The sequence below is a fragment of the Bufo bufo genome, chromosome 8 (assembly GCF_905171765.1).
Source record: "Bufo bufo chromosome 8, aBufBuf1.1, whole genome shotgun sequence".
Taxonomy (NCBI): domain Eukaryota; kingdom Metazoa; phylum Chordata; class Amphibia; order Anura; family Bufonidae; genus Bufo; species Bufo bufo.
The window spans coordinates 187,575,355-187,634,771 of record NC_053396.1 but is presented as its reverse complement, the minus strand read 5'-3'; the positions used below and the strand labels follow the sequence as shown (position 1 = coordinate 187,634,771).

Genomic DNA, 59,417 nt, shown 5'->3' with positions numbered 1-59,417 from the left:
CCGGCGCACTCTAGTCCCTGCAGACGATGGGTCTAGTCTGCAGGACCCTCTAGACCGGAGGGCAGAGTGCACCCTTAGAAGGAGTTACGCGGCGGCTGCTGCCTCCGCATCAACTTCAATTGCGGCCACGGAGGTAGCCGCCTATTTACGCTCCAAGCTCAACCAAATCCAGACGGACGTGGATCAGAGCGTATCAAGAGATGACATCCTGGCAGCCTTCAAGTCAGCCAATCTGGCTATGGACTTTCTGGTCGATTCCACCCAGATGCAGCTGAAGCTGGCCGCCAAAATTATGGCCCTAGTTTCAGCTGCCCGCAGACCACTTTGGCTGAAACCTTGGATCGCGGACAACGTGTCCAAGTTCAACCTTTGTGGGCTCCCCTTCGAACCGGATAGGCTATTCGGGTCCGAATTGGACAAGATAATGGAAGGGCTCTCCGATAAAAAGGGGAAGAGCCTCCCCCAGCAGCCCTTTCGGGGACGCCCCAGACAGGAGAAGAAAAGCGGAGGTCGTCCAGGGCAGCAGTCTAGGCGCAGAGATTGGGGGGGGGGGGCCGTCTCGTAAATATTCGAGACGCTCCCGCAAACCCACCAGGGAGGCAAAACCCTCCTGACTATGGGCCTCCTCGAGGCTCTTGGATAAGCCCTGCTGCCCCTGCAGTATCTCCTCTAGATTTTCCCGTACCCCTCCCCCAGATTCCCGTGGGGGGCCGTCTTACCCAATTCAAAGACTCTTGGAGCCGGTTGATTGCAGACCCCTGGGTCCAGGACATAGTTTCCGTCGGGTACCGGGTAGATCTTATCTCTCTCCCCCCAGAGAGATTCATCGCCACACGAAACTTCGGGTCTGCCAAACAAGTGGTCCTAGAATCTTTCATTCAGGACTATATCTCCAAGGGAGCCCTAGAGGAGGTGCCGGCAGGGGAGAGGGGCCTAGGGATTTATTCACCAGTGTTCCTGGTTCCCAAAAAGACGGGAGATCTCCGGATGATCATCGATTTGAGATTTCTCTATCGATTTATAAGAAAAACAAGGTTTCGCATGGAAACCATAAGGTCAGTCAGCCATATCCTCAACCTCGGGGATGTCATGGCTACTCTGGACCTCAAAGATGCGCATCTTCACATTCCGATCGATTCCGCGTCCCGGAAACTCCTCAGGATCGCGGTCCAGATTTCAGGGGTTCGCAGGCACTTTCAGTTCACCGCGCTTCCCTTCGGAATCTCTTCTGCCCCCCTTATCTTCACCAAGGTGGTGGTGTCGGTGGTGGCAGCTTTGAGACTTCAAGGACTGACTATTATTCCTTATCTGGATGATTGGCTTTTCATAGCCTCTTCAGTTCGGATCCTTACCCACCATCTTCAGATCGCAATTTCCTTTCTCCTCCGCCTGGGCTGGATTATCAACTGGCAGAAGTCGAATGTGAGCCCATCGACTTCAATCCATTATTTAGGATTCGTGGTTGACTCTGTGGAGATGTCCCTCCGGTTGACTCTAGAAAGGAAAGCGCGGATTCAGGCCCTGGCAAAGGTCCTTTATGTCCCTCGTCGAGTCTCTATCCGGACTCTCATGAAGATGCTGGGGCTCATGTCAGCGGCTGCGGACGCAGTCCCTTGGGCACTATGGCACCTCCGTCCTCTTCAGTCGGAGGTCTTACACTTATGGAACGGCAGCCCTGCGGGGCTAGATTCCCTATGCTCCCTGTCCGGTCAAACCCGGAATTCCCTCAGATGGTGGTTTCAGCTACCAGCAGGGAAGTCTATGACCCAACCAGCTTGGGTCATATTGACTACAGACGCATCCCTTGTAGGCTGGGGCGCTCACCTGGACGGATCCCCAGTACAGGGATCTTGGTCTCCTCTGGAGCGGCGTCTTTCTTCCAATCTTCGCGAGATGCGAGCTATCCAGCTAGCCCTCCTTCACTTCGCCCCTCAGATTCGGGGCAAAGCAGTGAAAGTCCAGTCAGACAATATGACTGCGGTTCTCTATATAAACAAGCAGGGAGGCACAAGATCATTGCCCCTTCTGTCAGAGATCGGGGTGATTCTTCGGTGGGCAGAGACAAACCTTTCCCATCTATCTGCCGTTCATATTCGAGGCTCCCTCAATATGATAGCGGACCGCTTAAGTCGAGGATTACCGACCATGGAGTTGTCTCTGCATCCGGAGATCTTCAGGCAGCTAGTTCACAGATGGGGTATGCCAGAGGTGGATCTCATGGCGACCAGGTTCAACGCCAAGGTGCTGAGGTTCTGTTCCCTCTACAGGGAAGACAACCCCCTGGCGATAGATGCTCTGTCGATACCGTGGAGGTTCAGGCTGGCTTACATCTTCCCTCCGTTTTCCATGATACCGAGGGTATTGATGAAAATCCGTCAGGATCAGGCCTCGGTAATAGCCATCATGCCGTTTTGGCCCAGAAGATCCTGGTTTGCCCAGCTCATTCAGATGAGTCGGGGACAATACTGGAGACTCCCCCCGGAGCAGACCCTGGTGTCGTGGGACACTCACCTCTGCCCAGATCTGCACAGGTTCAACCTGACAGCCTGGAGGTTGATCAGTCCCTTCCCAACATAGAAGGGCTTTCCGAGTCGGTCCTGAGAACTTTGTCGCATTCCCGAGCAGAGTCTACAAAGAAGGCCTACTCCAGGATCATGAGAATCTTCATGGCATGGTGTGATTCCAGACAGGTGGCGTCCGCAGATCCGCCCCTTCTTGCGATACTTCAATTTCTTCAAGATGGATTAGATAGAGGCCTATCTCCAGCTACCTTGAAGGTACAGGTTTGTGCCATCTCGGCCTGTCTCAACAGACCACATTCTCGGGACCCACTCATTAAACGCTTCCTGAAGGGAGCTGAAAGACTAAAGCCTACTATACTGAAACCTATCCCGCAGTGGGATCTTTCAGTAGTGCTCAGGGGGCTAGCATCTCCCCCCTTCGAGCCCTTGGAGGAGGTAAATTTCAAATTTTTGACTTTAAAGATGGTCTTTCTTCTGGCTATAGCTTCAGCCAAAAGAATTTCTGAATTGCAGGCTTTCTCTGCAGTTCACCCGTGCATTATTTTCCTACAGGATAGAGTACTCCTGAAGTTTTTACCATACTTCAGGCCTAAGGTGCCTACTTTCCAGAATATCAATCAGGTAATCTCTTTACCAGTTTTGTTTACAGCCTCCTCCTCTGATACTCCAGCTAGAGACCCGCTGGATATTTCAAGATGCCTCCAGATATATGTGGATAGATCTAGAGAGTTCAGGATAGATGAGAATCTCCTTATCCTGTTTGCCGGTAAGTCTAAAGGCCGTAAAACGTCTAAAGCTACCATTAGTCACTGGATCAAGGAGGCCATTATGGAAGCTTTCGTCTCCCAATCCTTAGATCCTCCTGAGTTTGTGAGAGCCCATTCTACCAGGGCGGTCTCCACCTCGGTTGCGGAGAGAAGACTTCTTCCCTTAGAGTTGATCTGTAAGGCGGCCTCCTGGAGCTCTGAGTCAACCTTCATCTCCCATTATAGGATAGATGCTAGGATGGCAGAGTTTTCGGCTTTTGGGCAGACTGTTCTTAGTTCTGCCAGGCATGAGGACCCTCCCTAGGGGATTCTTCTTGCTATCTCCCCATCTGTGCTGCTGGTAGGACGTAAGGGAATCGTTAATTTCTAACGATAATTTGTTTTCCCTTAGTCCTAACAGCAGCACACAAATATCCCACCCTAAATACATTATGCTTGTTAAAAACACGGTGGGCTGGGGGGTGATCTCCTCCCTTTCAGGGAGCTGAAGATCGTTTATTGGTTCTTGGGCTCATTAAAATTCCGCCGGTCCTACCAGTCCACAGGGGCAGTTAACCCCATCTGTGCTGCTGTTAGGACTTAGGGAAAACAAATTATCTTTAGAAATTAACGATTGCTGCCACATACAATAGTCCTTTGAAGGACTTTTGGGTTTGTAAATTTTTAGCTATTTAGCGGCGTTTGCGCTAAAACAAGATATTGCTGCTGCCACACACAATAGTCCTTAAAAAGACTTTTGGGTCTCTGAAAAGTTTAAAATTATTCCTATTTCCCTCCCTACACTGTCTGTCCCTACCTCAGCACAGCTCTCCCTGACTAAGAATGAGCCGAACATGCGTCATCTATACCCGATGACGCGTTCCGGCCAGCCAATCACTGTAATGCCAGCAGCCAACATGGCTACGGCATTACAGTACGTGCAGGGTGGAGACTCAAGCATTGCGCTCAAGCACATGCGGTATTTGGCCGAATACTGCCATGTGCCGAGCATCGAGATGCTCGAGCCGAACAGATGTTCGGCCGAGCATGCTCGATCATCACTAGTGCTCGACCAACACTAATAATCACTTGATCAATAATGTCATCAGGAAACATTGGACAATATTGACCAGCAACCTCCACCACATTAAGTTACGATCACCTAATTTGCAAGATAAATAGCTGATGTTCCTGGTAAAATAGTTAAACAATACTGCATAGGTCAGAAAAGATGTGTGTGTTTCCCTTGTCTAAGTTGTGTGAATTGCACCTACATGTTAAAAGGGGGCAAATTCCTCCTCTATGTTGGAGAGACTACTTGGGACTTAAAACAAGGTTGAATCACACAGATATACGATTCGTCAAAAAAGGAAAGATCTCATATCTATCTATCTATCTATCTATCTATCTATCTATCTATCTATCTATCTATCTATCTATCTATCTATCTATCTATCTATCTATCTATCATGCACTCTCAATATTTCCCTCCTGTTAATTATCTGCAAAGCAAATTAAATAGCAACATAGTTTATAAGGGTGGGTTCACATCTGCGTTCTGGATTCCATTATGGCTTTCCATTATAACATGGTTATAGCGGAAAATAACGGAATCCATAAGACGGAAGTCAAAACGGAAGCCTTTAGAGGCATTCAATTTTGATCCGTCATAATAGAAGTCTATGGGGAAGCATAAGGGATCTGTCTGGGTCCCATTATGCAAGACGGAAAACAAAGTCCTGTCGACAGGACTTTTTTCTCCGTTATGCGTAACGGAAACCAGACGGATCCGTTATGCTTCCCCATAGACTTCTATTAAGATGAAAAGCAAAACAAAATGCCTTTTAAAGGCTTCCGTTTTGCATTCCGTCATAATACATGTGTATGGGCAGCATAACAGATCCGTCCTTCCGTCTTATTGATTCCGTTATTTTCCGTTATAACCATTTTATAACGGAATCCAGAACGCAGATGTGAACCCACCCCAAGGCTGAAAAAAGACATCTGTCCATCCAGTTCAGCCTGTTATCCTGCAAGTTGATATCGAGGAAAATAGCATACTAAGGCCTCATGCACACGACCGTTCCGTTCTTTGCGGTCCGCAAACCGCGGATCCGCAAAAAACGGAAGCCGCCCATGTGCCTTCTGAAATTTGCGGAACGGAACGGATGGCTCATTGTAGAAATGCCTATTCTTGTCCGCAAAACGGACAAGAATAGGACAGGTTATATTTTTTTTGCGGGGCTACGGAACGGAGCAACGGATGCGGACAGCACGCGGAGTGCAGTCCGCATCTTTTGTGGCCCCATTGAAGTGAATGGGTCCGCATCTGAGACGCAAAAACTGCGGCTCTGATGCGGACCAAAACAGCGGTCGTGTGCATAAGGCCTAATGTCTACATGGACAGTCTGCATTTTTGTTTCCTTTCCTAGGCTTTCTATATGTATTATACAGATACATGTTATTGTACATTATTGTATTTTTATATTGCATTATCCTTTCAAGCTTATATTATGGTAATGTACATGAATGGAACCTTTGTTTGCTGGCGTTGTGAAGCTTCCCCCTCTTTCGGATAAAAGGCCCCTGGATGTTACATAAGACTATTGTCCTTGGAGCTAAGAATTCCTGGAGCAGAAACTCTACACCGAGCCAGGGAAACGCTGTCACTTTTTTCCCAGGCTGCTAACTCCAGCAAGGATTAGAGACGAGACCAGATCTAAGTGTCCACGGAAGCTGCAGCCCTCAGGATGGCAATGAGCATTGGGGTGACCCTTCTCCTAATATCTGCTGTCACTTTTCTGATTTACTTTATTAAATTTTGGAAAAAGAACAATCCGAGAAATCTTCCTCCAGGACCCCGACCACTGCCACTGCTCGGGAATCTTCTACAGATCAACCTCACAGAAATGCACCAAGATTTTGTTAAGGTAAAGTGGAGTAAAATCGCTAGTGGTACTAAGATTTAGCACTGTGGTGATATTAGGATGTTTACACATGAATTGTCATCTGTCACCAGATTTAGGATCATTAATCCAGCTGACCTGTGCATGTAATGCTTTTAGTTCCGTTTGTTTATATAGGATCAAAGTGTAGAAAAACTATATTTTATCATATGTGAATGAGCTCCTGGGTGCAATGTGGGAGGTGCTGTTGCACCCAGAGGATCCACTCTCTGCTAGTCTTCCACCGCTAAGACTGATAGGCCAGGCAATGAAAACATAATTGGACCTGGCCCTGAAGTCTTGAATGGGGCACCTTCAGCTGTACAGTGAGGAGACCACCAGGCGCTCAATCCCTGTACAGAGCATATGCCAAAAATGATCTCGCAAGACTTCAGGGCCAGGCATGACAGATGTTCTTTATTAAATTCATATAATAACCATATTGCTATTGCTCCAATGTCTGTAAAATTAGAGAAAAAAAAATAAAAAATGATGCAATCACCTTTGCAAAAAGTTTTAATTTCAAATCTTCTGTCTACAGCTCACATGCAGAACAATGGGGGGAAATGGTCAACTCTAGAATTCAAAAAGTCACCAGATATGGCTTTTGCAACTATTTAGGGCAACATTTGCAAACATTTTGCAACTTTTTGCATTTTTAAACCACTGACTCCTGCTTTAGGCCTCATGCACACGACAGTGTTTTTTCACTGTCAGTGATTTGGCTTCAGTGGTCCGTGTCCGATTTTGCTTCAGTTGTGTTTCCTTGTGTCTTCCTTTTTTTTTTTTGTCTGACAGGGGAAAAAAAAAGGAAGGTTAATGAAAAGTGTAATTTTATTGCACCAAGGTCTTGTAGAAAAAAACGGACACGGATGACATACCAGTTGTGCATCCGTTTTTTTTGACGGACCCATTGACTTGAACCGTCCTCTGTTTTCCACTGACAAGAATAGGACAGGTTATATTTTTTTGACGGACTGGAATCACGGATCACGGACGCAGAGAAAAAACGGAGGACTATCAGTTTTTTTTCACAGCTCCATAGAAATGAATGGGACCTCCGCTAAACTGTGAAAAATGACGGAACGGACGCGGAGGCACACAACGGTCGTGTGCATGAGGCCTAAAAAATAGATGTTCAAGTGAGCGTGGTTGCCTATGTTAATCAGTTTCATGCGAATTTTTTTTATTTCAAAGTCATAAAAAAGAACTTTCACACTCACTCGAGTGTGGTAGAACAACTGGATTAGCAGTTCTACTTAAAAGTGGAAAATTTAAAGACTGAAGCAAAACGGAATTCCAATGTCACCCTCAATGTGTCTCAATGGTGACAGACTACATTAAAATGTTACATAGTCTGATCCTGCAATCATATTCCCCTCCATCTGTCCCAAGAGACAGGAGGACACCTTGGTGACAGATAAACAAGAACATTTTTAATATAGATGACGTCAATTGCCAACATCTTCCCCAGTCAGCTTCTCTTATGCATTTCGGATGGTTAATAACGCACACGCTTGGATAATGTGATGAAGACACATAAAATGACTGGGTTGCACTGATATAAAGATAAACACACATAATTAACTCTTTGGACAAAAAAACCTTCTTAAAGGGGTTTTCCCATCTCAGACAATGGGGGCATATTGCTAGGATATGTCCCCATTGTCTGATAGGTGTGGGTCCCATACCTACATAGAAAACGGACTCCTGAAGATTGTGGAGGGCGGGCGCACTGCGCATGTGCAGCCGCCCTCCATTCATTTCTATGGGGCCCCCGAAAATACCTGAGCACTGGCTCAGCTATTTCATCGGCCCCATAAATATGAATGGGAGTGCACTACCATTCAAACCTCAGGCCACCACCTTCCCCTCTCCGTTCTCCGTGCTGGTGCGGCTCCCAGAGGTGGGACCCGCACCTATCAGACAATGGGGACATATCCTAGCGATATGCCCCCATTGTCTGAGATGGGAAAACCCCTTTAAGCAGTGTCAATGTTGTCACTGTTTCTGAATAAATTCATTTACTAACATTATTTTGCTGCAGTATATGAACTATATGCCACCTGTATAAACAGCTCTGTATGGGATAACCCCTTTAATAGCCATTCTATGCTGATTTAAAGGGGCTATTCACCTTTTAATAAGGAATGGCCTATCCTTAGGATATCAGAAAAGATTTGTAGAAACCGCAGCACTCCCAATCTTGAATCCAATCTTGTGTAAGGCCTCTTTCACACTTGCGTTGTCCGGATCCGTTGTGTACTCCATTTGCCGGAAGTGCCCGCCGGATCCGTAACATCGCAAGTGAACTGAAAGCATTTGAAGACTTCAAAATGCGTTCAGTGTTACTATGGCAGCCAGGACTCTATTAAAGTCCTGGTTGCCATAGTAGTAGTGGGGAGCGGGGGAGCAGTATACTTACAGTCCGTGCGGCTCCCGGGGCACTCCAGAATGACGTCAGAGCGCCCCATGCGCATGGATGACGTGATCCATGCGATCACATCATCCATGCGCATGGGGCGCCCTGACGTCACTCTGAAGCGCCCTGGGAGCCGCACGGACGGTAAGTATACTGCTCCCCCGCTCCCCACTACACTTTACCATGGCAAACAGGACTTTAGCGTCCTGGCAGCCATGATAACCATCCGGCCTTCCGGCAAGTGTTCAGGATTTTTGACCGGAGCAAAAAGCGCAGCATGCTGCGGTATTTTCTCCGGCCAAAAAACGTTCCGGTCCGGAACTGAAGACATCCTGATGCATCCTGAACGGATTTCTCTCCATTCAGAATGCATGGGGATAATCCTGATCAGGATTCTTCCGGCATAGAGCCCCGACGACGGAACTCTATGCCGGAACAGAACGACGCAAGTGTGAAAGAGCCCTTAATTGACACTGAAAAAAAATTGCAACGTTTCGACACCAAGATAATCTGTAGCTTGAAAAAGACCTTGGTGTCGAAACATTGCTATTTTTTTCGGCGTCAATAAACACAAGATGGGATTCAAGATTGGGAGTGCTGCGGTTTCTACAAATCTTTTCTGGTTACCAAGGGGGCCCTCAGGTCGGGGTCTAACACTGCGAGTACCGCCTCCATATCTGGACTAAAACAGGTTAATAAGTGGTGCTGTCCTGTCTTCATGTTGACTATGCTATCCTTAGGATATGTCATCACTAGCTGATCATCAGGGGTTTGACAACCCGCACCCCTGAAGATCAGCTAGTGATGGCCAATCCTGAGGATAGGCCCTCACATAAGGTAGACAACCATTTTAGCCACTATGTGCCAAACTTTCTGTCAAGAGTTTTACATATATGTTCCCAACTGGGGTTAAAGAGCACTAAAGCTGTAAGGATTTTTCAGGAAGTCTGATCATGTATGGCTTTTTGCTGTTTACAGTTTTATTATAGTATACCTTTTAGCTTTGTTAAGACTCCTCTCCTCTTTGCCTACACCTTTTGTAATTGCAGCTAAGTAAGAAATACGGCCCCGTGTACATGATGCAGTTTGTTCGTACCCCTTCAGTCATATTAGTCGGATATAAGACTGTTAAGGAAGCTCTTGTTGACTGTGGGGATATATTTAATGACAGAGGAAAAGTTGATAACCTCTCTGTATTGTTTGGAGACTACGGTAAGTAAGACATGTTGTTAATGTCTATATGGTACACATTTCAGAAGCATGGCATACTGTATACTGTAATGTAATTATTGTCGGCTACATCGACATTACCATTTTTAATACACTATTTGTCAAGCCCTGCACTCTAAAAATAAAAGAAAGTAAAATAGGCTTTGCAAAACATTTTGCATTTTTACACCACTCACTCCAGCTCTTAAATATATGGGCGGTGAGTGTGTTCAGTTGAGTTATATATATTTTTTTTTTTTATGTCACACAAAAATACAGCTAGTAGTGTTTCTAGACACAGTAGATTCGAGTGAAATGGAATTCGAATATTACCCTCATGATAAATTCCACTGTAGATGTTTCTGAGCATCAAGTATTCGGTTTTGACATATGTCTACAGGATAGATACCAAATGACTGAAGCCTGAAGAGTGTTGGGCTCCTTAAATCCGGGATGTAGCTAAGGAGGAATGGTGGGTCCTGAACCCCAGGTGATGACTTCCAGGTAATATAACAACAAGCCACTGTGCCTTGGCCAGTATGCAGTATTTGGATTCAAGACAGGCCAGTGAACTCTTTGACCAAGGTAAAGGGAAATCTAGCTATAACTCTTCCTTGAACCATGGCTAAATTAATAAGAAGCCCCAAGTATCAGACATTGGCCCAATAATCACCCATGTATTATAAACAAAGTAAGTGGATTTGGTTATTGGAACAATGGCAGTCACTTAATGGGGTCAGCATTCCTTGCTGTTCGGCAATTGAGACTTGCTGAGGTCAAGGCGGCAAGCAACTCATGGTGCAATACAGTGGTTGCCACTTTTAAGGGGCACTGTGTCCGTGAGGTTTCTCCATTTGTTGCTGTTTTCTGGTGCACCCCAATGAAAAATACTGTAAATATTAGGGCTGTGGTCATAGGGCTGGTGACTCATGGTCTGTGGCTCAACATCCCCATATCAACATCTTATTCTGGTCACTCATGCAGTCTGACATGAGTCTCTCTTTCTAAGCACTGATCTATAACTGCAGAACACTAGGGGCTTTGAATTAGCACCTTTTAGTGGAAGGGGTGGAGTGGAGAAACACAACCCAAACAAATACAATGTTACAATTATCGTCTCTCATAGACTTGCATTAGAAACTCAATAATACCTAAGTGGAATGACAAAGCAGTTTTTACAGATATCGCTAAACCAGACATCCAAAAGTTCAGACTGGTTTTGGTGGTAAACAAGTTTAGCTTTTTCCCTCCAAAACATACACTTATTTTTCTGGTAGCTGTGAAAAATTACCAGCTTCTCATTATTAGCTAGAACGTCCCAAAAGTCTCAGTATACGTTAACCCTTTCCACAGTGCCTTGAAAATACAGTGCAAATGAACAGGATATATATCACAACAAACATAAAAACCCTTTAAAGTGAAATTAGGGGGGTTGATGACTTTTTATAGGTGAGAAATGGGCAAATGTACACAAACGTCTAGACTTCAAAGTACCCCTGCTCAAGGGCACTACATCCTTATTATAGGGCCCCTTTGAGGGCTCTTCAAGAGGTCCATGTACATTGTTAAACAATTATATGATGGGGGTGGGAACGTTGTATATATTTGGGTTTTTAGGATGCTGACAGATGTAAAAAATTTCTTCAATTCATCTAGTGCAGGGATTCCCAACTTGCGGCACTCCAGCTATTGTAAAACTACAACTCCCACCATGTCCTGCTGTAGGCTGATAGCTATAGGCTGTTCAGGCATGCTGGGAGTTGTAGTTTTGCAACAGTTGGAGGGCCACAGGTTGAGCATGCCTGATCTAGTGTATCTAGTTAACCTCAGTAAACTTTTGAGATTTGCCTTAGCTTATTTATGATAAGAGCCAGCCAGAGAGTAGGAAAGCTGGGTGTGTCTCTATTCCATTCAGCCACTCCAGATATCTGGGATGACTCTGGCTAATCACCAGCAGAGTGTGGACTTTGCTGTATGAGCTCACAGAGTACAGAGTATGATGGCTCGCTGCTCATAGGACAAACTGCTGTCAGTAAAACAACTGCTGTATGTTTTGTTTGAGATGCCATGCAGTAGACTCAGCTCTTGCTAGTATATCCTGTTTTATAGTTAGTAGCCAGATGGCCTAGGATTTCATTTTGTATCATTTATGTTTTGTTGGAACTGTCTATAAAGGAAATAAAACTGCTTGTGGCTACTACATTTGACTGGAGTGAACTGTGTTCCTCATGTGCTAAAAAGTGTCCATAGCTAATCCTGTTACACACTGTATAGAATAGATTTTCTCTAATATGTTTTAGGAATTGTTATGAGCAATGGGGAAAGGTGGAAAGAAATGCGACGATTCTCTTTGATGACCTTGAGAAATCTTGGAATGGGCAAGAGGAGTGTTGAAATGAGGATTCAAGAAGAGGCCCAGTGTCTTCGAGAGAGAATTATGCAAAACTACGGTGTGTAAGAGATATGATTGTCGCAGGTCTGTACTTGTGGCAGGGTTGGCAATGACACATCATAGACTTCAGCATTTAAAAGTCCAAATATTATTTATGTCCTCCAAAATAAAATAGTAGCAACCAAGTTGTAAATTCACTGGTGTGAATTCCACAGCAAAAGGACATTTTAATTAAAGAAAATACCTTGCCCATCTGGGCTCTAACTGAACATAGATTTCTTCACCTAAAACACTGAGCACCACATAAGAAAGTTATACAACTTCCAGGCCTCTAACCCCGAATGAGGCTTTCAGCCCTCTATTTATTCCCCCAGTAATGATCCTAGTAGCTACACCTGGTTTGCCTTGGGCTAGGGGAAATAGTACTGGAGTGCGGGAGGGAATGGCTTGTCCCTCTACCATCTGCAATGAGCAGGATACAGGGTATACACACTGACGCTAAATTATGCAATGTCTGGGTTAGGTGCAGATGATAGTCTATGTTTGTTTGTGACGCCAATTGCAGCATGCGCAGGGTACAATCACAGGGCCCTTCAAAGGTGTTATAACTCACGTCCCAGTTTAGGAATGCCAGAGTGGTGTAATGTCTCTGTATGGTAGTGGTAATTGTGTCAACGGTGTCTCCTACCTGGGTACGGCTGGACTCCTGGCTCCTGGCTCACTTGCAATAAAATAGAGTGTAGTGATAGGAGGAGTAATAGAGGGATTTTGCAGCAGAAATTGAGATCCAGACCTTTGGTAAAGTTCAAACTCGTCTTTACTAAGGGTAACTTTCATCCAAGCAAGGTACAGCTTTTTGTCTTAGGTCCCAGCAGGGTTTCAGCAATGGTTGGCAGGAATTTATCTTCTGCTATATCAACCTGGCATTTGCAGGAAAGGACGTCTGCTTTGTAGCTCTAAACATGTGGCAGGAATTTGGCTTCTGCACTTTCTATCTTCTGCTTTATGGGGACTGACTAGCTGAAGAGGAATATTGCTTTTCTTGGGTCTCTGGACTTTACTCACAGTTATCTTCTCAGGGAATGCTTTCTTCCTGGAACTGGAGGTTGTCTGCTTGCTTTATCCAGCCGAGGCTGCAGGGCTCAGGCTGGGGATCAATAGCTCAGCATGAGACTTGGTCCTGGCTTTGTTCCCTATGTCTGGGAGCTCCTAACATGCACACCCTACCCCTAGCAGGGGGTGGGCTGCACTCCTAACTAACTTCCTTCTTCACGCAGGGTGTAGGCTGTGGGAATAGTCCACACCTCCACAGAGGGGGTGCTAAGCTGGAATGAACTATTCCAGCTTAGATGTACTAAACTGAAAATAACTCCTTAGCAATGCATTGCTGCCACCTGCTGGTGAACATGTAAATTACAACAATAATGGTATTTAACTTTGTTTATGCACATTTGTGAATGACATAATAAATCATATCAGATGACAAGGTAAAGGCTCTTAACAGATTGTAGCGGGGTAGAAGAGTTTCGCAACACAACTCTGGGGTGTTATTAATCCTACCCACCATTGCATAAAAATCCAGGCCAGTAAAACACTTTATTTGTTTAGTTTTCTAATCACAATCAAATTTCCATATCCTCTTTTCTTAAATTATTGTTTTTAATTACAGATAAGTCATTTAACCCGACATACATTCTCGGACTGGCTGTTTCCAATGTTATATGCTCCATTGTGTTTGGGGAGAGATTTGACTATGAAGATAAGACATTCCTGAACCTTTTATATTACAACAGAGAAATCTTCATGCGACTGAATTCCCTGTCTGGTCAGGTACATATTTTTAAGATTCATTTAATATTGACTAGTGATAGACGATCAAATGTTCGCGAACCGCGCATACGCGGCGGGCCCCATTCACTTACTACAAGTGCATAAATAGTCCCACAACATGGACAGTGAAATACCAATGGCAAAAATTCCCACAAAAAATATGTATTTTAATCAGGGGCCATTTTTATGCGTCTTAAAGGGTGGAGCCTAGAAATTTTTTATTTTAGGCCACGGGGGTACGGGTCCGAAAAATTAGGCATTCATCTGACAGAAAAGAACAAGTGATTATGTGGCTGGAGGTATATTAGGCGGAAAGTGGATAACAATTTTACTGTAGGCCAGTGGCGTACACGCCCCAAACATTAGGCATTCACCGGACAGAAAAGAACAAGTGATTATGTGGCTAGAGGTACATTAGGCGGTCACTGAATAACAATTTTACTGTAGGCCAGTGTAGTACAGGCCCCAAAAATTAGGCATTCACCTGACAGAAAAGCCCTTTTATTCCGCTGTATATACATAAGACAAAGACCATTCTTTTTTCTGGGTGGTGGCGGATATGTCTGGGCTGGCATGAAGAAATTCAATTACACATGGTCGTCACAGGTGTTGAATTCCTCCAAGATCCATGCCTCATTCATTTTTAGAAATGTGAGGTAGTCCACACTGTCGTGAGCTAGGCGAATGCGCTTATCGGTCACGATTTCCCCTACTGCGCTAAAGATCCTTTCGGACAGGACACTCGACGAAGGGGCAAGCCAAGAGTTCCATAGCAAATTGTGCCAGCTCTGGCCACAGGTCAAGCCTGCACACCCAGTAGTCCAGGATGTAGTTGGACACCTGTCGGTCTAGGCGTTCCCTGAGACTGGATCTGGAGGGCGGCTTTCGATGGGTTGCTTGCAAGAATGATTTTATATCCAAAGTGATCGACTCATCTTCAAACCGCCCTCTTCTTGCAGGCGCGGTAGGATTGGTACCTGCACCTGTTTCGCTGTGGGTGGAAATTCCTCTGCCAGCACCCGCAACAGCAGAATGCAGCAAGTCCTGGAAATGCTGCATTCTGCCAACCCTCTGTGATGCTGTCAACATGTCCTCCATTTTGTGTTTGTATCGGGGGTCTAAGTACGTTGCCACCCAGTACTGGTCCTTGCCGTTTATGCTTTTTATACGGGGTCCCTCTTCAAACACTGGAGAATGAAGGCCCCCATTTGCACTAAATTGGAAGCGGTGGAGCGCCCTGGCACCTGCTCATCGCCCAGGAGAATGTCGTCCTTGGTCTCCTCCCCCCCAGCCACGGACAACACCAGGGATCCCCGAAAAGTTGAAAGTCTCCCTCAAAGCCTGCTCTTCTTGCTCCATCTCCTCCCCCAGCCACCATCCTCCTCTGACTCCTCTTCAGACTCCTGCTGACTCGTCTCAGATGGAGTAGCCCCCCCCCCCCCGGGAATTCAGTCAGCATTGCGACTTCCTCATCTTCCAGCTCCTGCTCCTTGATGGCTTGATAAATGACACAACGCAATGCACGCTCCAGAAAGAAGGCGTAAGATACAATGTCACTGATGGCGCCCTGGCTGCAACTGACCAGTTTGGTGATCTCATCAAATGGGCACAGAAGTCTGCTTGCATTCCGCATGAGCTGAAAAGAAACCAAGCTCCCCAGAACCTGTCCTGCTGCAGAGTTCGTACAGGTAGTCGTTAACTGCACTTTGCTGCTGGAGCAGTCTATCAAGCATATACAAGGTGGAGTCCCAGCGCGTCGGGCTGTCACAAATCAGACGTCTGATGGGCAGGTGGTGTCACCTCTGAATTTCAGCAAGGCGAGCCATGGCCGTGTAAGATCTTCTAAAATGGCCAGAGATTTTACTGGCCTGCCGCAAGACGTCCTGGACCCCGGGGTATTTGGGAATTAATCGCTGCACGACTAAGTTCAGGACATGTGCCAAGCACGGCACAGGTGTCATTTTGCCCTTTTTCAGCGCCCTCAGCAGATTGGCACCGTTGTCGTACACCACTTTGCCAACTGTCAAATTGAGCGGGGTTAGCCACTGATCGGCCTGTGACCGCAAAGCTGAAAGGAATGCAGGAACGATGTGGATCTTGGCTTCCAGGCACAACAGCCGCAGCACAGCATGGCAACGTCTCACCTGGCACGTTGAATAGGTACTGGGGAGCTTGGGGGGTGCAGCGGAAGAGGCGGTAGCAGTGGAAAAGGAGGAGTCAGCTGAGGAGGAGACGGAGGATGGAGTAGGAGGAGGAGAAGAAGAGGCAGGCCTGCATGAAATCCGTGACGATAACACCAAAACCACACAGGTGCCACGGGTTACATGTTGGACGGCCGTCAGAAGGTTCACCCAGTGGGCAGTAAAAGTTATGTACAGATGTATCATCGCTTGCGCTCCCAAAAATCGCATATCGTTACTAACGAAACGCGATTTCTAGTCCGTCACTATAGCAATACTCAACAAGGCCAGTAGATGGCAGTGTCGAGCTAAAGTACGAAATGAATCAGTAGTATTTGAATCTCGAATCCAAAGAGAGCACCAGTGTAAATCTAAGTGGGGCGGATGTGCAGTAGTGTTGAGTTAGAATATTAGTGTTCTAAGTTAGAATATTCACGAATATTCGAAAAAAAGAATTTATAGTACTATAGCGAATATATTCGTATTGTATAATATTCGTCTTTTCGCACCATCGTATCTGAGTAAAATACTGAAAACTCATATCCGATGGTATATTCTAACCACCCGGCATTCCCATGGTGACGGCCAGGACGCATGTCGAAGCGTAGTGTGTGTCGACGGCAAATAACTAAGACGAATATTCTAAAATACGAATATATTCGATATCATACTATGTATTAGTTTTTTAGAATATTCGTCATCGTCTTTCATACTAGTCCAAATCCAATGTTAAGATTGAATAGGCGTTTTTTTCATTTGAAAATCGGGAGTACCCGATCACATGATTATGTAAGTTCGCGAGAGTACAACGGTTTTTGTTTGAAGTCGTGTGTGCGATTATTAGCTATATCTATACGAATTTTTATTTTTTCCCAATATGAACAGCACTGTTTGTGTGACAGTTAAAAGTAGATATACTATTTGAATATTTGCACTCAACAATACATTACATTATCCCTTATATCATCTACCGGCACAGGGTGCACTGATCCTGCTTAGGTCACACTACAATAAGGGCTCGTTCACACGACCGTATGTCTTTTTCAGTGTTTTGGGGGCCATTTTTCGCGGATCCGTTTTTTTGTTTCAGTAGTGTTTCCGTTTCGTTTCCGTTTTTCAGTTCCGTTTTTCCGTATGGCATATACAGTATACAGTAATTACATAGAAAAAATTGGGCTGGGCATAAGATTTTCAATAGATGGTTCTGCAAAAACGGAACAGATACGGAAGACATACGGATGCGTTTCCGTATTTGTTCAGTTTTTTTTGCGGACCCATTGACTTGAATGGAGCCACGGAACGTGATTTGCGGGCAATAATAGGACATGTTCTGTCTTTCAACGGAACGGAAAAACAGAAATACGGAAATGGAATGCATACGGAACACATTCCGTTTTTTTTCCGGAAACATTGAAATGAACGGTTCCGTATACAGACCATATACGGAACACAAAAACCGGCCCGTATACGGAACGCAAAAAAAGTTCGTGTGAACGAGCCCTACACGCTATAAAAGCCGCTGTCTGTGTTGTGTTGTACTTTTACACTTGCGGCAGGACGGATCCGACAGGCTGTTCATCCTGTCGGATCCGTCCTTGCGCTATGTCACCGTGCCGCTGGACTGCCGCTCTGTCCCCAATGACTATAATGGGGGCGGGGGCCGAAGCTACGGCGCAGCATGGCAGTGCACAGCGAGAGATCGCCGGACTAAAAGTACTGCATGTCTGACTTTTTAGTCCGGCGATCTCTCCCCGTGCACCGCCGTGCTGCGCCGTAGCGCCGGCCCTCATTATAGTCAATGAGGACTGAGAGCAGTCAATACAGAAACTGACTAACTGCTATTTGGATTAAATACAGGCCTCACACACAGCCTAGATATCAGTGCTGATTTGCTTCTCACTGGTCACAGCAAGCAGAGTTTGAACAATACAGAAACTGACTAAGGCCTCATGCACACGACCGTTTTTTTTTGCGGTCCGCAAAACGGATTTCCGTTGTTCCGTGATCTGTGACCGTTTTTTCTTCTGTGGGTCTTCCTTGATTTTTGGAGGATCCACGGACATGAAAAAAAAGTCGTTTTGGTGTCCGCCTGGCCGCGCGGAGCCAAACGGATCCGTCCTGACTTACAATGCAAGTCAATGGGGACGGATCCGTTTGACGTTGACACAATATGGTGCAATTGCAAACGGATCCGTCCCCCATTGACTTTCAATGTACACTGCGTGCAGAATTATTAGGCAAATGAGTATTTTGACCACATCATCCTCTTTATGCATGTTGTCTTACTCCAAGCTGTATAGGCTCGAAAGCCTACTACCAATTAAGCATATTAGGTGATGTGCATCTCTGTAATGAGAAGGGGTGTGGTCTAATGACATCAACACCCTATATTAGGTGTGCATAATTATTATGCAACTTCCTTTCCTTTGGCAAAATGGGTCAAAAGAAGGACTTGACAGGCTCAGAAAAGTCAAAAACAGTGAGATATCTTGCAGAGGGATGCAGCACTCTTAAAATTGCAAAGCTTCTGAAGCGTGATCATCGAACAATCAAGCGTTTCATTCAAAATAGTCAACAGGGTCGCAAGAAGCGTGTGGAAAAACCAAGGCGCAAAATAACTGCCCATGAACTGAGAAAAGTCAAGCGTGCAGCTGCCAAGATGCCACTTGCCACCAGTTTGGCCATATTTCAGAGCTGCAACATCACTGGAGTGCCCAAAAGCACAAGGTGTGCAATACTCAGAGACATGGCCAAGGTAAGAAAGGCTAAAAGATGACCACCACTGAACAAGACACACAAGCTGAAACGTCAAGACTGGGCCAAGAAATATCTCAAGACTGATTTTTCTAAGGTTTTATGGACTGATGAAATGAGAGTGAGTCTTGATGGGCCAGATGGATGGGCCGGTGGCTGGATTGGTAAAGGGCAGAGAGCTCCAGTCCGACTCAGACGCCAGCAAGGTGGAGGTGGAGTACTGGTTTGGGCTGGTATCATCAAAGATGAGCTTGTGGGGCCTTTTCGGGTTGAGGATGGAGTCAAGCTCAACTCCCAGTCCTACTGCCAGTTTATGGAAGACACCTTCTTCAAGCAGTGGTACAGGAAGAAGTCTGCATCCTTCAAGAAAAACATGATTTTCATGCAGGACAATGCTCCATCACAGGCGTCCAAGTACTCCACAGCGTGGCTGGCAAGAAAGGGTATAAAAGAAGAAAATCTAATGACATGGCCTCCTTGTTCACCTGATCTGAACCCCATTGAGAACCTGTGGTCCATCATCAAATGTGAGATTTACAAGGAGGGAAAACAGTACACCTCTCTGAACAGTGTCTGGGAGGCTGTGGTTGCTGCTGCACGCAATGTTGATGGTGAACAGATCAAAACACTGACAGAATCCATGGATGGCAGGCTTTTGAGTGTCCTTGCAAAGAAAGGTGGCTATATTTGGTCACTGATTTGTTTTTGTTTTGTTTTTGAATGTCAGAAATGTATATTTGTGAATGTTGAGATGTTATATTGGTTTCACTGGTAAAAATAAATAATTGAAATGGGTATATATTTGTTTTTTGTTAAGTTGCCTAATAATTATGCACAGTAATAGTCACCTGCACACACAGATATCCCCCTAAAATAGCTAAAACTAAAAACAAACTAAAAACTACTTCCAAAAATATTCAGCTTTGATGTTAATGAGTTTTTTGGGTTCATTGAGAACATGGTTGTTCAATAATAAAATTAATCCTCAAAAATACAACTTGCCTAATAATTCTGCACTCCCTGTAAAGTCAGGAGTCCCTATTAATATACCATCAGATCAGAGTTTTCTCCAATCTGATGGTATATTTTAACTTGAAGCGTCCCCATTTCCACCTTTCTGATAATTTTTTTCATTAGTGCCCATACTAATTCTATGGGGTTTAGGTCCAGCGATCTAAAAAAAATTCTAATAATATTATGATGTGTATTATTAATAAAATAAATATAATTTATGATTGAGTTGAATTAAAATCTGTGTAAGGCCTCATGCACGTGGCCGTGTTGCGCGGCCGAGAGCGGTCCGTGGCAACCCGGCCGGGATTCCTGCTGACAGCAGGAGCGCACGGCGTTATTGGTTGCTATGACGCCGTGCGCTTCGTGCCGACGCTGCACTATAGTAATACACTCGTATGATCTATACGAGTGTATTACTGTACAGTAGCGGAAGCATGAAGTGCACGGCGTCATAGCAACCAATGACGCCGTGCGCTCCTGCTGTCAGCAGGAATCCCGGCCGGGTTACCACGGACCGCTCTCGGCCGCGCAACACGGCCACGTGCATGAGGCCTAATTTGGTGATTAATCTTTACATGTACTGTACCAATAGTTGTTTTTAAAAGGCAAGAGGCTCACTGCCCAACCCTAGCAAAAGAAAGTACAACCACTGTATATGCAGTCTGCCCTTTGTTTGTACAGCGGTTTCCTTGGAGAACAATGAATGGAGAATGTGGGGGATGGGTGCGCTCATCGTACAGAACCTGGGTTCATCGAAATTCAATGCCATAGTCTTTGAATTCTGTCCCGTCAGTCTACAGTCTATTCTGTCTACTGCTATAGAGGGAGAGACATTTTAGGTTGACACAGAGGAGTCTAAAATGTATTTACCCAATTAAAATATATGAATTTTTTTTTTTTTTAACTATAATTAGAAAGTCCTGATTGTAAAATCCACCCCAATTGTACTGATGTAACTTTGCATGTATGAGTCGTCTTCGAATCTAAGGAGAATGCACATTTTCATTGGTTCCACAAGTCAGTTGTCAGCTACTGTACTGTCAATTATTGCCCCCTTCAACCACCCTGCATATGTTTTTATAGGGAAAAGAAAGATGCTTGCTGTCAGTGAATGAGCACAATCTACTTTACAGCCCAAGACTGAAATCAACCTCATTACAAGAGAGCTCTTACCCACTGCAACGAGCCCTGCACCAGTTTTAGTGGGTTGTGAACAAGCAGTGTGTCCAATTCACTGACAGCAAGCAGAGATGTAAATAAACTGCAAGTACTGCAACACGTTGCCGTTTATTTTTAGTGTTTATTAAATATTACCCTGATAACCATATCCAGACAAATGTATAAGTAACATTTTGCTCTAAAACCGGTAACACAGGTCAATTTATTTTTGGCCTAATACCACTGATGCTAAAAATAGAAAAAATATTACCTGTCCAATTGTTGTCCGTTTTGCAGACAAGAATATGCAGTTATTGAAATGGCTGTCTGGGCAGTTACGCTAATTGCATAACGCACAGGGAAGCCTTACGTGTTTTTCAGATACACCATTAACGCGCCACTTGTGCTGAGTATGCCATATGTCCCGGAGCGGCATACAACGTGCGCACGGTTACCGATACTTGTTGTTGTAGGTCCTGACACGGCTGAGTTATGTGTGGGCCGTATACTACAGTGTTACCATGTACCTACTGCTGTCTGCTCTGCTGTCTGTCCTGATCCAAATGAGTTTGACCCTGGACTAAAGTGGCCTTACAACACAATTATAAAATTACACCGTAATATAACATTTAAAGAAACAAAAGCACGCATTATCACAAATAAAACAGGTATTTATTGCCTACAAAAACTTAAAAATGGCCTCTAGGGCAATCAATTGTTACAACACGGTCCTCAACTAAACAGCAAAAATGTCCATCTTCATGGATTTAACTATTGCCATTTTACATATATATGCCAAAGAGTCAGTTTCTGTATTGTTCAAACTCTGCTTGCTGTGACCAGTGAAAACGGAAAAAAAACGGAACACATACGGAATCGCATCCGTATGTCTTCCGTATCTGTTCCGTTTTTGCAGAACCATCTATTGAAAATCTTATGCCCAGCCCAATTTTTTCTATGTAATTACTGTATACTGTATATGCCATACGGAAAAACGAAACGGAAAAACGGAAACAAAAAAACAGATCCGCGAAAAATGGCCCCCAAAACACTGAAAAAGACATACGGTCGTGTGAACGAGCCCTTATTGTAGTGTGACCTACGCAGGATCAGTGCACCCTGTGCCGGTAGATGATATAAGGGATAATGTAATGTATTGTTGAGTGCAAATATTCAAATAGTATATCTACTTTTAACTGTCACACAAACAGTGCTGTTCATATTGGGAAAAAAATCAAAATTCATATAGATATAGCTAATAATCGCACACACGACTTCAAACAAAAAACGTTGTACTCTCGCGAACTTACATAATCATGTGATCGGGTACTCCCGATTTTCAAATGAAAAAACGCCTATTCAATCTTAACATTAGATTTGGACTAGTATGAAAGACGATGACGAATATTCTAAAAAACTAATACATAGTACGATATCGAATATATTCGTATTTTAGAATATTCGTCTTAGTTATTTGCCGTCGACACACTACGCCCCGACAAGCGTCCTGGCCGTCACCATGTGAATGCCGGATGGTTAGAATATACCATCGGATATGAGTTTTCAGTATTTTACTCAGATCCGATGGTGCTAAAAAGACGAATATTATACAATACGAATATATTCGCTATAGTACTATAAATTAGTTCTAACTTAGAATATTCATGAATAGTGTAAAAAACGCTTAACATCGCTAGCGCTCCCACTGGAATCGCGTGAGCGCATAGTGATATCGAATTTAAATCGTAAACCCCAAGCGTCTAAATAGACCATTGAGAAAATTCAGGGTGCAATGTTGGTTTCTGAACACCAGATGGTGTTATAATTTTACATAAAGAGTAAAATTATAAATTAGTAACGATTCTCATTACTGATTTATAATTTCCTCTTTATGTTGGATAGTTTATGTTATGCGACAAATAGGCAATTACATATGCGCGTGAATCGCGTCTCATAAGGGCTGTATACTAATGCTGACTGCAGTTCCATGCGCCATCTGGTGTTCACAAACCAACATTGCACCCTGAATTTTCTCAATGGTCTATTTAGAGGCTTCGGGTTTACGATTTACATTCGATATCGCTATGCGCTCACGAGATTTCAGTGGGAGCGCTAGCGATGCTGTATCTGTACCTTCCCTGCTCGTGTTTGCTAGACCACGTGTCTGTGGTCAGATGTATCTTGGCACCAACACTGTGTGCCAGAGATATATTAAATTGCCATTGATCGTGGCCATATAGCTCTGGGATGCCCTTCTAGGAGAAATATTTTCTTCCGGGGACCATCCATTGCGGTGTGCCAATGGCCACAAATTTTCTAAAGGCCTCCGAGTCCACCAGTTTATATGGCAGTAGTTAGTCGGCTAGCAGTTCTGACAAGCCAGCTGTCAGCCGATGGGCAAGAGGGTTACCTGCGTCATCAACTTTTTACGCTCGAACATTTGGGCCAAGGAAGCCTGCCTTTTGCCAGATAAACGCAACGACTGCACGGTGGAAGGTGGAGCTGAGGAAAATGGGAAAAGAGAGGAGAAGAGGCAGGACATGGAGCACCTGGAGTGTGGCTTTGTGGGTTCTGACGGTGTTGCTCCCACTGGGCTCAGTGATGGGAGGCCAGGTGTATTCTTAAGGCGGTCGTCCCTAGGTGAGTGTTGGGCTTACCATGACTTATGCGTTGACAGCACAGGCTGCAGATGGCAACACTATTTTCAGCAACTGACAGGTTAAAAAAAGCCCACACTGCAGAGCCATGTGCCGGCGTCCTGGGAGCGCAAGATGTGACCGTGCATGGTGGATGGCTCACTCCAGATACATTTGCAGTCTGCTTTTTGCCTCGTGTGCACTGCGAGTTCTGCCTGCTTCTCCTTCTTCTCCACCCTATCTGCTGCTCCATCTCTTCCTCTGAACTCCCCTCCTCTTCCTCTCTTGTGGGCACCCACGTGACGTCCATCGACACGTCATCATCGTCACCTTCACCACCACTGACATTAGAGATCTCAGAGTAGGCAAGGACAGCGGAGACCACCCTCCTTGGCCTGATCTGGGTACTGTCATCAGACCGCTGGGTGGTGGCCGTTGCTACCTCCTCTTCCTCATCCAATGCCAAGAATGGCTGCGCATCAGTAAGATCTGGGAATTGATGGGAAAATATTTCCTCTGACTCGAGTGGAGGGACCATGGTGGTGGTTGTATCTTTGTGGGTGCACACATATGAGAGTGATGAGGGTGCAGATACAGAGGATGAGCAGGGTGCATAAGCAGAAGGCTGAGTGAGCCACTCAACCAACTCTGGTGCATTCTTTGACATAATCGCATGCACCTTCTCCAACTTCCCACTTCGGCTCCAGCCTGGTGCACCTGCCCGACCCCTACCACCCCTGCGGAACGGCCTGCCTCTTCCTCTGCCTGTCATTTTCAAAATGACCCTGTGCCAAAGTCTTTATAGAAGAGCAGTATTTGTGCAAGCCCTATAGGACAAGTATATTGTGGACATGCTAGCGGCGATCTAGCCGTGCATGTCCGCATCTCTATAGCCCAAAACTTGGTGACAGAATCCCTTTAAAGAAAGGAGATTTTTGTGGTGATATCTTTAAAATCAGAATAGACGATATCAAACTTACTTTGGATATTCTGCAATTACTCCCATCCATATGATCACAAACTGTTGTGGACATTGTCAATTGGTCTTTACGGATGAACATTTTAACAGTGGGCATATACAATCATCTATACTAACGCTAGCAATTTATTCTATGTGGGACCATACTCAGTTGTTGTTAGCATTTTTGGACAAGTAATTTTAACGGCATCACTTTTATATTAACACCGTTATTATTGTTTTATGGTTTTTAATTCATTAAAAGTACTTCCAGCGTGAATGGAAGATAGTGAGTGCCGATCGTTCTGTAGAACCATCTTAAGCAGTGAGTATTTTCTGTATCAATGATGATCCCTTTTCCATCATTACAATATATATTAGTAAACGATTGATACACTTTTTTCCAGCTTCTTGGTATGTTCCCAAATTTGATGGGATGCCTTCCTGGGCCACACCAGAAAATCTTTTCAAATAATGTAAAATTAAGAAAGTTTGTGAAGGAAATGATAAATTCACACCAAGAAACACTTGATGAGAACTGCCCACGGGACCTCATTGACTGCTTCCTCTTGAAAATGGAAGAGGTAGGTTTAACCATTTGGCCTCTTTATTTATTTATTTCATGCACTTACATAGCGCTACTATATTCCGCAGCGCTTTACAGCCATTAGCGTCCAACTGTCCCCAATGGGGCTCACAATCTAAGGTCCCTATCAGTATGTCTTTGGAGTGTGGAAGAAACTGGAGTACCCAGAGGAAACCCATTCAAACACAGGGAAAACATACAAGCCAGTGTATCGCAGGCCTTAATCAGTATTTGGTGGAAGCAGGTATATCGCACCCCTCAATCAATGTTATCTTTGGTTGGATTGAAACCTAGGACCCCAGTGCTGCAAGGCACCAGTGCTAACCGCTGAGCCACCATGCTACCCCTTTCTAAAGCTATGTCCAGATGTGGAGGGCAATGTTTTGCATGGGTTGTGGTACAAATGCAAAGCAAATCTCAAATGAATATATAGCAAATTTTTCATTTCTTATGTGAGAATATTGCACCTTAAGGAATTCAAAGGGTAAAATTGCAGGTGCACTTTTATTTTGCACATAAACAAGCATGTTGACTGTTTCTTGCAATTTTTATTTTTTTTACCCCATCCATACATCATACTGTGAAATTCTGTAGTTTAGTATATTAACATAGTTTGTAACGCTGAAAAAATACATCTGTCCATCCAGTTCATCCTGTTATCCTACAAGTTGATCCAGAGGAAGGCAAAAAATAATAATCCTCATTTTAGGGGAAAAAAATCTTTCCTGACTCCAGTCAGGCAGTAAGAATAACTCCCTGGATCAACAAGCCTTCTCCAGAAATCTAATAACTATAACCTGTAATATTATTACACTCCAGAAATACATCTAGGTCCCTATTCAACTCTTTTAGTGAACTCACCATCACCATCTCCTCAGGCAGAGAGCTCCATAGTCTCACTGCTCTTACCGTAAAGAATCCTCTTCTATGTTTGTGTACAAACCTTCTTTCCTCCAGACGCAGAGGATGTCCCCTCGTCACAGTCCTGGGGATAAATAGATGATGGGATAGATCTCTGTACTGACCACTGATATATTTATACATAGTTATTAGATCTCCCCTCAGTCGTCTTTTTTCTAAACTAAATAACCATAATTTTGATATAATCTTTCTGAGTACTGTAGTTTCCCCATTCCAGTTATTACTTTAGTTGCCCTCCTCTGGACCCACAGTACTCCATGTGTAGTCTGACTAGTGATTTGTAAAGTGGCATGACTATCTTCTCATCACGGGCATCTATGCCCCTTTTGATGCAACCCATTATCTTATTGGCCTTGGCAGCAGCTGCCTGACACTGATTTTTACAGTTTAGTTTGCTGTTTATTAAAATTCTTAGGTTCTTTTCCATGTCAGTGTTATCCAGTGTTTTACCATTTAGTATGTACGGGTGACTTGTATTTTTCCTTCCCATGTGCATAACTTTACATTTATCAGTGATAAACCTCATCTGCCACTTCTCTGCCCAAGCCTCCAATCTATCCAGATCCCTCTGTAGCAGTAAACTGTCCTCTTCAGTGTTAATTACTTTACACAGTTTAGTGTCATCTGCAAAAAATGATATTTTACTGTGCAATCCTTCTACAAGATCATTAAGAAAATATTGAAGAGAATAGGGCCCAATACTGACCCCTGAGGTACCCCACTGGTGATGGTGACCCAATCTGAGTATGTACCGGTAACAACCACCCTCTGTTTTCTATCACTGAGACAGTTACTTACCCACATACAGACGTTTTCTTCCATCCAAGCATTCTCATTTTATATAGTAACCTTTTAGCCAGCCCATGTACACCCCTGTGTATCAGGAAAAAAAAAAGGAAAGGTGCGTAAATAACTACGAACACCTGAGGCTGGACTGGCATAGTGAGCACCCGAGGCAATTTTAGAACTCCACCAGGGTCCCCAACATAAACTAGGGGCCGAAGGCTGTCACCACCCTGGTGGGACAGCTGAAGCTCAGGAAAATAATGTATTGATAGTCAGATATATTAGCTCCTGATGACTCAGAAGAAACGCGTTGAGCTTATATGCCCTGCTGGATGCTACTGAAGCTGTGCCATTGATACAGTTCTAGAGCGCTAATAGTAGTGAGGAGCATTTTCCCGTCACCTGTCTCACAATTTAATCATTATACAGATGCTTTTGGTTTTCTCCCTCTATTAAAGTGATTTATTAATACCATACTGCGTTTACCCCGGCTGCTCAAGACCCATCGATAAAAGTCCTCTGAGTACAGTCTTTGTTATCCCTGCCGCTAATAGGGGGCTTTTTAATAGGGTTTTTATTTTCCCTCCTCCCCTCTTTTTTTTCATACCTAATAAAGTTGTACTTTTAGCGTCTCCATTCCCAATCCGGGAATTTACTTTTACACTCTGCATTTTATCTGACAGTTTATTTTCCTCAGTGAATACAGTGGAGAAAAATATATTTAATAGCTTTGCTTTCCCCTCATCGCTCTCTGCGACTCCCCCCTCATCACTCTGCAAAGGGCCGACACCGTCGGATTTATACTTTTTACAATTTATATAATTAAAACACATTTTATGGTTAGTTTTGCTCTCTTTGCCAATGAATATCTTTGTCTTCAGTTTGGCTGCTTTTATTTGTCTTTTTACATATTCTATTTTTTTTCTTATAGTTTTTCAATGCTTCCTGGCTACCCTCCTCTTTTAGTGATTTACTTACTTTCTTTTTGTCATTTATTGCCTCTTTCACATTTCCATTTATCCACATGTTTTTTTTTTCTTGTTCCTTACCCTTTTATCCCCATAATGGCCTCTCTTAGCTGATCAAATTTAGCTTTTTTAAAGTTTGTGCCTCTCTGAAGAAACAACTCTTTTGAATGACAGCTGGAAGGTTATTATTTTATGGTAACTATTTCCCAGGTGTCCCCCAAACTGCACATCTGTCGCTCTGTCAGATCTGTTGGTTAGTAGTAAGTTCAGTATGGCCGTACCTCTAGTCGAGTCCTGAACCATTTGGGAAAAGTAGTTGTCTTTGGTTATTGCCAAGAACCTGTTTCCTTTATGAGATATACAGGTTTCAGTTTCCCAGTCTATATCTGGGTAGTTGAAGTCCCCCATAATAACAACCTCATTATGATTTGCCGCCACATCTATCTCCCTTAGGGATCATTCAGACGGCCGTTTGCTGTCCGCAAAAATGCGGATCCGTTTTTTTGCGGATTAGATGCTGTCCCATTCAATTCTATGGGGCCCTTTTCTTCCATTGCACAGCTCAGCAAAAAAATAAAACATGTCCTATACTTGTCAGTAAAAATCAGGACATGGCCCTATTAAAGTCTATGGATCAGCAAAAAAACGGAATGTAATCCGTTTTTTTGCGGACATGCTGAACTGTCAAAAAAAAATGGATCCGCATTTTTGTGGACAGCATACGGCCGTCTAAATGAGCCCTTAGTAGTATATTTTCTGTGGACTCTGGTATATAAGGTGGCTTATAGCAAACTCATATCAGTACTTTATTATTGTTTTTGCTTCCATGTATTTCTACCCACAGTGACGCCACATGTTCATTTCCCTCACATATATTTTCCCGTACTGTGGGCTTCAGACAGGACTTTACATAAAGGTAGACCCCTCCCCCTCTCCAGTTTTGACAATTCTTTCTAAACAGACTGTAACCATGTACACAGTCCTGCTCACACATTACTACTGCCATTGTAAATGCACAACATGTGGATGTACTCCTACTATCTTTTTTACACCAAGGATCCAGCTAGGGAGGCTTCTGCCCTAGGTGTTGGGTGCCAAAAAGTCACTTTGTCTTGGTCAAGTTATTGGGTTACATACAATGCTAGGGTCACGACGATCTGAACATATGTCCTTGGTAATGGAAAGCCTAGTTATGGTACTGCTTTACATAAGGGATGACTTGTCAAAATAAGGATGAATGTAACTCTAGATGGTTTGGAAAGTTGTCCATCAAGGTCCACCTCCATCAGGGTGATACTTATGTCATTGTTGCATGGTGCCAGCTTTCCATGCTTGCATTGGATTAACTAGTCATATCAGAGTTGAAGAGGTTGTTTAAGATACAATACATTTTCACAGGAAAAAAATAATCCAGAAACTGAGTTCCGTGAGAAGAACTTACTGGGGATGGTAATTGATTTATTTTTTGCGGGGACAGAGTCTACAACCATGACATTGAGATATAGCTTGCTAATACTTCTCAAATACCCGGAGGTACAAGGTAAGATGTCTCTCTCCACCTAATAAGGTACTTCGCAGAAATTATATTTTCCTCCTTATTGATCTTCATTATTAACATTCATCAACATAGCATTTTCTGTCCCATCAGTTTATTGAACCACAGAGCCAGCCAATAGCCAGCCATATGGCGGACAGCCCTGCTCCAATATAAATATGTAATATTGGATCAGATGAGCACTTTCCGCTTTAAATAGTTGAGGTGGATATGCCACCAACCCAAAGTAAAAGTGAGGGACTAAACAAGGAAATCACATTGAGGAGCAGGAATTCAAAGTTTCTTTTGATTTACTTCTGAAAGGAATATTGTAATTGGAGGACAATATCAAGTACATATCTGTAGTACCAACACTGCATAACTATTCTGTGAGATACCTCTGTCTAAATAAACATAACACATTATGCTCATAGAACCCTGGTGCAGTGGCAACGGAGACATTTTCTAAGGGAAGCAGACGCTGGCAATTGCGTGATTTTGTATTCAAATTCACCACACAAGTAAATGGGGAGTAACTCTGAAGGTGGGCAACACTGTTACATGTGCCATAAGCACTTTAAACAAGGGGATCGAGGCTGCAGAAACCTGATCTGTATCAGCATCTGTGTGAAAATTAGTAAAAAGAGATTGTGGTGTTTTTTCTCTTATGGTTAACGCTATGCTTAGGGCTGTATCTACATTTTGTATGTCTGTGTTCAGCTCCAGATTCACTTACAGTATAGTTCACATGGACCTTTGGATCAACACCTGAAGTGTTCTATGGGCTGTACACTGCTGGGGCTGTAGCTCCTTGGTTGCACACTACTGGGGCAGTAGTCTCTGGCTACACACTGCTGAGGCTATAGCTTTCTGGGTTGTAGCTATCTGACTGTACACTGCTGGGGCTGTGGATTTCTGGCTTCACATTGCTGGTTGTTATCCACGGTCAGCCAAAATCCTCTCTAGTCCATCTCTTACCTGGCTCTCTCTTTCTCTCTAAAATATTTTAGGCTCTTCAACTGAATGCTATCCTAAGGACTTAAAAGGGGTTTCAAGACTTTAAAATTGATGACCTATCCTCGGTAGGGGTCTAACAACCAGGACCCCCACCAATCAGCTGTTTGAGAAGGCAGCGGCACTCCTGTGAACGTGTACATTGTATAGTGGGTGTGCTTGGTATCGCGCTTAGACCCTTTCACTTCTATGGGGTTGAGCTGTACCTAGGCCACGTGACTGATGAACATGTCTTCAGTAGTCTAGGAAAAGCTGAAAAAATGTCACGGCACTAATCTGAGTGCTGCTGCCTTCTTAAACAGCTGATCAGCGGGGTTCCTGGGTGTTGGACCCCCACCAATCAGATACTAAAGACCTATCGTGAGGATAGGTCCTTAGTATATAAGTCTCGTAAAACCTCTTAAAATTTTTCCTAATTATAGTTCATGTACTCCCATAGATTTGTATTGATATATGCATATCATTGACTCTTGTAAAGTCTGTAGCCTCACTGTTGCTTAGCTTTGCTGCCCAAGCTTTATTTGTTGTTCTTTAATACCCTTCTTAATGAGTCTGCAGTGAAGGGTAAGCACAGTATGAAGTCCAGGGAAGGTGGAATATCATATTCCAGTGTCTACAACAGCTTTAGTGTGAGCTTGAGGGGGCAATATAAAGCATGTAAATGCATGTAATGTATGCAAGAATATGTAAACAGCAAGATTGTTGCATTTGTTCATTTAAATTTTACAGAAAAGATTCATGAAGAGATTGACCATATAGTTGGTCAAAACAGATCCCCGTCAGTAGAAGACAGGGCTAAAATGCCATATACAGATGCTGTTATCCATGAAATTCAGCGATTTTCAGATATTTTCCCTATAGGACTGCCCCGTGCAGCAAGGCAAGACACAACTCTAAGCGGATTTCACATTCCCAAGGTAAGCTGCCAATCACACAGCGATATATCATTGTTCCACCATTCCCAGATGATGAAATGATTACAAATGTATTTATCGTCCACTCTAGGGAATGCTGCTGGTTCCTATTCTAACATCGGTTCTGAAAGACCCAAATTATTTCAAGAACCCAGAACAGTTTGATCCTGGGCACTTTCTTGATGAGAATGGTGGTTTTAAGAAAAGTGAAGCCTTCATGGTTTTTTCTGCAGGTATTATCACTATTATCAGGTTTATCTGAGCTCTAGTGGAACATGTTTAATAGCAATTATAAATTGATAAAAATTATAAATATTTCTGCACCTTATTTTCATATCTGACCCCCCGCTTAACCCCTTCCAGCCTTGTGCCATAATAGTGCATTTTGGCAAGCAACCAGTTAGTCTGTGCCAACACTTGTAGGTTCCAACTGTATTATACAGCTGCAACTCTGCTCTCACTGCTGGGATTGGGAAAAAGTCCAATCTTGTTGTGTGCCCAGAAAACCGCTCCCCTTGAAGCCCTCTGGCCCACCCTCCTCTTCTACTTCATCCTCCTCCTTTGGTTTGGAGATCTCACCCGAGCGCAGGTCACTGCCGGGCCTGCGAATGCCTCTTCCCATAGTGGGCAAAGCAGTGCGCATGCGTAGACTTGGCGGTCTGCCCTGGGGTCAAATGTGAAACAATACCATTGAGTGTAGCCCCGAGCCATCTGGTCACAGGCTTGCTTTTCCATTAATAGTGGCTGTGTAATTCGTGAAAAGAGATAGGAAAGTAAAAATTCACTGTGGAAGTGGAGAGACCCCTATCATAAACTACTGTAAAATGAAAAAAGAGAACCATGTAAGGTCTCTTCTTTGCTGGAGTTCACACGTTATCCTAATAGGTGGAACTTATGGAAGCACCTATCAGACATTTATGCCATATACTTTCGATATGCCATAAATGTGTCAGATGTAGTGTTGGGCGAGCATGCTCGAGTCAGTGTATTTAAATGTAATTTAGCATCTATTTCTGTAAAGTTTCTGCCAGGATTTGAACTCCCAACCCCTTATACATAAGAGGCTATAAAGCTGAATGCTAAACTGTGTCAGGTCAGAAAACCTCATAGTAGTTTCTGATGTAGTGAGCATTCCTATTCAGCAGAAGACTTATTTTATATTTCTGTGCAGGTTAACATGTAGCTTTATAATGTAGTGGTTAACATCCTTGCCTCTAATGTACAAGGTTGGGAGTTTGAATCCCGGCAGAAACATATATATATATATATATATATATATATATATATATGAGTTTTTAGCCATAATATATTTATATAATATATTATAATATATGTAAATATATTATGGCTAAAAATATTAGTAGTATTTTCCCACATATTATGCATTCATATATATCAGAAGTATGATTTTACATATATATATATATATATATATATATATATATATATATAATTTTTTTTTATTATTATTTTGTTTTTTATTTTGTTTGTAATTACACATTTATTTTGTGCCATACATTTTTCACAATTACTAAAAAAAATATAAAATATATAAATTTAATCTCTATTTCTGAAATGTTAATGCCAGGATTCAAACTCTCAACCTTGTACATTAGAAGCAAGGATGTTAACCACTACACTATAGAGCTACATATTAACCTGCACAGAAATTTAAAATAAGTCTTCTGATGAATAGGAATACTCACTACATTAGAAACTTCTATGAGGTTTTTCTGACACAGTTTATCATTCAGCTTTACAGCTGAGTGGATAAGGTCCTTGCCTCTAATGTACAACTTTAGGAATTCAAATCCCAGCAGAAACTTTTCAGAAATTAGATTTAAATACACTGGGGTGTCCCAAGCACAAACTCCCATATATGGATATAGCTATAAATTGAGTCAGAGCAGGGACTCCTAAGCCTTACTAGAGTCCCGATACCCTCCCCTCTTCAGAGCAGGGGGTGCTTGGGGTTCTCCCATTGACTTCCAGGGTGCTTGGTAGAACACCCGAGCATTGCAAAGTGTTCTACTCGAGCACACGAGCACTTTGGTGCTTGCCCAAAACTAGTCAGATGGTCATACCCCTTTTAATTTTATTGGAAATGGCTTAATCTGACAATGTAGCCCTTAGAGCAGAATATGTTATGCATCCCTGGTCTAGAGGATCATAAATCCACCTCTACCTTGGGCTTTAAAAAACAGTTACTGACCTTGCCATGGCTCCATGTAGTGCACATAACTTTTAATCTGACTCTGAATGTCTCGTTTCGATTCATGAGGAAGTGTGAGAACCATTTTGAAAGTGATGGTTATGTGTATTTGAGTTACTTCACACATTTACTGCAGATCACTTAGAAGTTGTTACAGATCCTTGACTATTAACATTGAACACAGTCTATTGGATTATGTTTTGCTCCTTCTCAGGCAAACGTATGTGTATGGGCATGAGTCTAGCCCGCATGGAAATCTTCCTCTTCCTGACAACTTTATTGCAAAAGTTCACTTTGAAGCCCACCGTGGACAGAAAGCTACTAGACATCAGACCACAACCCAACACCAATGGTTCTCAACCTCACAACTATGAGATGTTCGCTGTCCCTCGCTGAGTGCCCATCACATGCTACTGTCGGACAACATATATGACACACATAATTCATTTATAAGTAACTGGTTATTGAGACCGAATTAGAAGTGTAATGTAGATACAAATGTAGATAAAATATAATGAACAGAAATGTGAAGATATGTTGTAAAACATGTTTGGTTACACATATCAAGACTGTCTCAAAGAAACTCTCCTTACTGCCCATAGAAAACAGAGTTCCTCTTCCATTATTCTAACTAAGGAGCAAAAGTCCAACTTTAGGCTGCCCATCACACCCAAATCACCCGTCAACTTTTCTGCAAGGCTGATGGCTGGGGTCTGCCACTTAACTTTCAGCTCTATCGATGGTAATGTTCCCGCTAAGAATTAATAGCTATTTAACAGGGCAGTTAGGGACCCAGGTGCTGCTCCCTGCCGGGGAACACAAAACCAAATGAAATAAAGACTTTGCTGATTTAATAAAAATAATAATAATAATAATAATAATAATGCAGGCTGGAAGATTGATGCAAAAATCACATCTTCTTTTGTTTATAACACACAGGATAAAACCACTGTATCATGAGATGCTTTTGTGTTTTAAGTGTAGACTCTTGATCGCAATAGGCTGACGCCATGTTAAATAAATAAATAGTTCCCTCCCACTTTAGGGCCAGTCATTGTAGAGCGACATGTAGAAGATACAAATGTATATGTAGAAATAAAAAAAAATGCTTTAACTTTCTTGGAATATGTAAAAACAAACACTCCTTCAGTAGTGATATATCAGATCCTTTCTGTCATTCAAACCTGCAGGATGGCGTGTACACATTTAACTCAATGTTATAGTATCATAGAACCCAATGACATCATGGGATAGTAGCAAGTCCATGAGGAACATCCATTTTTCAAATTTTTATGATTTTCAAATTATGTTCTGAATAATTTTTTAATAAATATTTATAGTGGTTGGTGCTTTACTTTTCTTTTACAGGGCTTCAAATCCCCTGCAAAGTCTCGGGATTAAAAGACAAGATTCAAGCTTCTGGCAGCCACCACTAGGGGGACCTTAAAAACTTACTTTATACCATTTTATTGCTGAGTTTCATGTATTGACTGTATGCAGTAAAAACCCTCTAGTGGTAGCTCTAGGACGTTAGAATATTATCATTTAACTCTATGTCTATGAAGTGTATCACAAAAATGGAGCTATAAGGACATACTAAGAAATTATTCAGTACAGAAATTTAAGTCTACTTATGTGAAAAAAGACCCCTAAAACAAGCCAGTCCTAGCATTCCCATCATAAATGCAGATATGGTGAGTATCACAGTAACAAGCACTGAATGTGTTCTTGACAGCCGGGTGGGAATGGCACACAACATTCCAGGTTGCATTAAATACTTGTTACTGGGCCCACCACCATATCTGATTACCCAATGGACTATTACTGTATTATAGACCCAAGAGGTAGGAATGGCCTGGCAATCGGTCCCTAATTTTTTGGTGATCCAATGGCTGCGCAGCCAATAAACGTGATGCCGTAGCCATGTTGGTTACTGGCATTACAGTGTTTGGCTTGCCGGAAAAAGTCATCGGGTGCTATATAGCACCCAATGACACGTGGTTCAGCTCAGTCTTAGTCAGGGAGAGCTGCAGCAGAAGGGACAGAGAGTGTAGGGACAGGAATTGATTAGTGTTGAAAGGTGTTAGAGACCCAAAAGTCCTTTTAAGGCCTATTGTTTTATCTGGCTGCAATATATAAGCGCAACCTGCACTAAATTGCGTGCAATTGTTTCGCTGCTGCTGACAGTGACACAACCTCTGCTACATCTGTTGTGTTACATTAGCGCTTCCTAAATATCTGTGACATTCAGCACAATTGTTTGGCCGCTGGTGACAGCGTCATTACCTGCACTACATCTACTGTATAATGTTTGCGCATCCTAAATATCTGTGACATTTTTTCGCTGCAGGTGACAGTGACACTACCTGCGCTACAGCTCCTGTATAACGTTTGAGCATCCTAAATATCTTTGACAATCAGTAAAATTTTTCGCCGCTGGTGACAGCGACATTACCTGCGCTACATCTCCTGTATAACGTTTGCGCATCCTAAATATCTGTGACATTCAGCCTTTTTTTACCGCTGGTGACAGCGAAATTACCTGCGCTACATCTCATGTAGTGATGGACAAACATTTGCCTGGGAAGATTCGCGGACGTGATCAAATATTCACGAACCGCAAGTTCGTGGCGAGCCCCATTCACTTTAATGACAGCAGGCGAACCTGAAAAACCTTCAGGTCATATTTCCAGCCACCAAAAACTTACTAGAAGTGTACAAATTGTTCCACAACATGGACAGTGACATACTAGAGGGGGATCAATGGCAAAAATTCCCACAAAAAATATGTATTTTAATCAGGGGCCATTTGTATGCATCTTAAAGGGAATCTCTCAAAAATGTGCCCTGCTGGAGCCTAGAAAATTTTCCTTTTAGACCACAGAAGTACAGGCCCCAAACATTAGGCATTCACCTGACAGAAAACATCAAATGATTATGTTGCTGGAGGTATATTAGATGTTCAATGGATATCAATTTTACTGCAGGCCAGTGGACTACAGGCCCCAAAAATTATTTATTCACCATACAGAAAAGAACAATTGATAATGTGGCTGGAGGTACATTAGACGGTCAATGGATATCAATTTTACTGCAGGCCAGTGGACTACAGGCCCCAAAAATTATTCATTCACCGTACAGAAAAGAACAATTGATAATGTGGCTTGAGGTAAAATTAGGCGGTCACAGTATAGCAATTTTACTGTTGGCCAGTTAGATTACAGGCCCCAAAAATTAGGCATTCACCTGACAGAAAACATCAAGTGATTTTGTTGCTGGAGGTATATTAGATGTTCAATGGATATCAATTTTACTGCAGGCCAGTGGACTACAGGCACCAAAAATTATTAATTCACGTGACAGAAAACATCAAGTGATTATGTGGCTGGAGGTATATTAGACGGTTATTGGATAACAATTTTAATGCAGGAAAGTGTAGTACAGGCCCCAAAAATTATTCATTCAACGTACAGAAAAGAACAAGTGACTATGTGGCTGGAGGTATATTAGACGGTCATTGGATATCAATTTTACTGCAGGCCAGTACAAATACATATGTTTAAAAGAACTAAAAATAGAAAATTAGATTAAAAACATGGCTAACGAAATCCCCCCACTTGAAAAACCCAAATGATAATAGTTGAAATTCGATAAAACTTGGTCGTCACAGATGTTGAATTCCTCCGTGGCCCCAAACATTAGGCATTCACCGGACAGAAAAGGCTTTTTATGCCACCGTATTTACATAAGACAGGGACCATTATTTGTTCTGGGTGGTGGCAGATATGTGTGGGCTGGCATGAGGAAATTCAATTAAACGTGGTCATCGTAGGTGTTGAATTCCTCCAAGATCCATGCCTCATTCATTTTTAGAAATGTGAGGTAGTCCACACTGTTGTGAGCTAGGCAAGTGCGCTTATCCGTCACGATTCCCCCTGCTGGGCTGAACGTCCTTTTGGACAGGAGACTCGACAAGGGGCAAGCCAAGAGTTCCATGGCAAATTGTGCCAGCTCTGGCCACAAGTCAAGCCTGCACACCCAGTAGTCAAGGGTTTCCTTGCTTCTCAGAGCGTCCACGTCGGCCGTTAACCTGATGTAGTCGGACACCTGTTGGTCTAGGCATTCCCTGAGGCTGGATCCGGAGGACGGCTGTCGATGGGTTGGCTGCAAGAATGATCTCATATCCGAAGTGACTAACACATTTTCTAACCACCCTCTTCTTGCATGCGCGGTAGGATTGGTACCCGCAACTGTTTCATTGTGGGTGGAAATATCCCTGCCAGCGCCTGCAACATTAGAATGCAGCATTTCTCGAAGCAAGGCCTTGAGAAATGCTTCATTCTGGCAACGCTCTGTGATGCTGTTAACATGTCCACCATTTTGTGTTTGTACCGGGAGTCTAAGTACAGATATAACATCGCTAGCGCTCCCTTCAGAATCGCAGCAGCGCAAAACGATTTCCAATTCAATTAGCAAACCCGAATCGCATAAATAGCCATTGAGAAAATTCAGGGTGCAATGTTGGTTTGTGAACACCAGATGGCGCATGGAACTACAGTCAGTTAGTTAGTTCCCGTGCATTATACAGTAAATATCAAAGTTTCGCTTGAGCAGCGCCCCACTGGCCTCCTTTCAATTAACCTTTTAATCCTAGGTTTCCTGGGTATGAGCCGTCCTATCATTCAGGTCCACTCAGTGGCGTACCAAGGGGGGGGGCGGCCCGCCCCGGGTGCCACTCACAAGGGGGGTGCCAGCCGCGACTGAGGATAAAAAAAAAAAAAATGTGGCGAGTGGGCCAGGCGTGGCGCTGTGATAGGGGCAGGGCTCCAGATGGTCTTTCCCTCCCCCTGTGCTGCTGCCGCTGCGGCCAATAAGAAGAGGGACAGGGCCGGGGGAGGGGCTGTGGCCACTGCGCCACCAATGAAGATAACTGACCTGTTAATACAAATGCAGGAGGCGGGTGCCGGAATCAAATAGCCAGCACCCGACCTCTATGACAGGGAGCTGCGATCAGCCTCATCAGCGGCAGTTAACCCCTCAGGTGCCGCTCCCTGTCATAGAGGTCGGGTGCCGCTATTTGATTCCGGCACCCGCCTCCTGCATTTGTATTAACAGGTCAGTTATCTTCATTAACATTGAGTGCGGCCCCCCCCCCAGTATAATAAACATTGAGTGCGGTCCCCCCAGTATAATAAACATTGAGTGCGCCCCCCCCAGTATAATAAACATTGAGTGCGGCCCCCCCAGTATAATAAACATTGAGTGCGCCCCCCCAGTATAATAAACATTGAGTGCGGGCCCCCCCAGTATAATAAACATTGGTGGGCAGTGGGCAGTGCCAATGAGGGTTAAAAAATAAAAAATTAACTCACCTCCTCCAATTGATCGCGTAGCTGCTGCCGGTCTCATTGTAATTTCTTCAGGACCTGTGGTGACGTCACTGAGCTCCAGCCTCTATCACATGGTCCATTACCATGGTGATGGATCATGTGATGTATCATGTGATGAGCTCAGTGACATCACCACAGGTCCTGAAGAAAGTACATGAGACCGGCTGCTACGCGATCAATTGGAGGTGGTGAGTTAATTTTTATTTATTTTTTTAACCCTCATTGGCACTGCCCACCAATGTTTATTATGTTGGGGGGGGCGCACTGTGCCACCAATGTTTATTATACTGGGGGGGGCGCACTGCACCACCAATGTTTATATGTTTATTATGCTAGGGAGGGGGGGCGCACTGCCCACCAATGTTTATTATGTTGGGGGGGCACACTGCGCCACCAATGTTTATTATACTAGGGTGTTGGGGGGGCGCACTGCACAACCAATGTTTATATGTTTATTATGCTAGGGAGGGGGGGCGCACTGCCCACCAATGTTTATTATGTTGGGGGGGCACACTGCGCCACCAATGTTTATTATACTAGGGTGTTGGGGGGGCGCACTGCACCACCAATGTTTATATGTTTATTATACTAGGGAGGGGGGGCGCACTGCGCCACCAATGTTTATTATGTTGGGGGGGGGCGCACTGCGCCACCAATGTTTATTATACTGGGGTTTAAGGGGGTGCAGGTTTTTATTTTATTAAGGAAGGGTTAAGGGGTCTATTAAGGGGTGGTTAATGGGTTTTATTAAGGGGGGTTAATGGGTTTATTTCGTTAAGGGGGTGTGCAGAGGTTTATTTTATTAAGGGGTTTTATTTTTATTTATAAATATTATTGAAAACATTGAAAAAAGTTTGTGCATGTTTTCTTAACTTTCTTGGGGGGGGGGGGGTGCCAAACAAAGGGTTCGCCCCGGGTGCCAAATGCTCTAGGTACGCCCCTGGGTCCACTCATACGGTGAGGAGTTAGGGCGTGGATTAGGGATGCAATAGGAGTTGACCAGCTCCCTTTTCCCTGTTTTCAGGCCTAGTTGCTATCGTGCCTCACCCGACATTGTACGGTGGGGTTTTTCCTCCACTCCCCACTGTGACACCCCATTCTCGGACAACACCAGTGATCCTAGAAAAGCTTAAAGCCTGCTCTTCTTGCTCCTCCTCCCCCGAGGCACCATCCTCCTCTGAGTCCTCTTCAGACTCCTGTTGACTTGTCTAAGATGGAGTAGCCCCACTGGGAATTTATTCAGCATTGCAACTTCCTCATCTTCCGGCTCCTGCTCCTTGATGGCTTGATCAATGACATGACGCAATGGACGCTCCAGAAAGAAGACGTAAGGTACTATGTCACTGATGGCGCCCTGGCTGCGACTGACCAGTTTGGTGATCTCATCAAATGGCCGCAGACGTCTGCATGCATTGCGCATGAACAGCCACTGGTGTGGTGAAAAAAACAAAGCTCCCCAGAACCTGTCCTGCCACAGAGTTCATACAGGTAGTCGTCAATGGCACGTTTCTGCTGGAGCAGCCTATCAAGCATATATAATGTGGAGTTCCAGCGCATCGAGCAGTCACAAATCAGACGTCTGACGGGCAAGTGGTGTTGCCGCTGAACGTCAGCAAGGTGAGCCATGGCCGTGTAAGCTCTTATAAAATGACCAGAGATTTTCCTGGCCTGCCGCAAGACGTCCTGGACCCCGGGGTATTTGGCAAGGAATCGCTGCACGACTAAGTTCAGGACATGTGCGATGCACGGCACGTGTGTCATTTTGCCCTGTTTCAGCGCGCTCAGCAGATTGGCACTGTTGTCGCACACCACTTTACCAACTGTCAAATTGAGCGGGGTTAGCCACTGATCGGCCTGTGACCACAGAGCTGAAAGCAGTGCAGGACCAGTGTGGCTCTTGGCTCCCAGCAGCACAGCCGCAGCACAGTTGCAGCACTGCATGGCAACGTTTCACCTGGCACGTCAAATAGGTTCTGGGGAGCTTGGGGGGTGCAGCGGAAGAGGCGGAAGCAGTGAAAAAGGAGGAGTCAGTCGAGGAGGAGACAGAGGATGGAGTAGGAGGAGGGGAAGAAGAGGCAGGCCTGCATGCAATCCGTGGCGGTAACACCAAATCCACACGGGTGCCACGAGTTGCATGCTTGACAGCCGTCAGAAGGTTCACCCAGTGGGCAGTAAAAGTTATGTACCTTCCCTGCCCGTGTTTGCTAGACCACGTTTCTGTGGTCAGATGTATCTTGGCACCAACACTGTGTGCCAGAGATACATTCACTTGCCGCTGAACATGGCCATATAGCTCTGGGATGCCCTTCTGGGAGAAATATTTCCTTCCGGGGACCTTCCATGGCCACAAATTTTCTTAAGGCCTCCGAGTCCACCAGTTTATATTGCAGTAGTTGGCGGGCTAGCAGTTCCAACAAGCCAGCGGTCAGCCGTTGGGCAAGAGGGTTATCCAGTGTCATCAACTTTTTACGTTCGAACATTTTGGCCACGGAAGCCTGCCTTTTGCCAGATGAACGCGACGACGGCACGGTGGAAGGTGGAGTGAAGAGAAAATGGGAGGAGAAGGCGAAGAGGCAGGACATGGAGCGCCGGGAGTGTGGCTTTGTTGGTTCTCATGGTGTTGCTCCCACTGGGCTCGGTAATGGGAGGGCAGGTGCCTTATTAAGGCAGTCGTCCCTAGGTGAGTGCTGGGCTTACCGCGACTTATGCGTTGACAGAACAGGCTGCAGATGGCAACACTATTGTCAGATGCTGATACGTTAAAAAAAAGCCCACACTGCGGAGACATGTGCCGGCGTCCTGGGAGCGCCAGATGTGACCGTGCATGGTGGATGGCTCTCTCCAGATACATTTGCAGTCTGCTTTTTGCCTCCTGTGCACTGCGAGTTCTGCCTTCTTCTCCCCTCCCTATCTGCTGCAGAAATACAGGAAAAAAACGCGTCACTCCAGCTTCTCAAATCATATCCGTGTTTATTGTTCACCCAGCGGGTAAACAATAAACACGGATGTGATTTGAGAAGCTGGAGTGCCACGTTTTTTTTCTGTATCTCTGCATCTTGGGATCCCCAGAGGCTAGGATACGACACCACAGGCACCGCCACTGAATGGACTTATTGAGACAACTCGAAAGGTAGTGCTGCCCTATTACTATTTGTCTCCCTATCTGCTGCTCCTTCTCTCCTTCTAAACTCCCCTCCTCTTCCTCTCTTGTGGGCACCCACGTGATGTCTATCGACACGTCATCATCATCACCTTCACCATCACTGACATTAGAGATCTTGGAGTAGACAGCAACATCGGGGACCACCCTCCTTGGGCTGATCTGAGTACTGTCGTCAGACCGCTGGGTGGCGGCCATTGTTACCTCCTCTTCCTCATCCGATGCCAAGAATGGCTGCGCATCGGTAAGGTCTGGGAATGGATGGGAAAATAATTCCTCTGTCTCGAGTGGAGGGGCTTTGGTGGTGGTGGTGGTGTCTTTCAGGGTGCACACAGCATAAAGTGAGGAGGGTGCAGATACAGAGGATGAGGAAGTTGCAGAAGCGGAAGGCTGAGTGAGCCACTCAACCAACTCTGGTGCGTCCTTTGACGTAATCGTACGCACCATCTCCAACTTCCTCATTAGGCTCTAGCCTGGTGCACCTGCCCGATCTCTACCCCCCATGCGGAATGGCCTGCCTCTTCCTTTGCCTGTGATTTTAAAAATGACCCTGTGACAAAGTCCCTATAGAAGATCAGTATTTGTGGAAGCAGGTTTATCGCAAGCCTCAATCAATATTTGGTGGAAGCTGATATATCAATCCCCTCTATCAGTATTTTGTGGAAACAGGTATATAGAACCCAATAATAAGTATTTGCTGGAAGCCGGTAAATCAAACCCCTTAATCAATAATTTGTGGAAGCTGGTGTATCGCAAGCCTCAATCAATATTTGGTGGAAGCTAGTATATCAATCCCCTCTATCAGTATTTTGTGGAAACAGGTATATAGAACCGAATAATTTGTATTTGCTTGAAGCCGGTAAATCAAACCCCTTAATCAATATTTGTGGTAAGCAGGTGTATCACAGGCCTCAATCAATATTTGGTGGAAACCGGTATATCAATACCCTCTATCAGTATTTTGTGGAAACAGGTATATAGAACCCAATAATGATGGAAGCCGGTGTATCGCAGGCCTCTATCAATATTTGGTGGAAGCCGGTATATCAATACCCTGTATCAGTATTTTGTGGAAACAGGTATATAGAACCAAATTCTGGAAGCTGGTATATCAGACCCCTTAATTAATATTTGGTGGAAGCTGGTGTATCACAGGCCTGAATCTATATTTGGTGGAAGCTGGTGTATCACACCCCTCAATCAATATTTTGTGGAAGCCGTTGTATCACACCCCACAATCAGTATTTTGTGGAAGCAGGTATATCACTCCCCTTAATCAGTTTTTTTGGGGGCAACAGGTATATCACACCAGCTGCAATTAGTTATTCGAATAGCGTTTGTCCCTCTATATAGCTGCGGTATCTCAGCAGAACCGCACACAACTGCTGCACAATACAAATGCACTATAATATACTTTCTATGTTAGAAGGTATATTACAGGTATATCACAGCCCTCTATCAGTTTTTTTTTGGGGTGCAACAGGTATATCACATCTGTTGCAATTACTTATTCCAATAGCGTTGTCCCTCTATCTAGCTGCGGTATCTCAGCAGAACCGCACACAACTAATGCAAAATATAAATGCACTATAATATACTTTCTATGTTAGAAGGAATATTATAGGTATATCACACCCCTCAATCAGATTTTTTTTTTGGGGCAACAGGTATATCACACCAGTTGCAATTACTTATTCCAATCATAGGCGTGTGCAGACTATTGCATTAGGGTGTGTATGTATGTACAGTACAGACCAAAAGTTTGGACACACCTTCTCATTCAAAGAGTTTTCTTTATTTCCATGACTATGAAGGCATCAAAACTATGAATTAACACATGTGGAATTATATACATAACAAACAAGTGTGAAACAACTGAAAATATGTCATATTCTAGGTTCTTCAAAGTAGCCACCTTTTGCTTTGATTACTGCTTTGCACACTCTTGGCATTCTCTTGATGAGCTTCAAGAGGTAGTCCCCTGAAATGGTCTTCCAACAGTCTTGAAGGAGTTCCCAGAGATGCTTAGCACTTGTTGGCCCTTTTGCCTTCACTCTGCGGTCCAGCTCACCCCAAACCATCTCGATTGGGTTCAGGTCCGGTGACTGTGGAGGCCAGGTCATCTGGCGCAGAACCCCATCACTCTCCTGCATGGTCAAATAACCCTTACTTTCAAAGTTTTCCCAATTTTTCGGCTGATTGACTGACCTTCATTTCTTAAAGTAATGATGGCCACTCGTTTTTCTTTACTTAGCTGCTTTTTTCTTGCCATAATACAAATTCTAACAGTCTATTCAGTAGGACTATCAGCTGTGTATCCACCTGACTTCTCCTCAACGCCACTGATGGTCCCAACCCCATTTATAAGGCAAGAAATCCCACTTATTAAACCTGACAGGGCACACCTGTGAAGTGAAAACCATTTCAAGGGACTACCTCTTGAAGCTCATCAAGAGAATGCCAAGAGTGTGCAAAGCAGTAATCAAAGCAAAAGGTGGCTACTTTGAAGAACCTAGAATATGACATATTTTCAGTTGTTTCACACTTGTTTGTTATGTATATAATTCCTCATGTGTTAATTCATAGTTTTGATGCCTTCAGTGTGAATCTACAATTTTCATAGTCATGAAAATAAAGAAAACTCTTTGAATGAGAAGGTGTGTCCAAACTTTTGGTCTGTACTGTATATATACACAAATACACTAAGGGGTATCAGGGTACATTATTATACAGGGGGTAAAACTAAGGGGTAGCAGGGTACATTATTATACAGGAGTAATATAACTGAGGAGGCCTATCAGGGACATTATACAGGGGTAATATAACTTTTATTATATAAGTTATATTACCCCTTTATCATGTCCCCTGAGATAGCCCTCCTCAGTTATATTACCCCTGTATAATAATGTACCCTGATACCCCTTAGTTTTACCCCCTGTATAATTTACCCTGATCTCTCAGTTATATTAACCCCTGTATAATGTCCTCCTCAGTTATATTACCCCCTGTAATTTACCCTGATACCCCTCAGTTATATGGTATCATATAACTGAGGGGTATCAGGGTACATTATACAGGGGTATAAATGAGGAGGGGAAGCAAGCATCAGGGAACATACTTTATGCGTTAACTTAATGTTAGATAACTAACTTATATGGGGGGTGACTCTCAGCCAGGGCCGTAGTTGGTTTCAGTGGTGTAGCGTGGGTTGCCAGCACCTGGGGCAAGCCAAGTATTGCTCCCCCCAACCTGTGGACATGCCCCTTTGTACAAATAATGCAGTGCATGTCACCTACAGTCCTATGTAACACCACAGATAACACAGTGATAATTCTCTGATTACAGATAATGTAGGATATATTACCTGCAGTCCTATGTAACACCACAGATAACAGTGATAACTGAGTACAGATAATGTAGTAGATGTCATCTGCAGTCCTATGTAACACCACAGATAACAGTGATAACTGAGTACAGATAATGTAGCAGATGTCACCTGCAGTCCTATGTAACACCACAGATGACACAGTGGTAACACAGGTAACACCACAGATGACTCAGTGATAACTCTCTGAGTACAGATAATGTAGTAGATGGGTGTGAGGCCCCAGAATTCAGAACACGTACAGTGTGACCTGAAGTCTGGGGCCAGGCTTCGGCAGTGTGGACCGCAGCAAACGAACATCCCCAGCAAAAAATGCGTACAATGGGCTCCGATGCATGATGGGCTCCGATGTGTTCCTGACAGGAATATATTGGCAAAAGTCTCAGCTTTTAATATCTGCTTGTATGACTAGCCAGTATAGTCAGTGGCATATCCGTTTGGTGCATTTTTTTCTGTGATTTATATTATTAGATTTTCATCCGCACAATGCTCCGTTTTGTGTAGGATGCCTTTGTGGTGCATGTGGACCGCGCCGGCATCCTCCATTGTACGCATATTTTGCTGGGGATGGTCGTTTGCTGCTGTCCACATGCGGTTCACATGGTTCCCCCATATTTGCCACTATATTTCTGTGATTTTGTTTTATATGTAGTGTATGTGCCTTTACCTGGCATTTAAACACTCTTTTGCACCTGGTGACCTCCATCACATGGTCTGATATGGGTGTGGCTTACAGTCTGGCTTTGTTCACATTGCACTAGTTGTCCTGCTAGGCATTTGTGTGGAAGCCTGGCTGTGAGCTGGATTTCATCACCTTCAGACCGTGTTCACACCATAGTTAGCGTAGTGGTAGGACCCTTGCCATGCTGAGAGACCGTGACGTGGTGCAATGATGGGCTCCGATGTGTTCCTGACAGGAATATATTGGCAAAAGTCTCAGCTTTTAATATCTGCTTGTATGACTAGCCAGTATAGTCAGTGGCATATCCGTTTGGTGCATTTTTTTCTGTGATTCGGCAGTGTGGGCCAAATCCTATAGCCATCCCCCCAAACAGATATGTGGATGGACATTACATATAATGGTACACACTATACAGTAGAGTACAGCAGCACATACCTGTTACATCCAGTGACGTCTCCTGTGATGTAGACTTTCCTCAATGTCTTCATTCGGAGATAAGACCGCCATGATACCTTCTTTCAGCCGCGTCTCTGCAGTTTCACAGATTTTTTTTTTTGATTTCTCACTTTACTATCATCCTCAGATAACAGACCTCCCCTCCCCCGTAGTGCCCATAAGTATAATGCCCTCTGTATAATTATAATATATACTGGCCCCCCTGTGTTATTATTATTCTTAATACTATAATGGCCCCCTCTGTATTAGGCTCCATTCACACGTCTGCAGAATGTGTCCGCATCCATTCCGCAATTGTGCGGAGCGGAACGGGTGCGGACCCATGCATTCTCTATGGGGACGGAATGGATGCGGAAAGCACACAGTGTGCTCTTAGCATCCGCATTTCCGGAGCGGCCTGCCAAACTTCCGGTCCGCGGCTCTGGAAAAGAATAGAACATGTCCTATTCTTGTCCGCAGCTGCGCACAAGAATAGGCTGTTCTATGGGGGTGCCGGCCGGGTGTATTGCGGATCCGCAAAACACTATGGAGGTGTGAATGGACCCTAATAATAATAATTATGGCGCCCTTCAGCCCCTCCAGCATACAGTCCCATGTAAAATACAAAACTCCCCCTGCCTTCAGCCCCTCCAGCATACAGTCCCATGTAAATAATATCACCCTTCCTTTCTTCGCCGCCTGCCTTCAGCCCCTTCAGCATACAGTCATATGTAAAATACATGACTCCCCGTCTTCAGCCCCTCCAACATACAGTCCCATGTAAAATACAAAACTCCCCCTGCCTTCAGCCCTTCCAGCATACAGTCCCAATGTAAAATAATATCACCCCTCCTGCCTTCAGCCCCTCCAACATACAGTCCCATGTAAAATACATCACTCTCTCTGCCTTCAGCTCCTCTAGCATACAGTCCCCATGTAAATAATATCACTTCACCCCCCTCTCTTCAGACCCCTCTAACATACAGTCTCCAGTACAAGGATTATTCCTCTTCCCTTCAGCCCCTGCAAAAAGCCCCCCAAGTACACATAACAGTCAATCTTCTCCTCAACATACTGAACTGCAGCTTCTGCTCCTCTCTCCAAGAACGTGCTCAGTTGAATCTCCTGCACATCTTGAGGCCCTGCCCCCTGTATGTTGAGACTCCGCCTCTTCCTCCAACATCTTACCTCCCTGGAGCAACTCCATTCTAGCACTCTACTGTCTCATAGGCTTCAGACCACTAGCCTGAAGCCTATGTGAAGGATCGGATCAGGAGTTGGCAGATGGCAGTGCAGCATGGAGGTGATGATTAGGGTGTGCCCAGACACACCCGGCACACCCCGTGTGCACGCCTATGATTCCAATAGCATTTTTCCCTCTATCTAGCTGCGGTATCTCAGCAGCACCGCACACAACTGCTGCACAATATAAATGCACTATAAAATACTTTCTATGTTAGAAGGTATATTATAGGTATATCACACCCCTCAATCAGATTTTTTTTTTGGGTGGCAAACAGGTATCACACCACTTGCAATTAGTTGTTCCAATAGCGTTTGTCCCTCTATCTAGCTGCAGTATCGCAGCAGAACCGCACACAACTGCTGCACAATACAAATGCACTATAATATACTTTCTATGTTAGAAAGTATATTATAAGTATATTACACCCCTCAGTCACACCTATCGATAGCAGACCTATACCAGTCCTTAAAAGGACTTTTGTGGCCCTATTAGCTAGCATCTGGTGTCACTAACAGTCTGCCCCTGCTCCACACAGCAACCTCTCCCTATACTGGCAAAAGACTGAATGTAAAATGGCATCCAGATTGGGTTTATTTATAGGGTAGGGGGTGTGTCCATGTGCTGAAACATCTCAATTGGCTGTCCTGTCCCACCTGATGGATGTGTCATGGGTCAAAGTTCGGCGCTATGCAAAAAAATATGGCGCACGCGAATATTGCCATATGTTCGCATGTTCGGCAAATCGCAAACGAGCAGCCGGGGGAACCGCAAGGCCATCTCTAATCATGACTACTGGATTTTATATTTGATAATATAACTTTTACTCAGCACCCCTTTTATTGTTCTGTAAGCAGATGCACCTTTTGACGCTCAATATTTGCTGGGATTGTCCAATGTCATTTGTTCTATAGTGTTTGGTGAAAGATTTGAATATGAGGACAAGAAGTTTAGGACCCTCCTATCCTACTTTGAGGGATCTTCCGGCCCTTGAGTTCTCTCCCTGGACAGGTGAGAGAATTGAGAAGCAAATCTCTGAAATTATTTTATGCCTTTTGTACAACCTTCTGTTTTAGTGAATTGTATAAAGTTGTATTCTTCTATAATTATTGTGTTCCTACTTGAAGTTGATCTCCTTACAAATGTTACAATTTTACAGTAGTTTATGAACAACCTTTGTCTGCAGAAAATTACAGTGCTAAACTTTTGTTTGAAGTCGATAACCTTAAGACCATATCATGATGCCTTTAGTCACTTAGTTTCCCACTTAATAAAAATATACACATACCTACTGTTTCTTCAACCCCCCCCCTTGCCCCATTTCTTGCAGCACCATAAGGGTATGGTTAATCTCAGTAACACGAAAAACTAAGATTCCAATTGTTACGGTATATCCTATGTGTACTGGAGATGATTGAACTGATTCTAAAACAAAATTTGTAAAAATTTGAGGTGGTTCCAAATCTGAAGTTTTTGTGATTTGATTCGGGAGAGAGTTTTTAAGTAATAAGCAAGAGAGAAAAAGAGTCCTAAGAGCTATCTCTGTATTGGCCTCACTTCTGGTTATGGCTAGGAATCACTGATGGCCTAATATTAACATTCTGTATAATTTTTTTTGTTATTTCAGCTACTAAATATGTTTCCAAATTGGATGAAAATCCTCCCAGGACCACATCAGAATCAATTTGTAATTAATCAAAAGCTTAAAGACTTTGTGATGGAAATGATAAGATCTCATCAAGATACATTAGACAAGAACTGCCCAAGGGACTTTATTGATTGTTTTCTCATGAAGATAGAGGAGGTGAGCTTGTACTCTTACTATAAAATTGGGGAAACCTTTTGGGGCAAATAGATAACTAGAGATGAGCGAATCGAATCCCATGAAGTGGAATTTGATCCGAATTTCAGGATAAATTTTATTCGCCTAGAAGCCGAATTTCCTCGTGCTTCGTGTTTGCGAATCGATTTAACCTGAAATAGTATAAGAAACAAAAAAATTCAAACTTACCTCCTCAATTTGCTCGCGACGGGCTGCCAGCCTCCATCTTGCTTGAAGATCTTGGCCGAAATCCCGTGCGGCCTGAGAATACATCATCACGCCGACCGGGGTGATGACGTCATACGTCACCAGGCCAGCCGGCGTGATGACGTAATCTCGCGCAGCACAGGATTTCGGCCGAGATCTTCAAGCAAGATGGCGGCTGGCCCATAGCGAGCAAATGGAGTCAGTAAGTTTGATTTTGTTTAGATGCCACGATCATGTATGCACGCGGCATCTGAGGGGTACAATGACGGGGCGGCGCTATCACAGCTCCTTGTCATTGCACCCGCTACTTACAAAAAAATGTCCATCATGACGAAATAATTAGTCACAAAGCAAATGTTTTTGTGAAATTCAGTCAGCCATGTCTAATAATAACAATAACATGCTTGGTATATGTTAATTTGTATATGCAGTTTTTACCTGATGTCTGATAATAAAGACTTCAACCTTCAGCAGTCTGGATCGTGGCTGGTTTCTTGCGCCGTGGGAGAATCTATTTTTTTTAAATGGGAGTGGGAGGTTTGGATTATGGTGGGTGTTAGTTTTAAATCATTGTCATAATGTAGAACAAGGACAGGGTAAGTAGACAGATGAGGGAGGAGGTTTAGAGAGGTGTAACACTGAGGATAGTTTGTGGGTGAAAATAAGAAGTTTAGTTGTATTCTATAGTGGAGGGGCAACCAGTGCAGTGACTGGCACAGGGTGGAGGCATCAGTGCACAGATAGATGAGCCTGTCTGCTGCATTCAGGATGGGTTAAACAGGGGAACACCGAGTAGTAATGAGTTACAGGAATGAAAATGAGAATGAATCAGGGCAAAAATTTGAGTTTTTCCTATTTCCACAGTTTAAACAAATTTGGATTATGCAATAATGTTTTAAGGTTTAGGTGGCATGAGCAATCAAATGATTGAATACAGAGGGTGAACGAAAGATCAAAATGAAACATAACCTCAAGACGGCTGACCTGCTTCCAGTGAGTTATGATAATACTTCACGCTCAGATAGAGGGCAGAACATGGCAGAAATGTAAGACATTTAGTTTGAAGATAAAGCGAGGACATGAATTTAGAGATATTGATCAATCAATCACTGGTGTTTTGTAGTAGTGCTTGGGTGATGTCATGATAGATGGTATATAGATGGGTATCATCAGCAGATGGTACTGAGAGCCAAATCTAATAATATTTTGTCCAATAGGAGCCGTTGAGAAAGAAAAAAAGGAATAGGCCTAGGACTGAACCCGTAGGAACCCCAACAACAAGGGGAATAGGAAAAGAAATAGAGCTGGCAAATGATACATTGAATAAGCAATTAAAAAGGTAGGAAGAAAACCAAAAGAGAACAGTACCCTTAAAGGGTTTTTCCAGGATTACTGTGTTTTTTACCGTATATGCTCATTCAGATGAGTACATCTTCCCCATGCTTTTTATTTTTCAATTTGGCCTCTCCTGACACTCTGGTGTTTTCCATCCTGTATGTATCACTTCCTGTTGCAGTATCTAACCAAAGCCATGATACATTTCATCTTTCTCTGTCACAGCTCCGCCCCTAACAACACCCAGGTAGTTTAAAGCTCCTCCCATCCAGTTAGTTACAAAGACACTGCCTTATCACTGCCTCAGCCATGGACATAAGATCACACGAAATAAGAAAGAGCTGCATGGACATGGTCATGTGACCATAGCCTCAAACAGGAGATAGGAGCAATAAAGGTAAAAGAGATATATTATAGAATTACAGCTGTCTTCATAAATAATTATTTTAAAGGATGTTGATAGAAACTAGAAAAGTCCTTTAAGGTCAATACAGTGAAACATTCCAGTAGAAGCTGGTGGTCAATGTCAAATTCCACAGAGACATCCAGGAAAATCATGAGAGAATATTTGCTGCAAGATTTTAGTTGTCAGCAGATCATTTAACATTTTGCTAAGGACAGTTTCAGTCAAGTAAATAGTTCAGAAACCTAATTGCCAGTGGTCAAGAAAAAGTTGACAGAGGGGTAGCTAATAGTGATGAGCGGCAGGGGTCATATTCGAATTCGTGATATTTCGCGAATATTTTGTAGAATATTCATCGAATATTCGCAAATTCGAATATTCGTTATATTCTACGATTTTTTTACTCGAAAAATCGGCAAGGTATTCGGAAAAAAAACTAATTTTGAGCAATTTAGCTAATATAGTGCTATAATCTTTTTTTTTAATAGTTGTAATTTTTTTCCAATCTGAACTTCAGATGAGAAAAAAATTACAACTATTAGACAAAGAAGATTATAGCACTATATTACCTAAATTGCTCTATATTCGTGGTTTTTTTTTTCCGAATATTCGCTGTATTGCTATAACTTCGTTTTTTCGAATATTCGTAATATTCTAAAACAAGAATATATAGCAATATAGCGAATATTCGAAAAAAAACGAATATAGAGCAATTTAGCTAATATAGTGCTAAAATCTTCTTTGTCTAATAGTTGTAATTTTTTTCTCATCTGAAGTTCAGATTGGAAAAAAATTACAACTATTAAAAAAAAAGATTATAGCACTATATTAGCTAAATTGCTCTATATTCGTTTTTTTTCCGAATATTCGCTATATTGCTATAACTTTGTTTTTTCGAATATTCGTAATATTCTAAAACAAGAATATATAGCAATATAGAGAATATAAAAAAAAAAAACAAATATAGAGCAATTTAGCTAATATAGTGCTATAATCTTCTTTGTCTAATAGTTGTTGAAAAATTTTCAATAAAAATTTGCATTACGAAAATTCGCAAACAACACTACTCCTAAAGTCAAATATACTGCAGCCTTCTCATTGGCCCACAAGCTAGAAGCAGGGAGGGATCATGTGTACTGCTGAAAATTTTTTTTGAATATTCGAAATTATGAATATATATCACTATATTCGAAATATTCGGGAATTTTCGAAGTACCTATATTCGCGATAAAAATTCAAATTCGAATATTCGTGATCAACACTAGTAGCTAATAATGCAAGGGTAGACGAGGCATTCTGAGATGCAAAGGGCCAGGAGGTTTTTTTTTGTTTGTTTTTTCGCAATGTGGTTATGATATGTTTACATAAAGAGGGACATATACAGAAGAAATAAAAAGGTTGTCGGGAGTCAGAAGAACCAGATCAAATTCTCTTACCATATATAGAAGAATTAATATTTCTTATGTTTAGTCCATTTGCACAACTTTACAGTACGTTTCAGATGGTGGCATGAAAGAAATAACCAAATGCTTACATTTTCCAGGAAAGAAGAAATCCAAACACAGAGTTTCATGAGGACAACTTACAGGGGGCAGTTATTGACCTGTTCTTTGCTGGGACAGAGACTACAAGTATGACCCTGACATATGCTTTCCTGATCCTTCTCAAGTACCCTGAGATACAAGGTAGTTTTATTGACAGCTAAACCTCTTTTCCACAACCACCCAAAATTGTACAGCATTCCATTGAGTTACAATATTACTTGGTTTTGGGATATTCATTGTAATAGTGTACCTTGGAAGTCTGCGACCATAACTCTTTGAAAAACTTGCAATTGTTTTTAAAGCCTTAAATGCCATCCTAAAATAGTAGAAAATTGAAGATGAAAGAAAATTAAGATACCTATTAGTAGAGATAAAACAGGAGCTTAAATGTAAATTTTTAAAATAGCTGATGGAGGAAAGGAGCTTTTTTAGGGTTCTGTACAATACTGGTAGAACTATAAGAATGTAATGGAGCTGCCCTCACCTGGTGACCAATGGAGCACCTCATCCTGGTAGAGATAAAGAGCAATACACACCATGTAGTATTATTGTACTGTCAAAAAATGCTACATACATTCCAGGTGTTTTACCCATGAAATGGTTATGTTAACTGGTTGCATCTTCCAGGCAATAACATTTGTCAGAGATCAGAAGTGTCTGAGGTATTGTATGTAGTATGGTTGCAAGTTATGATAGCTTTAGGCAGACCATGGTATGTTTAAAATATTGTATGCTGGGGCCATTGTTACTTAAAGGACAACTGAATTGGTGGCTTCTAGAGGACCCTGAGATGTAGGGTACCTGAACATCTGGTGTATAAAAAAGTATTCTTGACAAAAGGACAGTCTTATTAAAGAGCTGGTCCTTCTGAGAGGTTTTACCATAACGTCCATAGTAAAATTCCAGCTTACCTTTTGTAGATTAAATCAACCCCTGGTGCACGGAAAAGGTAAAAGAGTCCTTTGGTAACAAAACAATAATAAATGAAGTTCAAGCACTGCAAAGTAATTGTGTCACGGATGAAGTTAGCAGATAGCTGGAACATATAAATAAAAGAGCGACTGGCTTAATCCCAAACTAAAGAGCTTATAGTTGAGCCCTATAAAGCCCTAAGAGCTCTCCCTGACCGCTATGCACATGCAAGGGTCTGTATGGTAGACGATTGCATGCACACGTACCTAAGACTTTGTGACACCTTAAAACCCTATAATAGTGAGGGGACACGACCACCAGCTCCCTGCACTTAATACGGATGGCATCAGGGTCACCTAGAATCAAGCCAGCAAGGAAACACAATAAAGTAAAAGACTTATCTTAACAAACAGCAGAAGCAGCCTCCAGCAGTGAACACTTCATCCAGGAAGTAGTATAAATCGCAAAGTGAGGCAGTATGGGAGGGAATATAAAGGAAGACGATTAGTCGAAATAAGTGACATCTGGTAGAAGGAAAGGAGATGAGAAAGTGAAACCAAAACAAAGAACATCATACAAGAGGTAGAGAACAACGTCCGCTAGACCTTCTCATAGAACTGGCAGTGACAAATTGTTGTGTCGCTTGTCTCTTTATTCGTGGTAGCAAAATTACAGCATGTGGATCAAACCTCACACTCCAACACCAGTTGACGCGTTTCAGACACTTAGTCCTTCAGTTATGACTAAGGACTATGTGTCTGAAATGCGTCAACTGGTGTTGGAGTGTGAGGTTTGATCCACATGCTGTAATTTTGCTACCACGAATAAAGAGACAAGCGACACAACAATTACTTTGAAGTGCTGGAAGTTCATTTATTATTGTTTTGCTACCAAAGGTTTTACCATACTTTCAAAACCCCATTGACATTTTACACCCCACTGAGTCTAAATCTTGTCACAACTGTGTTCTTAAGATACAGATTGTCTGATAACTTAATCTTGGCATAATTTTCCCCGCACCACCAGGTCCACCAGTACAGCTCTCCATTCTGGCACATAAAATGAGGTTTACAGTTATGTATGTATATTTGCCCTAAAAAGGCACATGGACAAGGGTTATTATCCTGAGACAACCTATTTGATAACTTCCATGTCTTCTTTCAGAGACAATCCAAAGAGAAATTAATCATGTCATTGGCCGCGAACGGTTTCCATCGGCAGAAGACAAGCTTAAATCGGTATTCCCATGGCGCATTTTCATACTTACCTGCTGCTAGCGCGCCGTTCACTTCCTGGATTCTGGCTGGAGGCGGGCTTCATCTTGATTGACGTCTTTTCCCGGCCGGGCCACGCACTGGACTGAATGCGCACGCCGCCGCGCATGCTCCATGGTGACTTATCCCTGGCTAGTATAGTACAGAGCTGGCGTGCGCGTTCGCGGCTCTGTACTATTCTGGCCAGGAAGAAGTCACCATGGCGTGCGCGTTCAGGACAGCGAGCAGCCCGGAGAAAATATGGAGTCTTCTGCGCAAGTGAGGCCACAGGGATTCTGAAGAAGAGCGGTTGCCGTAACCAGGGGAGACCGAATGACAACAATGAGGTAATTGGGGATTAATTTTCTCCTAAAGGGTGGGAATTGGTTAATCAAATATATTAACAAAAATGATCACTGTCAAATGATTAACAGATTTAACAGTGATCATTATGATGGGAATACCCCTTTAAGATGCCATATACAGATGCCATTTGTCATGAAATCCACAGATTTGCTGACATAGCACCACTGGGATTATTTCATACTGCCAGCAAAGATACAATATTCAGAGGATATCACATTCCAAAGGTTAGTCAAAATCACTACAAAGTGTTGGTTTTTCTAGGACTTGCTTGTTCATCCTATAACTTTTTCAGGATCTAGGTAAATCAAGTTAGATATAGAATGTATCTTCATAGAAAGCTGAATAATGTTATAAAAGTATGGCATTACTGGAGAACCCTCTTCTACCACCACGGGGGTGTCTGCTTAGAACAATCATGTTTCGTTACAGAGATTAGCATTGAACGAATTTGATTCGCTGCAAAACCAAATTTCCTTGTGCTTTATGGTAACGAATCAATTTTCACTGAACTGGTGTAAAAAAAACATACCTTGCCGTTGCGGCCATCTTGATTTGCAAAATGATAGATAGAACGTGGCATCTGAGGGGTTTCAATGACGGGGATAGCATGATCGCCTTTTTCCATAATTGTGTCCGCTAAATACACAGAAATGCATTTCGCGACAAAGTAATTCATGAATTTCTTCGTGAAATTCGGCGAAGCAGCCAGATCAAATTTTTCAAAACGTCGTTCATCACTAACAGAGATCTTTGAACCGTGAGCTGATTATTTAAGGTTCTGCTCCTGGGGCCTCTTGTGATCAAATAATGTGGTGATGTGTACAGTATAAGGGCTGGGAGGCATGTATATCCCACCCAGATACCTCAGCTGGGTTAGATAACTGAAATCCAGAAAGCTGCAGTGGTTTAAGCAAAGTGTTGTTTGCTGAGACAGTTTTCTCTAGATGTTGTTCTGCTCTGGACTTTATGTGGACTGGGGGATAGGTTTGGTAGTGGGACCTGCCAGTCCACACCCTTCCACTACTTGTATTGTCTTTGGGCGGAGGTGATCGCAGGTGAGGCCTGCTTCTGTAATCAATGAGGGATAAAACAACCCTCTGTGTTTGACTTGGAGGGAGAAAGGCTGAGGAAGCCTGAGAGAGAGGGGAGCCTAAGAGGCTCTGTGTGGTCTCAGCCAGGAGGGGTGGGGGGCCATGAGGCTTTGTAAATCCTGAAGTTTTGGGGGGCCCAGAGACGCCTACAGAAAGAGGGTCACACGGTCAGAGTCGGGAGGACTTCTGGACCATCTCCCCTTACGGGTGCTGGTGTGGTCACAGCCTGGAGGCTGCTGGACCGTATAAGGCTGAAGAAACCGGATCTAATCCCATGTGTGAACGGCGCTCTATAGGCGAGGTAGAGACAACACGTGTATTAGGTAGAGCGCAGACGGGTCGGTGTTTATTTTCAATGTTTATGTGTGTAATGGTGCTGAAGTGCCGAAATAAGGTGCAATGAGCCGAAGGCGGGGTATACACACTGACGCTAATTTATGCAAAGTCTGGGTCAGGTGCAAATAATAGTCTATGTTTGTTCGTGACGCCAATTGCAGCGTGCGCAGGGTACTATCACAGGGCCCTCTCAAGGTGTTATAACTTACGTCCCAGGTTAGGAATGCCAGAGTGGTGTAATGTCTTTGTATGGTAGTGGTAATGGTGTCAACGGTGTCTCCTACCTGGGTACGGCTGGACTCCTGGATCCTGGCTCACTTGCAATAAAATTAGTGTAGTGACAGGAGGAGTAATAGAGGGATTTTGCAGCAGAAATTGAGATCCAGACCTGTGGTAAAGTTCAAACTCGTCTTTACTGAGGGTAACTTTCATCCAGACAAGGTACAGCTTTTTGTCTTATGTCCCAGAAAGTATTGGCAATGGTTGGCAGAAATGAATCTTCTGCTCTATAAACCTGGAGCTTGCAGGAAAGGACTTACTTGTTAGCTCTAACACTGTGGCAGAAATTTGGCTTCTGCTCTGATATGTACCGTCTGCTGTATGAGGACTGACTAGCTGAGGAGGAATATGGCTTCTCCTTGGTATCTGGACTTTACTCACAGTTGTACTCTCAGGAACTGGAGGTTGTCTGTAGGGATGAGCGAACCCGAACTGTATAGTTCGGGTTCGTACCGAATTTTGGGGTGTCCGTGACACGGACCCGAACCCGAACATTTTCGTAAAAGTCCGGGTTCGGTGTTCGGCGCTTTCTTGGACGCTTTTTGAAAGGCTGCAAAGCAGCCAATCAACAAGCGTCATACTACTTGCCCCAAGAGGCCATCACAGCCTTGCCTACTATTGGCATGGCTGTGATTGGCCAGTGCAGCATGTGACCCAGCCTCTATATAAGCATGGGTCACGTAGCGCTGCACGTCACTCTGCTGATTCAAGCATAGGGAGAGGTTGCAGCTGCAACGTTAGGGCGAGATTAGGCAGATTAACTCCTCCAAAAGACTTCATTCTGTGATCGATCTGCAGCTGTGGATCATTGAAGTGCTATTATTGACTTGCTCACTTTTTTGAGGCTGCCAAGAGCATTTTTAGATCACTTTTTTTTCTGGGGTGATCGGCGGCCATTTTGTGACTTGTGGTGCGCCAGCACAAGCTATCACCAAGTGTATTTAACCATCGATAGTGTGGTTATTTTGTGCGATATCCTACATCAGCTGCAGGCTCAGCCTGTGTCACCGAAGTGCATTTAACCATCAACAGTCTGGTTATTTTTTGGCCATACACTACATCAGCTGCAGGCTGAGCCTGTTTCACCCAAGTGCATTTAACCATCAACAGTCTGATTATTTTTTGGCCATATACTACATCAGCTGCAGGCTGAGCCTGTGTCACCCAAGTGCATTTAACCATCAACAGTGTGGTTATTTTTTGGCCATATATTACATCAGGGGCAAGTTGAGCCTGTCACCCAGCGCCTAAAAAATAGACCTGACATTTCAATTCAACCAAATCTGCACAGTTTTAGCTGGTCAAGTTATTTGTAGTGACCGTCAAAGCAGACTTTTTGTTCTGGGTTGAAAAAGCATTCCCAAATTTGCCATTCTGAAAATAACTAGTTTGTGGTATTTCAGGCCTACTTGAAATCTATCCCAAAAAGAAAATCTTACATTGAAGTTATTGATAGTGTCATTCAGAAAAACCTAAGACACACGCTAGCGTGCTGATAGAAGTGTCATTCTGTGATTAAACCTATAACTGTCACACAGCGCAAAAAAAAACAGGTCTCACATCTCTATTCAACCAAATCTGCACAGTTTTAGCTGGTCAAGTTATTTGTAGTGACCGTCAAAGCAGACTTTTTGTTCTGGGTTGAAAAAGCATTCCCAAATTTGCCATTCTCAAAATTGTGGTGAACGGGAACAATGAGGAAAACATCTAATAAGGGACGCGGACGCGGACGTGGACATGGTCGTGGTGGTGTTAGTAGACCCTCTGGTGCTGGGAGAGGACGTGGCCCTTCTGCCACAGCCACACGTCCTAGTGAACCAACTACCTCAGGTCCCAGTAGCCAGCAGAATTTACAGCGATATTTGGTGGGGCC

General features: G+C 43.5%; 1 protein-coding gene across 1 annotated transcript; it reads left to right on the top strand.

Annotated features, from left to right (window-relative positions):
- Positions 1-5,915: 5,915 nt before the first annotated feature.
- LOC121009421 (cytochrome P450 2C8-like) lies at positions 5,916-35,044 on the top strand. Its single transcript, XM_040442531.1, has 9 exons — positions 5,916-6,198; positions 9,685-9,847; positions 12,145-12,294; positions 13,906-14,066; positions 25,174-25,350; positions 29,426-29,567; positions 31,305-31,492; positions 31,581-31,722; positions 33,916-35,044. Exons 1-9 carry the CDS (start codon positions 6,019-6,021, stop codon positions 34,095-34,097), a joined length of 1,485 nt encoding a protein of 494 aa, XP_040298465.1. The 5' UTR covers positions 5,916-6,018; the 3' UTR covers positions 34,098-35,044.
- Positions 35,045-59,417: the final 24,373 nt, after the last annotated feature.

Bases quoted from the DNA above. Each gene is read 5' to 3' on its own strand.
- LOC121009421 (XM_040442531.1), top strand. From the start codon at position 6,019: ATGGCAATGAGCATTGGGGTGACCCTTCTCCTAATATCTGCTGTCACT. The intron at 6,199-9,684 runs GTAAAGTGGAGT...TTGTAATTGCAG, and splicing joins TGCACCAAGATTTTGTTAAG to CTAAGTAAGAAATACGGCCC. The intron at 31,723-33,915 runs GTATTATCACTA...GCTCCTTCTCAG, and splicing joins CTTCATGGTTTTTTCTGCAG to GCAAACGTATGTGTATGGGC.